Source organism: Leiobunum rupestre, chromosome 5 (genome assembly GCF_980474605.1).
Source record: "Leiobunum rupestre chromosome 5, qqLeiRupe1.1.hap1, whole genome shotgun sequence".
In the NCBI taxonomy this organism is placed as follows: Eukaryota; Metazoa; Arthropoda; class Arachnida; order Opiliones; family Sclerosomatidae; genus Leiobunum; species Leiobunum rupestre.
In genome coordinates this window covers 61,499,480-61,571,568 of record NC_143388.1, presented here as the reverse complement: position 1 = coordinate 61,571,568, position 72,089 = coordinate 61,499,480, and the positions used below count along the sequence as shown (strand labels likewise).

The following is a 72,089-nucleotide window of genomic DNA, read 5'->3' as shown; positions in this document are numbered from 1 at the left end:
TTATTTCTAAACCTATTATACCGAATTTGGGAAAGTCTTTCACGATTTGGTCTAAAATTTCGCAGTTGGGGAGATCACCTAACGGTGACATAACGTCTTGGCGTTCCCCTCCTCCTTCCTGCTCTTCGAGGTCACGGAAATATTCGTGCATAAACACGGCCGAATCTCTCTCGATATCCTCCTCCAGCGTTTCGGCGTCGTCTTGGGAAATATCAGCCTGCGGAGATTCGTCGTATAATTCGGAGAGTAAGAACTCATCGACCATCTCTGAAAAATAAATGTCGTGTTTGAGCTCACGCATTCTTAAATTGGCATTTACTACGTAGAATAGACGGTACCTTCTTGTTGACGGATGAAGTCGACTACGGGTCGGTCAAACTGCGATGACATCATATCGTCTATCATACGTTCCGCGGCGTTTAATTCGCTTAATCGGTTTTCGCACCGACTACCGTAGAAACCCGAGAAACGACCCGGTATACTGCTCCATAAGAGTTGCAGCTCTTCGACAGTATAACATAACTCGGGGGATAATGGAATACGACTAAGCGTATTTACTAGCTCGACAAAACTTTCAATTACGTTTAGCTTTAAATGCTTAAAAATATTCGGCAAAGTAGTTAGAGGGGTGACGGGGTTTACGTTTAAAAGTGCGCATAACGTGAAATAAAAACCAATGAGATCAGTTAAACTCCACGGTCTAATTTCAGCAAAGTCTTGAAGCCTCCACACTAAAGATTCCGCGTCCATAATTGAGATACTTCTTCGAAGGGTACCGAAGATGTGATTTCAATATCAAAATACCCCCACCTATTTATAGGTCCCTATTAAGACCGCCCGCTGATTGACCATTGTTCACTTTTCATTACCTTTTGTTAAATTTTAGTAGGCTTTTTTTCCGATTAATACCTATACTGTCACTCAGGATTAGGCTTATTAGATTGAACAACTATTAATAGGCCTATATTTACTGTCATTCCAAGTTACACTTTGCCTATATGACTTGATTTCGATTACATTTGGTAGTCTTTATTCGTACACATAATTATTATTATTAAGTACAATATTCGTACTAAAACTATATTTAATCGAATTAATTTTTTCATCGGGTTTATATATATATATATATATATATATATATTTTTTAAATACAAAAAAAATCTAACGAATTCGAATTTATAATTTAAATTAAGCTAACTAATAAGGTTTTTCCGTAATAAATTATACAAGATTATGTAAGCTTAATAGTGCATTCTATAGTAACCGTGACTAATATAAAAAAAAACATCTCTTTGTCCTAAAATCTGTTCTCGCTCGTACGTTTCGTAGAGGACCCCCTGGCGTATCGCTAATGTATCGTACGCTTGTTTCTTTTCGGATCGCGCGATTTTCCCCTTCGTATACGTGTCGTTCGATATTCTTCTCTAGCTGTTTCTCTTCGGTTCGCGCGGGGGTTTTACCCTTTCTTCCCTCAATCCACGTGTCGTACGATATTCGTCGCTAGCTGTTTCTCTTCGGTTCGTGCTTTTTTTTGGACCATCCTCCTCCTCCTCCACCCTCTTCCCTCTGAAACTTTTCTCGAACACTATTATTTTTGATATATATATTTACTACGGAATCCCTTTATCCTGTTATATATGCATATGTGTATTCATTTTGTAGATATTGTTTCTCGGCACGCGAATATCATCTTTATATTTCCGTTACTTTATTTAATTACTGTAAAGACATCTTTTAGTTATTCGGGTACGATTCTTTACACGTCATCTCACAGGTGTTTACCCCCCCCCCCCCTCAAGACTATGGTCGGTTTCTTCTCTCTCTCTCTCTCGCGAAAGTTTCTGTTAGCCTCCATAGGGGTTAGTTGCTAAAAGGTATAAATACCACGACCTCGGTCAAGAAGGGCATCAGAACCAACTCCAGAATGGATGATCAATATAAAACACCTTCGTCTTTCAACCCAAATTTGTTGCCACGACAGCTTCGATGGACCCCCTCGCCAGCTGCCCCTCCGATGATTGACCTAACAGACTCGCCGTCAACCAGCCCGTCCTGCTTCGAGTTTACGAGGCAAGCGACTGCCTTGAACTTATCGTCGCCGGATCCACTCTTGTAAGTATTATATTCCACTACGCCATATCACATTTCGCTACCTAAGGATGGTTATTTCATTCATTCAAAACCTAGGTAAATTATTTAAAATGATAAACTTCGTAACGGTTTCGTAATAGAGTAGTAGCACTTCGTAGCTTTGCCCATGGCCGCCATTGGGGGGGCGCGAATTGTTTTTGAACAGGAAAAATCATGGGTGACGTAACACTGCCATTACTCTATATTCGAACTTGATCGTTCCGACTTGTTCTAAATACTAACGCAAACCCAACATAGCTTTAGGCACGTGTTTTACTAGTGTTTTAGTTTTTATTCGTACAGTAACACCATGTGGTCCGGCGACGTGCAGGACGGGCAGGGTTGGCCCGAGTGGTCGCCAGCATCGTCGGCCACGACGGCCACGGGGGCCCCCGGCAGCGACCCTCCACCAGGCTTCAGGGTTGCCCCCCACTTACCTACCGCCGCCGAAGAAATCATCCGGTACGTAGAAATTTATATTTTAATTATTTGAATTAAAATATATTTAAGATGTTTTATTTTTTAATTTCAGGATTCTCGCTGGCATTTATCGTATCATCGAGAATCTGAATGATACGGCGCGGCGAGTATTTGGGGGTCAACCCCAAGTACTGGAGACGATGCTGTACGGCAATGAGGTGCTGCTGAGGTCACTCCTGGCCGTCGTGGTCGACTTTCCGACCGGCCCCACCATCACCGCCCCCGCCGCGTGAGGTCCATAGAAGACCCCTTTCCCCCGCTCCCTCCCAAGACTGTAAAAAAATAAAATAAAAAATATTAAACCAACCATGTCTATTTAAATAGTAGTATAAGCTTATTTGTATTCCTACAGCCACTATGCACAGTCAGTCTTCGTCCACCCGTCTTATACTTAATAACCCAACTAACGTCGTACTTATTATATCGGGTCTAACTTTATTATCCGTTCTGGAATACGTAACATTCTGGTTTAGGCAATATAATATAAGTATTGATATAGAACCCCGCAATATTACGTCATACCCTCGGTGACGTCACTTTGGCCAACATAAGCAGATCCCCCTCACCGTTGTTTTATCATTCGTCTTTCAGCTTCCAACCCGCGCTAGCCACTTTCTCAGATGTCTAAGAGATATAATTCCGAAATGGGTACGTCCGTATTATTTCATATCTCGTCGATCGGGCAATTTTCTTTAAGTGTTTATTTCTCTTCTAAATTCTACAACCTCCAAGAAATGGCCTAAAACAACGCTTAAGGAAATTAATCAAAGATATCAATTAGCTCAATAGAAACGTTTCTAACCTTTAGTAATACGTATAATTTTTCAAATTTCCCCGTCGACGTATCTTCGTGGCAAGAACTTAGCCGTAATTGTGTGGATTTATTCGATTTCACACAGACAACCGCTTGCAAAAGTCTAACACTCTCAAATACGACTATTGTTAAACTATCCGCCCTTAAATAATTAACTTTTATCGTGACGCGGCAAAACAAAGATTACTATTTAAACCTAACCGTCGAAGAGACCGATGAGCTGGCACGGCTCATGTATTACATAAACAAACATCTGGACCTATTGACTAACAGCTCAGATATATTCACGACGATGGCAGAATCCATTCAAAATTTCTATCGGGAAGTTTATCATACTCTGTTTAGCGATTCTGGACATGAAGGACGATTCTTTCTCGTCGAAGAGCATCAACGATTTGACGAAATCTCCGCTTACGTCGCCAATCACGTAACAGCGTTCCGTATCATAGAAGATTTTAAAGTTATGTTAAACGAATAAAATCTACATTCTAATTTTCAACTTTTCAATGTGTTTGCTTTGGTTAACGGAAATTCAACCCACCTAAAAGAACATTTATTTTATGTACCGTCTCTTTAATAGCCTACTGATAAGGGGGGGTCTCGAGGCCTCTTTTGGACCTGTGCAAATTCCACGCATTTGCTTAATAATCTTGGACACCGTTTCTTTATAAAAGTATCCCGCAGCTATTAGACCTATAAGTCTTTTGTACCTATGTCGCTACACTTATCTCTCACGTATCTTTTTAAGATTTGTGTACAAAGTTACGGGGTTTTGGTTTTATGGCAACGATTTAAAATTATCAATCGTAAGTAAGAAATCACCTCACCATTATTATTCTAGTTCTCGGTAGAATACAAGTTGTATTTGTTGTTCAATGGTATTGCATTGGATGGCCCCGGCATCAAAGGAGATGATATTGAAAGGTCCAGAGGCTTATCTTTTATTTTAAGTAAATCAACTGAATGCCCCTGTTGACAATTAATTAATTATAACTGTGAGTAAATGTAACCATTCCATAATTAAATATACTTACGTTCAAAACACTTGCGCCACTGTTCGAAAACAATTCAGGGTAATGTATTGAGCATACATAATGATTTTTTTTAATTTGGTCAGTAGATAAATTGGATCGACCACACGCGATAATCCACGCTCTACATTTCTCATACTTTGTTTTAGGTTTGGGAAAAGTCACAAAAAACACGTTTTTCATTACTAACCCTACTGTGGCTTTTGCATCCCCGATAGCAGCACTTTTTATAATTCACCATCCTTACATCAATAACTTTTCACTTTAAAAGAAAGTAAGCCTTGCTTTCTTGCACCAAGGAAGATCTAGATCTTCCTTGCTTGCACTATTACCGAAAGCAATGCCATGGTGCTGCGCGCCGTTGACACCTAGTGCCAGCGAGATCTTCCTTGATCTACGTCACGCTCGGTCACTTAACGTACACGCTTGGCTATTCAAGCCGCCGTTTCCTCTTTTTTGCTCTTGAGCGGTCTGCAAGAAGAAGATGATTAAAGTTTGTTTTTGACTATATTTGAACTACGTCGCATTATTAGCATAACAGCCCTAGATTTATAGTTTTATTGTATGTTTGTCGTATGCGCCTGGTTATTCCAGTGGTATATTGCTTGTCTCGCTACTCTGGGTGATTGAGGAGATACATGGGGCTGAAATCGGCCTTTAGTTGCTTCGGTCTCGTAAAGCTTGTCCCTTTCTCGGACCTTGCTGTGGGGACTACCGTACCCTCTGAAAAATTTCTTAGTTGCCCTATTGTTTTGATATTTTATGTCATACTCAATGGATTTGGAAAATTTAATACTTTAACGGTTTGTTCTAGTTTATTAGTCAACTTAATAATTAGTGTTATTACCCAGGTTTGTGTGTCTTGACGAAATGCGTAAGCCCAATTTTCCTTACAACAATCCCAATTCCTTAAATATCAAAAAAATCTTCGCTGGCTTTTTGTACTCGACATTTACCTAACACTACTATTTTGTGCCTGTTGGAGTAAAAGAGTTATTTTTAACAAAAATTGAAATACATAATAATAATAATAATAATCAGCTAGGCCAATAAACTTAACTTTCCTGCATAACAAAAAATAAGCGACTGGCCTGCCTTTGGTAGCTTGATCTTAACATTGTACGTGCCATCCACAAATAGAATATCATGAGACTTTTCACACAAATCGCGCATGCTATTAGTCTGAATTAGTAAACTTAAAAAATTCTCATCATCGTCCATGTTTATTTCCGTCAAACCAGAAAGTAGATTAGTCCATGGACTAATCTACTTATTCGCTAATTTTATTATCCTTTATAAATGTTTCGGCGAGCTGCCTTTTTCATCGGCCTTCTTGATGCGGCACTTGGAAATAGTTTAATAGAAGCAGGGGCGTAGCGAAGGACTTTGGATTGGGGGGGGGTAATTAAATTTTTGCCAACTCAAAATGAAAAATTGCCAACTTCTACAAGATTTAATCACTAGTATTTATTATCTAATCTAAAACTAATGAAGTACTTATACTTAACATATACATATCTAGTCATGTCACTTTAGATATATAGGGTGTTTTTTTGTTCGGACCAGCGATTTATTTCAAAATCTTTTGTAGCTATATAGAACGCTGACATTTTTACGGTCGAGTTAGTATACCGAGGGCATATATCTGGAAATGTTTTCACAATTAAAAAAACATTTATTTTTTTACCACTAGGTGCTAGATGAAAAATGTCAATTAAAGAAAGTTGTAGAACGTTAACGAAAACCTAAGAATATCGTTGGTTCTATGAAATTAGACAAATTTCTCATGTCTAAATACGGCATAAAAAAGTGTCAAGTTGCTCAAGCTAAAATACACTTTCGTTCTTTTTTGATTCGGTAGTTTTTTCTGGGAATCACTTTATCATACATTTCATGAAGAAACTACCTTTTTTTCACCAGACATCTTGCACTTGGACTTTCAACGTTATGGTTTAGAAATGTACAACTAAGACTTCATACATACGTTGATCAAATCCGTAAATAACATTTGTTAATTTTGTATACAGCTTTACACCTTTGATCGTTGCCTACGTTATTATAAAGGCCCGTGCACGCTAGATTTTAGCTTGCCAAATCTTACCGCTAGGATCTCTCCTAGCTGCACTCGTTATTTAAAGAATTTAATTCGAAGGATAAAGGAAAAGAAAGTTAATAATCCATATTTTCAATAATATAAATGGTTTTAGTATAAAATGTAATAGATATTTAGATAGAAATTAAAAAAGTGAAACCTAATATAGCTTGGAAATATTTATATCCTAATTTAATATTCGAATATGGTTGTCTGCTCCGTACCAAATTGTAATGAGAGTGAAAAGGAGTAACAAACGTAAGAGTCAACATGAAATTGATAGGATACACACCAGTTTTCATTCATTCCCGAAAGAAAAAGATTTAAAAAGGAAGTGGATAGAATCTGTATTTGGTGAAACTGATGTCAGTGAACACATTCAATTAATTGATTTCCATGGAGATACAAAGGTGTGCAGCAAACACTTTAGAGAAGTAGATTTTAGCATCTCATCCACAAGAAGACGTTTAAATCCTAATGCTGTACCTCATAACATTGCAAACTGTGGTAGCTGTGAAAAAAGATAAAATATTTTTTGGGAACATACTTATAGTAACATTTGCAGTCAAAATGGGGATTCTAAACTACAGTCAGCTTTAAATATTGTTTATGATCATTCTCTTAACAAAATCCATAAGCAAAAGAAAGATTCAGAAATGCATTCAACTCCAAGAAACATTTTTTCACCTATTCAGTATAAAAGTGTTACCCCAAAAAAGCAAACTGTGATTTATGAGGATTTTAATTCCACAGTGAAAAAACATCATTATCAGAAATTCAATAGCATAGAAAAAGCAATAGTGCTATATACAAGTGAATTCATGCAGGTTGAAGCGATTAAAAAGAGCATTTCGTGATAATGATGGGGAACTAGCAGTAAAGAAACGTTTATTTACAACAACACCACAGCTATATTGCTCATTGGGTTTGAAAAGTGTACAAAGATAACTATAGATGTTCCTAAAGTGGTACCTGATGTGACAGTTCCTACCTAACAAAGTATTCCTTTAAATACTATGAAAGAAAATTATCTCGTTTTATCAGTTCCTATTGATGTCTCTTGCAAACTCACTCATGTTATTAATAAAGATAAACTAACTACCACTAAACTTGAAAAAGAAAGAAATTTAGCAGAAGAACCTATTGAATTACCGTATTCTAAGACAATTGATGATGTTATTGAAACTAAAGATGTATCAACTCAGGCGTCAGTTTAACTATCACTTCCAAAAGAACTCAAAGAAAAAAGAAATAGAGAAGAAGTTAAACAAGTAATCAAAATTATGGAGGCTGCCAATACAACAGCGGAGATGAAAGCTAAGTATTTAGTTGAACAGGTGTTAGCATACGGGAAAAAGTCCTTGCCATACGAAGAATCAACCCTCCGAATTTGCTGTCTAATATTTAAAAAGTCCCCTGGAGCGTACAGTTATATGCGAGACCTTGAGGTTCTTCATCTACCGCACCGAACCACACTCAAACGATACATTGGCCATGCAAGTGGTGAAGATGGCATTACGACACTTGTAAAACAAAGATTAGCTGTAGAATTTTCTAAAGTGCAAAATGAACAAGAAATTATGGGATCGTTAATATTTGACGAAATGTCAATAAGAGCCAAATTAATTTATGACCGAAATTTAGGTAAGTTTTTTTGTTAAAACAAGTGGCAGTATTGCAAGGGAAGAACACGAAGATCCAAAACTGGCCACACATCTGCTCTACTTTATCTACCAAGGACTGTCCAGAAATTTTAAACTTCCTGTGGCTTATTTCTTTACAGCTAATTTAACTGGAGAGAAGTTACACAAACTTGTTTTGTAAGTAATGAGGTCGGTCGAAGAAAGTGGTTTTCGAATTTTGAGATTAGTCTCCGATAATGCGAAAAGTATTCAGAATATTTCGAAATGGAACATTAAAACATATGGTGCAGCATCCCCTTGACCCTGAAAGAATTATGTTCATAGCATTCGATCAGAGCCACATCATAAAAAATATTAGATCACAGTTTCTCTCTCGGGTTATGGTTTTTATTGGCCTTGTAATTTCACCAGAGTTTTTAAAACGTCTCTACAATATGCAGAAAGGACACATTGTGAAGGCAGGAAGATGTCTTACCCGAAAAGTACGGTTCCCCACCAGCTTTGAGAAAATGAACGTGCTTCGCGCGGTTCAGGTATTTTCACAGTCGGTGACTGCCGCATTAAAAACTCTGATTGGTCTGAATATGGTCAATGCTGAAGAAATAGAAGACCTCAATGTGACTATTTTCTTCATGGAGACCATGCGTAAATGGTTTGAAGTGCATGACATCTGTAACAGAACCCACGGTCATAATACCAGAAATGAAAACAAAATTCCATTTGAAAATATTGATGATTCCAGATTGGAATGGCTTTCACAAGAATCCCTGCCTTTTATCAACATGAGAGTCGTTTAACTCTCAGTTTAATCGAAGTCTGCCAACCAAACATCCAAATATTTACCTGTACCTTGGTAGGTAGAGAAGCGATTTTTTACCCTTTTTTTCTCTTTTCGTAATTATTAAAATTCTTTTTAGACAAACTGAGAATGGTAGAAGATAGGGAACAAAGGGACTATCCTTTGGGGGTAGAACAGGACCAAGTCATTCGTTGTGGGCGTAACAAAAAATATCTCCATAACAACAAGTTAGAAATTACTTAAAAATATAGATGAAAGCAACTTTCTCGCTAATTCAATTGTTATTTTGTTTTTAGAGCAATTATGAGATTATCTGAACGTTATGGTAATGAAAATTTAACTATCGGATATTTTATGGATAGAGTCAAACACAGGATAGATCCTGGGCAACATTTTGTGATTCCCGACCCAGACGTACCTCAAGAAAATGGTACGCAGATATACTTAGGTGTATTTATTGAATTATAATAACTAACAAGAAAAAAAACCAAAAATAGTCTAGTTTAAGACTATATCAGTCAGTGGCGCCATCTAGTAGATATTAGCTTATAGCGCCATCTAGTATAATATACAGGAAACTAACTTTGTATACCAACAGTATTTGGCCGATAATAAATAGTTTGAATTATTTCTAGATGACGCAGCGCCAAATATTTTCTTCGTGCTTCCAGCGCCGGTTCCCGTTCCCGCTCAGATTCTAGCTGGACCAGCTCTCGCCGCAAACATCCAGGACGACGTCATTTCTGCTGTTGTCAAGAATGCGCCGAGGAACTTGCGGATCAAGCTGCGCAACGAGAAGACCCTCTATCTCTTCGTTGTCCAGTCTGCGGTCAAATCTTTGTCAATTGAGACAGACGAAATTTAGAAACCTCGAAAGGATCGAGGAAGGAAATTGTTACTCCCAAATGGAGAAAAGTTGTTAGCAAGCCCCAAATGAATATCTTACACATATCCGTTGCAATTAAAAGTGTATGTTGGGAACATTTCGCATTCGTAAACGAACAATGTAGGAGATGGGGGTGGGGTTTCATACCCCGCGGGAATGATATTATTAACCGGAATTAATTCATCACTGTATTCACAATTTAAATGTTAAGAAAAAAACAAATTGCATAAATGAAATAAAATCTTACATTTCGGTAGCATTTAACTGATGCAATTCTTCGTCACTATCCATATATTCTTCATTTTCATCATCGCTCGGATTGGGCAATGTAGCGCATGAATCAGAACTTGAATAATCCGAAGACCCATGCGAATTGAATCTATTTCTAGGCATTTTATTTTTTCTGGGAAAATTGGCTGGAAATGAAAATATTAGCGCGGGTAAGGGGTTTTTATGGACAGGAACCATAGTGGTTAAAAATAGTATGAAATATCCTTTTTACCTAAGGTTTTTCCCGGATGTACAGAGAACAAGCATGGACTAATTAGCACAGTGACACGCCGTTCCCGAATATTTGCTTCGGGTGATTGTTACCGTCCCACGACCCGCAGAAGTCGCCAGTGCGCAACCAGCCGTACCCCCGTAGTCCACTTCGATCACTGTATCCCTAGTACCGTCAGTTTCGCAGCTACCCGTTGGGCAGACTGTACGGACAGAAGCAATTACACCTACCGATGCACAATATCTCCCGTTTCTGCAACGGGACCCCGCCGGAGAAAACATAATCCCATCACTGAATGACCTAATTGACGATACCGTTAATGGTGTCAAAGAGGATAGTCCCAATATGGATGTTTCTATGGACTTCCTTGGAAATACCCCGAAATCACCAACACCCAATATGATAGGGTGATAGGGGCGCTCCAAGAAATGTTTAATGAAGTCATTCAATCACCCCAAAATGATGAGTTCTGGTCATCACTTCAAAATGACGAAGTCGTTATCCATCCTTCTCAAGATGATCCGGTCATGTCTCGATCCCAAGAAGATGGCGATCTAGACGATTTTTTAAAAGATTACGATTTTCTGATGAATGCTGAGGGAGATGATTGGATGCTTGAACCTTTTGAACAACAACAACCGGTATCCCCACCGGATCAACAAGTTGGTCCTGTGGCGAACCTTATTGAAGAAGATCAAGCGCTTAGTGACGCTATTTTATTTTTTTTTTCAGCGCGTATAACCGCTCCAGATGGTGTTACGGACCCAGTTCTGTTCATAAATGAGCATCGTGAAACCTTAGAAAACTATATTAAAAAAACAAACTGATGGTTAAAAGGGGTATTAAATGGTACCTAGTTGTGCGAGCTCGGTTTACCCGTGAACTGGCGGATATAGGTCAAGAGGTTGAAGTACTTCCGTATTTTCGCGGATTTACTCATACGACATTAACTCCCGAGACCATAACCCACCAACTAAATACCAGTAGGGACAAAATTTCCGAGGCCATGTAACAATTTGAATCCATGGGAAGTGGTTGGGTACTAGACCGAATTTTATTTCTTCAAATAAACATCATTCAATACCAACCAATAACCGGGGGTACATATTTTGATCTACCACCTGTATTAAAAAAGAAACAGGCGTTAATCAATATCAAATCAGACGACAGCAAGTGTTTTTTAAGGAGTGTTTTAGCAAAATTACATCCGGCACCGAGCAATCCCCACCGTTTACAACACTACATACGATATGAAAATGAACTAGACTTGACGGGAATAACATTTCCATTTGAGTTAGATGCTTTTAAACTTAAGAAATTTGAAGAAAATAATAACATTTCGATAAACATTTTCGCGTATGAAAAGGGAGTTTTTCCACGGTACATAAGCGAAAATCAGGTCCTAGAGGAAAGAGAAATTGATCTCTTACTGTTAACAAATGAACAAACGAGACATTATTGCCTTATTCGTTATTTGAGTCGTCTGCTTGGGGACGTAAACAGTAACGAACATACGTCATATTATTGTCGTCGTTGTCTGATGAAAACAAATGGAGAGCGCGGACGACAAATTCACGAGGAACATATTAAAGACTGTAATGTTCATGATCCTCAACGAGTGGTGATGCCGGTGAAAGAACCAGTTTTGAAATTTTCCAATTTCAGCTGGCATCAATTTGAAATTTTAATTAAATTATTGAATGAAAATAACATTTTTAATTTTGATTATAGATTCCCTATATCATTTTGGCGGACTTTGAAACATTTCAATCACATGTTTCGACATGTCTGCCAGATGTCACTATATCTTCCACAACTACATTGTCCTTACACGTAACTTGTGGATTTTCATATGCGATATTAGGTTTCTGTATATATTTGCGTATCGGAGTTGTGTTTTGCCGTATTAAAAGTAAAAAAAAGGAATTTTATAGTATTATTCTACCTATTTACATATCTGAAATGTATTTTATCAAATTTAAAATGGGATTTTAGTAGTATTTTTCTAAGTATATTTTCACATTGGAAATGTATTTTACTGACAAGAGTCTTACCAATCATACATACACTATCTAATATGGAATTTATGATTAACAATTGGATGAATTCGTGTTTACAAAAGGTTCTTTTAAACGTAACTCAGTACATTAAGTATTTTTAAATATTTGAATATCAGAATTGTATTTTGTTGTATTAAAAGTAGAGTTTAGATGTTTTAATAGTATCTTTCCACCTATATTTACGTATCGGAAAAGTATTTTAACATATTGAACGCCAAGTTAAGGGTTTCTGTAGTATTTTTCCACCTATATTTGCGTATTGAAATCTATTTTAACGTAGAGTAAGAGGGTTTTTTTTAGTATTTTACTATCTATATTTGTATTTTGGAAGTCTATTTAAACGTATTGAACGTCAAGTATATATATATTTGTATATCGGAATGTAATTTAACGTATTCGTATACCCATTTGAAATGAGTAGCGTTACGTATATATAAATTTACCAGGTCCTCATACGGAATCACATGTACAATTACAATACTTGAGAAATATAAGTTTCTCATACTAAAACTTGAGATATTTATTTTAAAAAAATGCTTGTGATGTTGGCTAAAGAGCCACTTTGGAATATAGACACTTAATGATATTAAATGGAGTTCATAATTATTTTTAACAAAACATTTGTGACGTAGTAGAGAGAAGGGTCTTTCAGACGACCTAAATTTAGCATTTCTGAACTTTTTATATTAATTATGTTTTGTTAGTTATAACCATATGGATTTCAATACATTTGAAGAAGCGAGTAAAATAGTGGAAGAGTATAATGTGACGTTTCAAGATGAGCAAGAAATAAGAAAGCATATTGAAGAGTGGAGATTTAAGCTAGATGAAGCTAGTCAAAGAGAAATGGTACTGAGAAATGAAGATAAAGATATAAAAACAGATATAATTTGATTGAAAATATTGCAAGATAGTTGGAAGAGAGCAGAAAACTAGAAAGAAAAAGTGAAACACGCGAACTAGTTAAAACAGTCTCTCAGTTCGAAACGAAATCTAGAATAATTGACATCGTGAATCAGTACCATTAGAACTTTTTGTAATGTTGTTTACCATTGAGTGGCTTAACTCCGGATAATTGTGCGGATTAATATTAACATAATAATAATAATAATAATAATAATATATCATTATTGAAAAATTTATAGAAATAAAAGGTGACTATTGTAGAAAAAAGAGATCTTATTTAAAACATTTCTTAATTTCTTTATTGGCTTAAAATTTTATTTTGTTTAACGTCTTAGTTTGTATGTGAGTTAGTGTACAATTCCCCACCGGGTGAAATATTCTGTCTATAGCCAATTGGAGATAATGTCTGTACAAATTTACAATATTTAAAATTTTTAAGAATGCACTTTTTCTAGGGCAGCGGTTCCCATTTAATAATAGAATATTTATAGTAATAAAAAGTAACTATTGTAGAAAATAAAAGAGATTTTAATTAAAACATTTCTTAATTTCTTTATTGTCTTAAAATATTTACAATATTTACAAATTATTATTTTGTTTAACGTCTTTCATTTTTATTAATGTAATTGCTTGACTTAAATAAAGCGTGAAAATTATTAGTTTCAAAATGATATTTACAAATCTTATCCACACTAATTTTATTTTATTTTATTTTCATTTTTGAGTTTTTATAATATCGTTCTGACTATATTTGTGTATAAGAATTGTATTTTACCATATTTAAAATATAGGCAAGTTGTTTTTGTCGTATTTTTATACTTACATTTACATATTGGAATTGTATTTTACCAATTAAAAGTAGAAAAAGAGATTTTTTTTGCAATATGTTTCCATCTATTTACATATCGGAAATATATTTGATTGGATTTAAAGTAGAGTAAAGATGTTTCTTGTGTGTGTGTAGGCTTAGGTTCCTATTCTTGTTTGTACTTCAAAAAATATTTATGAATAAATTATATTAAAATAAACTTTGTCGTCCAAACACAATATTGTGCAATTTAGCGATGCATGTCTCTCTCTCTCTCTTTAACTATACGTTGAAAGTAGCGTATCCAAAGTTAAGAGGCCTAGTTGGGTTACTGGGTTTCTTCAGGACATTTTGTAATTTTCTCCAATTTTCACGCGCGTCAATGATTGACATAAAGGAGAAAAGGTTGGGGAAGTGAGAGGAGAGTGGTTTCTACTACGGATTACCGCAAATATATTAAGAAAACCTTTCATTGTCCATCGAAAACTAGCGAATACCTGATGGTTTTTCCGCAACAGTAGTTTTACTCTAGGGTATTTAAGTTTCTCCCTATATACAGGGTCTTTGTTTTTGCTCGGAAAAGTGTTTTTTTTTCAAAAACTATTTATAGTACCGATTTCAAATTTGGAAGGTCAATTCTCTATACCGGGGGACATCAGTTTGAGAAATTTGAGCGTTTTCGGTAATGTTTTTCACCAATTTTGAAAAATTATTTTTCGACCACTAGGTGCGAGATAAAAAATTTCTATTATAAAGTTGTAGGCCGTCATCGAAAACCCTTAAAAATTGTTCACTCGACGAAAAACAACTTATTTATCAGTGAAAATTCGAGCTTGAAAAATTTACAAGTTGGTGAAGCCAAATTACGATTGTTTGAAACGATAATTGAAAAGGGAACAAGTCTAATACAAACGTAGTAGAGTTTTCACACTTGAAAAAATGTACACGTTTGGTTTTTAAATGCAGATATTTTATTCACATAAATTTTTACAAAACATTTTCAATAATATCACCATTGGCTGCAACATAGGTTTGTGCGCGGACAATTAAGTTCTCAAACGCTTTCTCTACCATTTCTGGTGTGACGTCTCGGCAAGCACTGATTATTCGTCTAATGAGTTCCTCCCTAGTTTCAATGGGCGTGGCGTATACCTTTGCTTTAACGAATCCCCAGAGAAAATAATCCAGCGGTGTTAGGTCAGGTGACCTTGCTGGCCAATGCACTGGACCATTTCTCCCTATCCACCTTTCAGGAAACTCGTTGTTGAGGTGCTCAGTTACTTGCCGGGAAAAATGCGGAGGGGCGCCATCTTGCTGAAACCACAACTGACGTCTTTCAGCCAATGGGAGGTCGTCGATTGCGTCACTCAGTTCGTTCTGTAGAAATTGTAAATACCTTTGGCCGTTGAGGTTCGTCGGCAGGAAAAAGGGACCAATCAAACGGTTTCCAACAAGTCCAACCCAAACATTGACCCGTTCAAATTGAACCTGGTGATGATATTCAAAACCCCAATGTGGGTTGATGTCAGACCAAAAATGGCTATTTTGATGATTAAAGGGCCCATCTCTAGAAAATGACGCTTCGTCGGAGAACAAAACATGGCGCAAAAATTGTCTATCTTCTTGGACAGCATTTAGTAACCAGTTGCTAAATTCATAACGTCTTTGATGGTCTCCATCAATTAGTCCTTGGTGGAGCGTAGCTCTGTATGGGTGATAGCGATTCTTACGAAGAATTTTCCACACACGATTTGCAGAACAACCCAAATCAGCAGCGGCGTTAGCGCAACTGTGACGAGGATATGCCACAAAGTACGCGAGTACATTGTTCTCGAAGTCTAAATCCGGTTGACCCAATCCGCGAAACCTAGGTTGCAAATTACCAAATTGATTGAAATCGTGAATTGCTCGTCTTACTGTATTTACAGATGGTGCTCCATTTGGATGTCTTTCTGCGAAGATTTCAGTCACTCTTCTAAGGTTTTGCGCTGCTTCTCCATAGTAAATGGCAACTATCTCGGTACGCTCAGCTACTGAATAACGAGGCATTGTTCGAAATTTTATCAAACACTGATAATAATCTCCCAAAGTTTTCCTTTAAATACCCAATGCATGTTTAGGATTGACCTATAGCCTCGTGTTTTTTAAATCCGGTCGTTTTTTTAACCAAAGTTTCAAATGGATTAGGTAATTCGGTTTCAATTATCGTTTCAAACAATCGTAATTTGGCTTCACCAACTTGTAAATTTTTCAAGCTCGAATTTTCACTGATAAATAAATTGTTTTTCGTCGAGTGAACAATTTTTAAGGGTTTTCGATGACGGCCTACAACTTTATAATAGAAATTTTTTATCTCGCACCTAGTGGTCGAAAAATAATTTTTCAAAATTGGTGAAAAACATTACCGAAAACGCTCAAATTTCTCAAACTGATGTCCCCCGGTATAGAGAATTGACCTTCCAAATTTGAAATCGGTACTATAAATAGTTTTTGAAAAAAACCACTTTTCCGAGCAAAAAAAAAGACCCTGTATAGTATCTATGGATCGTAAAACACGAAAAATACATAGTGTCATTAGGGTATTTCTTACTACTTACAACTATGGGCAAAACCCGACATATCCACTTGGTACCTATAAATAGACCCCACGATGATCATAAAGTATTTTTCTCGAGGAATATATCTACTAGTCATTCATAATCATGGTGGTTGGACGAGTGCCCTTAACGATGGAGTTTTTAGAAGAATTAGAAAGTGAAAATAGTGAAGAAGAAATTTTTTTTGCGATAGTGAAAGTGAGGTGTGGGAAAGCGACACCTTTCCGATAATCCATGCAGAAGACTTGTACGTATTTTATTATTATTATGGAATAAAGATTGCACTATAATTATTATGTTGTAAATGAATTAATGTAAATTTATATATATATATATATATATATATAATGCGGGGATTTATGAGGTAGCACCTGAACACCACATTAGCGGGTTGCTTGAGACTTTTCAAGCTAATATTTTAAATGTGAATGGGTTTACGTAAGCACAAATTAATCAAACTTCTTAACCGACTTATTCTTAAGTTATTTTAAACTATCCTCCATTAGATTAATTACATTGATACGTGATCTCATCACCCCGAGTATATTACATGGGGATGATAACTTTTCGTTTATGATGGGCACTCTTGAAGATGTTGTTCCTTGTGTATGTATATTAATGCGTAAACATAAATTCCCCATACCTAATCGTTAATTCGTTATATTTTAGATCTAGCTGGCACTAGGTGTCAACGGCGCATTTTCGGCGCGCAGCACCATGGCATTGCTTTCGGTAATAGTGCAAGGAAGATCTAGATCTTCCTTGGTGCAAGAAAGCAAGGCTTACTTTCTTTTAAAGTGAAAAGTTATTGATGTAAGGATGGTGAATTATAAAAAGTGCTGCTATCGGGGATGCAAAAGCCACAGTAGGTTTTGTGACTTTTCCCAAACCTAAAACAAAGTATGAGAAATGTAGAGCGTGGATTATCGCGTGTGGTCGATCCAATTTATCTACTGACCAAATTAAAAAAAATCATTATGTATACTCAATACATTACCCTGAATTGTTTTCGAACAGTGGCGCAAGTGTTTTGAACGTAAGTATATTTAATTATGGAATGGTTACACTTACTCAGTTATATTTAATTAATTGTCAACAGGTGCATTCAGTTGATTTACTCCTTTGATTCCGTCTAATTCAGAAATGCCGGGGCCATCAAATACAATACCATTGAACAACAAATAAAACTTGTATTCTACCAAGAACTAGAATAATAATGGTGAGGTGATTTCTTAATTACGATTGATAATTCGAAATCGTTGCCATAAAACCAAAACCCCGTAACTTTGTACACAAATCTTAAAAAGATACGTGAGAGATAAGTGTAGCGACATAGGTCCAAAAGACTTATAGGTCTAAAATTTAGAGGTCTGCGCCTCTCCTTTACCAAAATTTATACGTCTGTAATGCGTTCCCCCTTTTACCCCCCCCCCCCCCCCCCCAATAGAACGGAGGCCCTCTAACACTTTACGGTGTAAATCATCGCTAACACTTTTTTAAGGCTTAGAGTAGGGTGGGTCAATCATAGCTGCGGGATACTTTTATAAAGAAACGGTGTCCAAGATTATTAAGCAAATGCGTGGAATTTGCACAGGTCTAAAATAGGCTATTACAGAGACGGTACATAAAATAAATGTTCTTTTAGGTAGGTTGAATTTCCGTTAACCAAAGCAAACACATTGAAAAGTTGAAAATTAGAATGTAGATTTTATTCGTTTAACATAACTTTAAAATCTTCTATGATACGGAACGCTGTTACGTGATTGGCGACGTAAGCGGAGATTTCGTCAAATCGTTGATGCTCTTCGACGAGAAAGAATCGGCCTTCATGTCCAGAATCGCTAAACAGAGTACGATAAACTTTCCGATAGAAATTTAGAATGGATTCTGCCATCGTCGTGAATATATCTGAGCTGTTAGTCAATAGCTCCAGATGTTTGTTTATGTAATACATGAGCCGTGTCAGCTCAGCGGTCTCTTCGACGGTTAGGTTTAAATAGTAATCTTTGTTTTGCCGCGTCACGATAAAAGTTAATTTTTTAAGGGCGGATAGTTTAACATCAGTCGTATTTGAGAGTGCAAGACTTTTGCCGGCGGTTGTCTGTGTTAAATCGAATAAATCCACCCAATTACGGCTAAGTTCTTGCCACGAAGATACGTCGATGGGGAAATTTGAAAAATTATACGTATTACTTAAAGCTAATTCGACGGAGAAATCCGATTTCAGGCTAAAGGTTAGAAACGTTTCTTGAGCTAATTGATATCTTTGATTAATTTTCTTAAGCGTTGTTTTAGACCATTTATTGGAGGTTGTAGAATCTAGAAGAGAAATAAACACTTAAAGAAAATTGCCCCGATCGACGATATATGAAATAATACGGACGTACCCATTTCGGAATTATATCTCTTAGACATCTGAGAAAGAGGCTAGCGCGGGTCGGATGGGCATTGCGGATATTTTACCAAACTTAATTTTAATTTAACCAAGGCTTAGCTTGTTTTGGCCTATTTTTTACGTTATTCGCGTGCGGTTTGAGGTATAACTTTGAAACTGGATTTAGTTATTAGGATGGGCATTGCGGATATTTTACCAAACTTAATTGTAATTTAACCAAGGCTTAGCTTGTTTTGGCCTAATTTTAACGCTGTTCGCGTGCGATTTGAGGTATAACTTTGAAACTTGATATAGTTATTAGGATGGGCATTGCGGATACTTTACCAGACTTAATTTTAATTTAACCAAAGCTTAGCTTGTTTTGGCCTATTTTTTACGTTATTCGCGTGCGATTTGAGGTATAACTTTGAAACTGGATTTAGTTATTAGGATGGGCATTGCGGATATTTTACCAAACTTAATTTTAATTTAACCAAGGCTTAGCTTGTTTTTGGCTTAATTTTAACGCTGTTCGCGTGCGATTTGAGGTATAACTTTGAAACTTGATGTAGTTATTAGGATGGGCATTGCGGATATTTTACCAAACTTAATTTTAATTTAACCAAGGCTTAGCTTGTTTTGGCCTATTTTTTACGTTATTCGCGTGCGGTTTGAGGTGTAACTTTGAAACTGGATATAGTTATCTGGGTTGGTATTGAGGATATTTCACCAGACTTAATTTTAATTTAACCAAGGCTTATCATGCTTTGGCCTGTTTTGGTCTAATTTTAACGCTATTCGATGGGCGTTGCAGATATTTTACCAGACTTAATAACCGTCCCCCGCATTTTGAAGAAACCCAAAATGCCCTACGCAAAATTTCCAAATGTCTGACCCCTCGGAGAGTACATCTAACTTAGCCCCCTTCTATTAACAACTTTGGTCTTCCCTTCTTTTTTACCGCGTCTCTTTGTCGACCTTCGTCTGGCGCTTTTCTGCCCTCGAGAAGGACAGGCGAGAGGAAAGGTATTGACAAGGGGAAAACGGGGGCCCATCTTTACCCGGTTTTTCGTAGAAGTACGAGGCAGTTTTTATATGCATTGTTGTTGACGGGACACCTTCATTTTTGGAATGTAGGGGTTGTGTGTGAAATGGAAAAATTCTGTACCCGAGATGATTATTCTTCGGTTTTACCCTTTTTTGGTCGCCAGTAGTCAGAAGAACTCGTGAGGTATAACGGTCTTGCGGTATAGATTCACGAGCATATTTTCCAGCTAATCGGCTTTTACACGTCTTAAGTTAATACATTTCGGTTTCCATTTTGTGCTTTTTTTTCGTGTGGTTTTTTGCTGGGATTGATTTTATCACCCTCAAAGTTTGGATTGCGATTATTTTTTTTTGCCGTAAGTTATTTTCCGGATTTCGTTTATTTTTAAATTTGTTATTTATTTTCTCTTAATTATCATTTCAGTAGCATTGACTGTGCGTAGTGTCCTTTTTTAAATTTATTGTTAAACTCTCACGAGAAGGCCTTTTGAGCCGTAAGTGCTGATAAAGTGGGATAAGGTTTTTATACCGTAACCGTCACGGGAAGGCCTTTTGAGCCGTAAGTGCAGGTAAAGCGGGAGAAGGTTTTTATACCGTAACCGTCACGAGAAGGCCTTTTAAGCCGTAAGTGCTGATAGAGCGGGAGAAGGTTTTTATACCGTAACCGTCACGAGAAGGCCTTTTGAGCCGTAAGTGCAGGTAAAGCGGGAGAAGGTTTTTATACCGTAACCGTCACGAGAAGGCCTTTTGAGCCGTAAGTGCAGGTAAAGCGGGAGAAGGTTTTTATACCGTAACCGTCACGAGAAGGCCTTTTGAGCCGTAAGTGCAGGTAAAGCGGGAGAAGGTTTTTATACCGTAACCGTGACGAGAAGGCCTTTTGAGCCGTAAGTGCTGATAACGCGGGAGAAGGTTTTTATACCGTAACCGTCACGAGAAGGCCTTTTGAGCCGTAAGTGCAGGTAAAGCGGGAGAAGGTTTTTATACCGTAACCGTCACGAGAAGGCCTTTTGAGCCGTAAGTGCAGGTAAAGCGGGAGAAGGTTTTTATACCGTAACCGTGACGAGAAGGCCTTTTGAACCGTAAGTGCTGATAACGCGGGAGAAGGTTTTTATACCGTAACCGTCACGAGAAGGCCTTTTGAGCCGTAAGTGCTGATAAAGCGGGAGAAGGTTTTATACCGTAACCGTCACGAGAAGGCCTTTTGAGCCGTAAGTGCAGGTAAAGCGGGAGAAGGTTTTTATACCGTAACCGTCACGAGAAGGCCTTTTGAGCCGTAAGTGCAGGTAAAGCGGGAGAAGGTTTTTATACCGTAACCGTGACGAGAAGGCCTTTGGAGCCGTAAGTGCTGATAAAGCGGGAGAAGGTTTTTATACCGTAACCGTGACGAGAAGGCCTTTTGAGCCGTAAGTGCTTATAAAGCGGGAGAAGGTTGTTATACCGTAACCGGCACGAGAAGGCCTTTTGAGACGTAAGTGCAGATAAAGCGGGAGAAGGTTTTTATACCGTAACTGTCACGAGAAAGCCTTTTGAGCCGTAAGTGCAGGTAAAGCGGGAGAAGGTTTTTATACCGTAACCGTAACCGTCACGAGAAGGCCTTTTGAGCCGTAAGTGCAGATAAAGCGGGAGAAGGTCTTTTGAGCCGTAAGTGCTTATAACGCGGGAGAAGGTTTTTATACCGTAACCGTCACGAGAAGGCCTTTTGAGCCGTAAGTGCTGATAAAGCGGGAGAAGGTTTTATACCGTAACCGTCACGAGAAGGCCTTTTGAGCCGTAAGTGCAGGTAAAGCGGGAGAAGGTTTTTATACCGTAACCGTCACGAGAAGGCCTTTTGAGCCGTAAGTGCAGGTAAAGCGGGAGAAGGTTTTTATACCGTAACCGTGACGAGAAGGCCTTTGGAGCCGTAAGTGCTGATAAAGCGGGAGAAGGTTTTTATACCGTAACCGTGACGAGAAGGCCTTTTGAGCCGTAAGTGCTTATAAAGCGGGAGAAGGTTGTTATACCGTAACCGGCACGAGAAGGCCTTTTGAGACGTAAGTGCAGATAAAGCGGGAGAAGGTTTTTATACCGTAACTGTCACGAGAAAGCCTTTTGAGCCGTAAGTGCAGGTAAAGCGGGAGAAGGTTTTTATACCGTAACCGTAACCGTCACGAGAAGGCCTTTTGAGCCGTAAGTGCAGATAAAGCGGGAGAAGGTCTTTTGAGCCGTAAGTGCTTATAAAGCGGGAGAAGGTTGTTATACCGTAACCGGCACGAGAAGGCCTTTTGAGCCGTAAGTGCTTATAAAGCGGGAGAAGGTTTTTATACAGTAACCGTGACGAGAAGGCCTAATGAGCCGTAAGTGCTTATAAAGCGGGAGAAGGTTGTTATACCGTAACCGTCACGAGAAGGCCTTTTGAGCCGTAAGTGCAGGTAAAGCGGGAGAAGGTTTTTATACCGTAACCGTCACGAGAAGGCCTTTTGAGCCGTAAGTGCAGGTAAAGCGGGAGAAGGTTTTTATACCGTAACCGTGACGAGAAGGCCTTTTGAGCCGTAAGTGCTGATAACGCGGGAGAAGGTTTTTATACCGTAACCGTCACGAGAAGGCCTTTTGAGCCGTAAGTGCAGATAAAGCGGGAGAAGGTTTTTATACCGTAACCGTGACGAGAAGGCCTTTTGAGCCGTAAGTGCTTATAAAGCGGGAGAAGGTTTTTATACCGTAACCGGAACGAGAAACCCTTTTGAGCCGTAAGTGCTGATAAAAGCTTTTTGTTGTCAGTAAGAATGGAAGAAGATGATAAATCAGAGAAAAGGGAGAGGCTCGCGCCAAAAAGAAAAGATCTTAAATTCAGGGCAAAACAAAGGGCTATTAAAAAACAACACTCTAAAATTAATAAGTCAGTATTAGACGTTCCATCTTCAAGCGCTGCCGCTTCTCTACATGGCACGGCTGAGTTTCCGCTTATGCCAATTTTAGAAGGAGAAGGGCCTCACAGGGCCGTCTTTACATACTGTTGGGCCCCTGGCACTTTTAATTTTGGGGGCCCCCTCGAGTGGTGTAAAAATGGGGGGGGGGGTAATGTACCCCCTTAATTTTTAGGAATAGCACCCCCGTTGTATAGTAAAAAGTGGTGGGGGCCGCTAAATTCACCTTTTAAACTGCATCGCTTAAATCTAGAACTTTCCTAAAATATTCGCCTCTAGGAAAGTTCGGTGTATAAAGTGATTTCAGTATCACGTGACACGACGTCACCTATGCTTTTTCCCATAGAGAAAAAATTCCGCACAAAATGGCGGCCATAGCCAAGGCTACGAATAAAATATTTTCGTATATTATATACTCCATAAAATAAAACCATATATCTATAAATTTTACAATAAAAATATGTTTAGTAATATTTATCTCAGTCACTTTATCTGATTTTGCTTCTTTAAAGATGTAACAGAAGTTTTCAAATTAATCAGCCTAATCTCCAGAGAAGGGGCAATGTGTTTAAAGGGATGGTGAAACGCCGATATAACCTACTTTCTATCGATTCCTCTTCTATAATTCCTTTCAAAATCGATCGGCACTCAATATTATAAATTAAATTCGAATTTTAGTAAATTAAAAACTGCGGCGAAATCGACCAGAAAAAAAATGGCTACCGTTTTCTACGCGAAATAGGCATGTATTTTAAAAAGGCCGCGATTTGTTGTAGCGGTAAATGAATGACGCCCGTATAATCCGCGAACGACAGCCAATGAACCGCAAGTTTCTCGGATGACTCATGCACCCCGGGGAAAAAATATATCACGCCTGGACAAGATTTTTTTTTATTACCCTTAAAATGTTAGTCCCGAAATATACTGCTGAAATATAGAACCGAAATTTCAAAAAAAGAATCTAGTATAACTTCTAAAGGTTTTAAGGGGGGGTTTCTAACTATATTAGGGGGCTACTTTTTTACCCTTCCATCACAGATTGTATCAAAAAATTATATGTGCAATAAGAACGAATATTTGATTTTTTTTTGAAAAAAGTTTACCTGGAAAAAGAAATAGGTTTTAATAAAATTTCCGGAGCAGCGATTAAAAAGGAAGACATACTCAAGACATTATTTTTTTAAAAATTAATAGGTCCTCTCGGCCGCCGCCACGGCTAGAATGGCGTGGACCGCGTCCAGGACCACGTCCGGTAACTCGGCGGTAGACTAAAGAAATTTTTTTTCATTATTATTATTGAAGATTAACTAAATTTCTTCTTACACATCTATGATGCCAACCGCGCCCAATGGAGGGTTGACAGCCCGTGGTACACTAAAGATATATTTTTTCATTATTATTATTATTATTTTAGATTAACTAAATTTCTTCTTACACATATATGATGCCCAATGGAGGGTTGACAGGCGCTAGTGATAAAAGATATTTAAAAAAATATCGCGATATCGTTTAGGAAAACAAAAAAACTTACGGCGCGGCGATGTTTACGTCTCGGGGGGGCGATAAAAAAATAAGCTTACTGAGAATTATTTAAAGACGATTTTGGAAAAAACATTTTTTATTGAGAAAATTTTTTAAAAATATACAAGTAAAATATACAATAAATAAACGTTTTTTTTTAAATCCGGGGGTGGAAAAAGCACCGGGGAGGCGAAACAGGCGGTGAATTGAGGAGGACGGAGCTGTAAAAAAAAAGTTAATTTCAGAAAAAGCTATACTTTTTCTAAAAAACGAACTTACGAAGGCATAATAGGAGGAGAAGGAATGGCGACTTCGAGGTCGTTTAAGAAATCCGGGATAGGCGGTGGTACAATTAAGCTGATTTCGAAAAAAAATTTAGAGACCTATTTTATATCTGAAAATTATTATTTTAAAAAATACCCCATATCGGCGGTGAAATCTCCCGTTATCACCGAGGTGATATGGGAAATTGCGGCGTTCTGGGCCGCCCAGGCATGGCCGACTACCACCTGAAAGTCCAGGGCAGTGGCTTGGAGAGGAGGCGATTCGTTATGATCGAGGGAAAAAAGGTGAAGAGAGTCCGCCATGTTACGCGTCGCGTGGAAGGCACCACGTAACACGGCGGCCAGGGAGATTAATGCTGACACATAACGATGGTCGCCCTGAATAACAGCCGGGAGAGCGAGGAGTACAGGCGTCGGTGAAAGAGCCACCGGGGGCGGGGAAGGTGATGACAGTGAGCTTTAGAAAAAACAAAATGATTTAGGATATTTTTAAAAAAGAGGGTTAAAGATTTTTTAAAAAACCTACTCGGGTGAAATTACCACCACTTCCGGTGATGAAGGAAGGAGAAGGTTCTCGTTCCAAAGAGAATAGCCCGGAACGGGGCTTGCAGGGGAATAACTAGGTAAAAAAAATATATTTTTCAATAACGAAAATATATAAATATCAAAACTCACGAAATAGAGGTAAGAGCCTCCAGCTCTTCCCTAGAGGAGGAATCGGAGGAATCCGATGATGAAGAGGGTTGACGGCTAGATAATATTTTTAAAAGTTAGAATTAAATAATCAAGCGAAATAAAATTTGAAAAACTTACAAGCGTTTTCGGGAATTCCCAGAGGCCATGTTTTTTCTTGGACTTGTTCTGACTATCGGTAAATTCACGAGGCTAGATATACCGGTCATTTTAAGGGGCGGGGTCGAAACCCGGATGAAAATTAGCTACTTATAGCCTTGAAAAAGGCTGTTTAAAATCATAAAAACTAATTAGCCTTTAAAGAGGCTTTTGGTTTGAGGTAAATTATCTACGTGTTTAAATTTTAAACAAGGGCATTAAGGCTTCTTTAAACCTCGAGGAGGTAGAAGTCCGCTCTTGCAAAAATATTAAACAGAATAGTCAAAAATAACTCCACTGAAGAGATATAAAATAAGGCGACTAACTCGATCTGGAGTACAAATCCAAATGGAACCGAGGAGAGCCCGTGTTATTGAGAGAACTGGTCACGGTGGTCATGTGATTTCGGGAAAGAGTTGAAAACCCCAAAATTATTAAGACCCAAACTACCCTCTTTTCAAGTTGGACACCTGCGCTATTGTACCCCATCTCCCCTCCTATATCGGGCGAAAATTCCACGATACGAACAGCGCGAAGGTCATTATCGTTCAATACTTCTCTCTTGCCCCCCCCCAACACGACTGCAGTATATCACTAAAACCAATTTGGTCACATCCACGTGCTCCGTGCCCGCTTGCAACGAGCGCGGGAAGGGGGGGGGGCTGCGTTTTGGTGAAAAGAGGGATAACATAAAAGAAGTTTAACCCGTTTATCGCTCCAAAGAATATAAAGCAAAGACTATATAACGCTTATATAGTCTTTGATATAAAGCTTTATATTCTTTGATCGCTCCATGTCGAGGAGAGTGACTACTTTGGACAATTCTAATAATCGAAATTCATGTTTAATTTTTATAAGCTGAAAATTTAAATTTATTTTTATTTCACAAAACCTAAGTAATAGAGTTTACAAAGATAGTTTCCTATAAAGCGATATTTCGAATATTAATACGATGAACTGCAATTTGTTTTTTCAAAAATGTTTTTATCTCTTAAAAACCCGAAGTGTTTGGTACTTTTTTGGCTAAATTTATCACGTAAAATAACGTCTTTTCACCGCTTTCGAACAATAAATAATCAATTATTAATAATAGAAATTAAAGTTCAGTTTCCAATTTTAAAGCGCATTACATCCGTTTATGAATAAAACATAGCGTTATTATGGTAATCAAGAAATATGTGCAGTAAAATATGGCGACATATTTCGTAATTTTCTAATTGATATGAAAAAATGTATAAAAAACAACATCATAATCTAATTTCCTGTTCGCGTTGCAATAATCTCGCTTTTTCGTAGTTTGCCTTTCCATAGTACATTCTCCTATTATAATACCCTGAATATATAGAAAAAAATTAATGTTTTTTTTAATTAAAATTACGGAAAAATCATGACGATTTAAAATATTTTTTATTAAATGTAATAGCAGGCCTACTTCGTCGAACGAGATGGTGTTAGGCGTGTTTGTTTCTCACTTGACCCATCCCAATGTCGAGTTCCCCCTTTCTTATTTGTAATCCGTTTGGAGACGCGATGTCTGGCTATCACCTGTGGCCGAAACTTTCGCTTTTCTTAAGTCCTATACACATGGACACCGATACATATAAAAAAAGTAAGGGCAGAAGTAAAGAGGAGATGTGTCCCTTTCTACTTTCAAATAGTGTTTTTAATCCGCCTTCGAAAAATATCCAAAGAAGACAGCGGGTCTACTTCGACGAACGAAAGCTAGCTGGAAACTGGCAGGGGTTAGGCGTGTTTCTCACTATTGTCATTTTAGCTTGACCAAATACACTGTGGAAGGCTCAACCACGCGTGGAGGTCAAATTTTGGGACCCGGCGATTGAGTGGCGACAACCAAAATTATTTTTTAAATCGCGAAGAAAATTATTTGAACAAAATTAAAGTTATTAATTTGATAAATTAACTAGTTTAAATTTATTAAACTGATTAGTTCTTATACGATGTGTAATGCAAAAGGATTAAACACACAACGATTTAAAGTACACTATAAAGCTATGATTAGTTCTTATATAAAATTAGGGCGTAATTTAAATGTTTAGAACGTAATTGAAATTACCATTTTAAATAGAAAATAATAAAATAAAATAAACATTTACAATTATTAAGATAGTAAACAAATAGTTTTAAAAATTGATGTGAATGCAATTAAAATGACTGCAATATTGAATATTTAGGTTATTAATTTTGAAATTTTGTAATTTAATATTTTAACTCTGTCCAAAAACCAAATAGTAAATGTCAGTTCTCGTTATTAAATTACAATTTAAATAATTAAATTATAACAGAAAAAAATTATGAAATTTCATTTCTTTATACTGATAATGAATCTGAAATTAAACATAATAGAATTTTTCACAAGTGGTTAATATTGTGGTAATTTATAAAACGTATAATATCCAATAAAAGCGTTACTTTCATGTTTTCTTTTTAAATTGTATGAAAACGTTATACGATTTCCAAATTTACGGTAATTTCAGTACTCTAATTGCGGGGTATAATTTTTAAACCATTGAAATCTCCGTTAAAAGTACTTTAAGGGAGATGGGAAGGGGAAGATAGGGGCATATTGTTCCAAATTACCCTACTAATATTGCAGCCTTGACCGACTTGTTTAATTTGAATTTAAATCTTTTTTCAAGATCAGAAAATTAGCTCCATTAATTAGTTATAAAAGCGGTTTAATCTATTTAAAATTAAAGTGTTGACCGAGCTTCTGCTGTATCACAGCGTAGTTTCCGTGTATTTTCCAGCTTTCAAAATATTTTCGGATACTAATTTCCCCTCCGCTCCTTATTTTATTTTTAATCCGTCTTCGAAAAATTGACAAAGCAGCGGGTCTACTTCGACGAACGAAAGCTATCAGGGGTTAGGCGTCTCATTATTGTCATTTTAGCTTGACCAAATACCCGGTGGAAGGCTCAATCTTCCGCGAGCGATGGTGAAATTTTGGGACCCGGCGACTGATTGGCGACAATCCGATGCCGGGTTTTTTTTTGGTTCGAATTTGATTAAAATTTTTACGGGGGGTACCCTTAATATTGGTCAGATTCCCATGTTATATTCAGTAGGAAAATTTCCATTTTGTGTTGTTAAAATCATTTTTGGTTGCCATGGCAAAACGGTTGCCTATGGGGATATTTCCCTTCAGGGTTTTTCAAGTTACATGAAGGTCTACCAAACATCCGAGTTTGATCAAAATCGGTGTGTTACATCTCGGGTAGTCTCCTTGTTAGTGATTCGTTTCCTTTATATTGTTGTTACTCATTCTAAGTTGATTTTACTTTTACAGAAACGACACAAGATATCTCTCTCTCTGTACGCCTCGAGTGCCAGGAAAGTACCCGTGATTAAGCAATTTAAAAGATAGCACTAACATCAGACCAGCAATTATGTTTTAAGCAATGCATGGTGGATTTAGTTGCGGTTGACGGCCTTCCACTTTCTTTCATTGAAGGAAAGGCTTTTCGATCTTTCGTTACCATGTTCCTTCCGCAAATTAATCTTCAAAGCCGCTGAACAATAACGAGAGATTTAAATAACCTCGTTTCGAACGACATTAAACTCAAGCTAAAGGAAATACTGCGTGAAGTAGCGTATCTTCACCTGACGCTAGACATTTGGAGTTCGCGGACCAGAGAATCGGTGATAGGGGTAAAGTGTCAATTTCTTAATGAGGCATTCCAACTTGAACATCACACTCTGGCTTTTACGCAATTCCATGAATCACATACTGGAGGGAACATACGTCTTAAACTTGAGGAAATTCTTGGAAACCTAGGCGTCTCGTCAAAACAGGTAGTAATTTATTAATTTAAAATACCTTCGAGTTTTGGTTTTTATAGCTAGGGGATGTTTTGGCGTTAATTACTTACTTCCAACCCCCTAGATCTTGATGAAATCATCCACGTTAATACTACCATAAGTAACATAACTAAAATAAGGATGACACTTTCTATTGCTTTAATGTTAATTTTCTAATCGAACCTGTTTTCGACACTGACACTCTCTTGAAGCTGTGACTTGGACTCGCAACTTACCGTCCTTGGTGAATACTTTTCATTAAGAATTTAAGCGAGGAACTTCACCTTTGCTTTGAAGCCCACGTGCGAATCACGCGTGCCAGAAAAAAATACTTGTTCTCGTTCCGCCAAGAAAAACTTTTTTCATTTTATCAGTTAAGCCTAATATTTCGTCGATCTATCGGAAAGCAGATATTTCGGCTTAGGCGGATGTTTAGCGTGCTTTAGACACTAGGGGGCTCTGTGCTGATAAAACATCTTGATTGCTATGAAAATCAGTTCCATTGCAAATCACGTTAATTGTCATACTTATTGTTATATTATTTTACTTATGATACTCACTAAAATTATTATAGATTGTCACAGTTTGTGTTGACAACGCAAGCAATATGACAAAGGCGTTTAACCTTCAAGCGCTGTATTCTGAACCCTGGGAGGATCAATTGTCTGATGACGATTCTTATGAACAATTAGATGATGGTAAACTTTATATCATTTCATATTCCGTTAGATTAGTTAGTCGAACCGTTAAATCCTTGTTTTAGCGTGGAATGATGAGAGTTGGATTCTAGTCCAAGATACTATAACGAAAGCAAAATGGAACAGGCTAGCCTGCGTAGCTCACACGTTGCAGCTGGTTGTTGTAAATAACCTAAAAAACGACACGTCAACTAAGCCAGTTTGTGATTACGTCCACGGAATCATTGTCGACAAAATGGACGGAAAAGCTTCGATCACAATCAAACGGGTTGGATTTAGTTTTCCCGGTACAAACACGATGGAATTCTTTATGCTTCGCAATGGAGCGTTTGCTAATGGTATTATAAAAGTAAACTGGAGTGTGTCAATAGAAGTTTGCTATTTACATCTTTTATTTTCTCTTGTAGCCTGGAATGAAGACGGCGATTACGAGGACCATAATGGAAGCAATAAGTTCTAAAGAGAGTTCGTTGGCAACCCATGGCGTTACAAATGCACCTTCTCCCGGAGTGTTCGCTAAAATCAAAGACCTACACAATTTGTTATCTCCGCTTAAAAATGCAACAGATTGTTTACAAGGAGACGGACCACAAATTGCACTCGTCGTAATGAAACTTTTGGAGGCCTTCGAAACTATCTACAGCAATTAACTACCAAATTTACAACACTGAAAGATAAGATCTTGACAGATCCATTTTATATAATTCCTGCTATGGTTGACCCAAGGCAGAAATTATTTGTTTTCGAAGGTAATATTTCCATGTCAATATCTATAATTTGGGTACTAGTCCATTTAATTTTGGCTAAATAATTTAAACCGTAATTTTTTATGTTAAAAATAACTTAATTACTCTCACGGAAATTATTTACTGTTCGAATGTCTTTAATAGCTTAATAATACGGTTTTATTTATAGATGACTTTAGTGCACCACACTCTTAAAAAATGTTGTCCAATTTTGGATGAAACAGGATCCGAATGACTGACTCTGTGAGAGCACACATTTCGGTCCAAATTTGGATAAGAAAATTGACGTCCAAATTTGGATGGATATATTAGAGTCCGAATGTGGATCTAGCTATCCAAATTTATAGAGTTATCAATCCCTTTATGGCTTTAAATTTAACCAAAATTAAACAAGTTGTCTTGCATTTTGGGAGGTATTGGTTCAGATTTGGACAAAAAAAGGTTCAGATTTGAACTCTATTTAATCCCCCATTGGATTGGCAAGAGTCCCTTTTTTGGACGGGCAAGAGTCCTCTTTTGGACGGGCAAGAGTCGCCCTTTGGCATTGTAGGATTCGAATAAAAAACTCTTCGGAATTCCAAAGATTTTAGTGTTTTAAATATATAAATTGTTGAAATAAAACTACAATAATTTTACAAATTATAAATTGTATTTTTTTATTTAGACATTTGATTTACAAAAGTAATTATGGATGGGGCTACTTTATCTACACTAATTTTAAACCTAGTTTTTTGAAAATATTCTAATGTTCCGCGACGAGTCTTTAGAAGTTCCATTTGGAAAGCGTAAACACCCGCAAATAGAGCCGCTCGATTATAGAAACTTAAAATTTTTCTTTTTCAATTTTGACGCCGCCTTTACATGTGGTGAAGTCTTCATTTCCTAAACAGATTTGGAGTGACAGTTTTTGAACTGTAAATAAAAATAATAAAAATATATAAATTAATTCGGAAAAATAAATGTTTCATATATGAGATTATGGTTCTTTAGCCAATCTAGCTGCAGCCTTGGAATAATATAAGTTCTAGTACTAATAGCGCAATGATATAACTGCTCATTCCCGGTGTGTACGACGCGAAGGCTTCCGGGTGCAGACTACCTGTACAATGACCAATGGAATGTCCCCCTTCACAACCTTCACGAAAAAGGGGGTACTTGAGCCGCCACGAACAAACTTTCTCGCTATGTCCAGCGTAAACTAAACAGGTTTCTTGACCTGTCTTTGATGAATATTGTTACAAAATGGAAGCATTTTCAATTTTTTGTCAGTAACATAGTTTTCAGCTTAGAATTAATACTGCGCTGTAACCCAGAATTCTTAAGTTTAAGTATAAAAACTCTTACCTTAAAGATATAGGTCGTAGTGATTTTTCCAAGTTCCGAAACAAAATTAGAGATGTCGGGGGAACGAATAAATTAACCGGCAAAATTTCGATTAACCATAAATAGTTTGGTAAACTGTTTATTTATGAACATTTTATACTAATAAACAACGATTTAACATGCAAAAATAATCGGTTTCTTCGTATATTTTTTGAATAATTTGCGGTTATAAATAAAAATAAATAATTGGATAATTTTTTATTCAAACGCCGATCTCTAGCCACGCGGACGCTCGTTTCCAATAAAGTGCTGGTTGAACGCGCTATCTCTCGAAAAAGATCAGAGAGAGAGAGAGAGTATGCGGTGACCGTCGTCAAAAAAACAACCGGCCATATTCTGCATGACCCCGCAAGTAAGAAGGGGAACGCCTACTTGCTTCAGCGCTACCATTCGACGAGAGCTCACTGATTTCCCTCTTCTTCCCCTCTTGCTTGGCCAATTGAAGGGCTGCAGCGACGTCACTAGTGTGACGTGACTCTTGATGACCAATGTTCCGGAAATAACGTTAAAACGCCCCCTACAACAAAATTAAGCGTACAGTGTCATCTAGTGTTATTTTAGGGAAGATAATTTGCAATGCCATCTAGTTTTAATTTTTATTCAAAACTTTTGTAATGCCATCTTCTTACAAACCAAAAAGTAATAGCCCTAAAACAATGCCATCTACTTTAAATTTCATTAACTTTAGAACATCATCTTTTATGATAATAACAATAATTAAAAATAACCTTCCATAGTAATCTGAATCTTGTTTGAAATTAAAACAGAATAAAAATAATTATTTTTTACAATATTTTTATTACATATTCAGCTTTAGTGTACAATTTATTGAATAAAATTTACATAAAAGTACAGCCAACTTTGAATACTCAGTTGCGCGGGAAAAACGGAAGAGCTTCGTGAAGTTACCAACAAGTGACGAATATTCTTTAGTTTGTTTACTTTATGGAATTAAATTCTAACAAGAAATATGAACCTGTAGGCCATATAAAATTATGCACCTATAAGCCATATCGAAATAGGAACCTGTAGGAGTAGCGAATTAGTGATTGTATTATCAGTAGCTACTAAGCGGCTGGAGCTCTGTTCCAACAGCCAAATGTAGGCGGTGGTGATAATTACACCTTTTATGTTGCTATAATTGGCTGTATTCAAATAGGGATGGCTCTTAAATCCACCTATGAAAATAACTGCTCAACCATTCGCCATCCCTACAGGTTTTTTTCTCCCAATTACAAAAATAAATAAAGGTTTTTAGTACATTGTTTGGAAAATGTGTAGAAATTTGTGAAATAAATATTTGACTCAATTCGATTTTGTGAAATATTTTGTTAAGCACTAAGCAATTGTTTAAAAATGAGTGATGAAGACCCTTCATATACTGTGCAGGAAGTGGAAGCCTCTATTCCCCATCTTAATGAACCCAAATGTGAAGAGCTTCAGCGGCATAAAAGCAGTGCTCATAACTATAAGCAGAATAATCGATGGGACACAGTTGCACTCGTGGTTAATCTGCTTTGCTAGCTCCCAAAATTTCCTCATCTGATATGAAAATAATGGAACAACCTAAAAACTGATGCAAGAAATAACAATACTGGTAACGGATAATATCCAGACATACTTAAAAATGAACCACTTAAAATAAAACACTTGTACATATTATTGAATAAGTGTCGTACGGAGGAGTACCTTGTAGTATTTACATCTGAATAGGGGCTTTCTGTGAAAAATTTGGAATATATAAAGAGTGGTAATATGCGAGGAGATAATTGTTACATTCAGCATTTTTAATTAAGTTCATTCGGTAGTATGCATCTGCAAATAAAAATATTTGTATTTCCAAATTTATAATGTAATCGTAATTTACAAAGAGTATTGTACCATTGGCTCTTCAATTTTATCATTTTGTACCTGAAAGCCGCTTGTGTTGATGAGCGTTACTGAACGTAGCCCAGTTTCGTGGTTACTAGACAAAACACGTTGAAAAGAGCCTTATCTGTAAAAATAACGCCAAGTAATTATAACCTTATGTTCAACGATTGTAAAGTACATATTAAATACCTGCTTCTTCAATGATGCGCTTAGCTAAACATTCTCAATTCCATGCTAAATTCGTTAAAAAATTTTACTTCTTCCGCTAAGCCTATCGTTTCAATTCCCACGACAGCAGCAATAACTCCCATTGCAGTTTCGACAAAATTCACTTTACAAATTCACTTAAAAATGTCGGAAAATTTTAACCGGAAGTTGGGAATTAAAAACAAGTAATACGTCACACTAAAGCAACCCTTCAATTGGCGAAGCAAGAGGGGAAAGAAGAGGGAAATCAGTGAGCTCTCGTCGAATGGTAGCGCTGAAGGAAGTAGGCGTTTCCCTTCTTACTTGCGGGGTCATGCAGAATACGGCCGAACAACGTTTTTTAACGTCATCTGTTTTTTATTCCTTTATCGTTGCTGCCCCCTGCCGCTTTTCAAAAACGATCTGGTTTTTGAAATAAAATTTATAATGTTTGAAGTTGACACGTTTCTTTTTAAAGGATCCACATTTGGCTTTAAGAGGGCAAACAGGGAGTTCATTTACTCGTATGATCCAAAGTTGGAATATTTTGTACAATTTTGGACAAACATTGGATTAATTTTTCTAAAAGTCCATATTTGGCTTTAAGAGGGCAAACTTGGATTTCATTTACTCGTATGATCCAAAGTTGGACTATTTTGTACAATTTTGGACAAACATTGGATCCTTTTTTCTAAGAGTGCACCTTGGGCAGAAATGTATCCGGACTTTAAAACTCCATCGAAACAAGACGCAACTGAAATGCTAACAAACTTCGCTTCGGAGTTTTTTGTTGCAAGAACCCAAAGTCAAGCAGCACGAGTAGACGAAGGAGAACCTAAGTTACAAAATTCGTATTTCACTCTATTACACAGAAAACGTCAGAGATTGGAACCAGGTTCTCTACAAGAAATGATTCATTCTTACGTGAACGAAGCTACGTCAAATCCAGAATGGTCATGCCCTTTAGCTTATTGGAAATTAAACCAAACCAAATACTCAGCTATTGCTGCGCTTGCTAAAAGGCACTTGTCCGCACCTGCACATCGGCTGCTTGTGAAAGAATGTTTCGGCAGGTGGTTCTCTAAAGCGAGCAAGACGTGCTAGACTAGGAATTAACATAGTCGAAGACTTTAATTTACAACGAATATCGAAAACCACAATTAGATTGTATTAAAATCCTCAAGCGAAATTGATACTTAAGGAGACATATGTCAAATAAAAAATGAAATAATCTGGCTCTTGGGTATCGTCACTCTTTTGAAACCTAAATTAATAACAGATTGATTTGATGAAATACCTTCATTTTTCGTACAGCCATAAGTAACATAATAAACATGTAGGGCTTGCCACCACCCTCCTACGCATTATAACACGCCCACTGGTTAAAAGGCCTTATAAGTCACTAGATGACTTAGGCCTGTAGTGGTGACTTGGGTATTAGCCTGCCCTAGCCAGGGTCGTAGGAACCGGAGGGGGCCGGGGGGCATGCCCCACCCAACCAAAATATTTACTGGGAGGGCTAACTAATGTAATTGCCCCTCCAACTTTTTGGTCGGTTCCAAACTTAAATCTTACAAATTAAAGATACAGTGAAGATATCATCCTCACTATACGAAAATAATTAATTATTTTGGTAATTTTCATAGTAAAGATAGTTTACTTTAAAAAATTAGCCCTTTTGTATCAAATCCTACTTAAATTTTCACAATTTACTACAAAATAAAGAAATAACACACAAGAAATTCAAAAATGTGAAATATACGAAGCGGGCCATACACGAAGCGATTTTTCGAGCGACCGCGACTCGTGGTCGGTTGTCCTTGAAAAAATCTTTCCATGTGTAGCGTTGTTGGGAGACCAAAGACGGCGATTGCGACCGTCGCTGGTCTCCCGACTCGGGCGGGAAATTTCAGCGACTGTCGCGAGTCGCTGAGAAAAATCTTCGCGTGTATGGGTTTGTTGGCAAACCCCGAATAGAGATTTTCTTTTAGATAATTTATTATCGTGCTAAAAAGTAATCAAAAATTTATCGAAAGCTATTATTTCCATAAAATAAAATAAGTATAATTATTAATAATATATTAATATATTTAGAAATTTAAAAAACATTAAGAGCTTTATTATGAACACTAGAAAACGCGAAAAGTTAAAAAAGGCCATCACAAAACTGCCAGATTTTAGCGTTTTCCCACTTTTGTGATGGACTTTTTTTCACTTTTCGCGGCCACCGGTGGTTCCTGTTAGTGTAAGAGGTTAACTTTGCGAGCGTAATAAAAATAGGTTATATTTATCTCGCATGCAAAAATGTTTCCGGTTATGATACATAATTTTATTTATATTAATAAACAGTTTTTTAGAGAGTAACTGGTTTTCTATTTGTTTATAAACAACACCTATTATAAAATTGAACTACTTTGAATTTCTTTAATTTTGTTTCTGGAAAGTACTATTTTTACAGAAAACTACTTGGAGGATATATGGGTATTTCCGGTTATTTGTGTGGCGAGGGAGGGAGGTTACGTTTCTGACCTTGACATACAGCTGTGGTCATGCAGCTGTACGAGTAAAAAGGTTGCATTCCTGGGAAATCCCGTTCTTCTAATAAATTTCATGTCATTTGTCATTTCAAAATACACTATTTCTTGAGTTGTTTGAGAGAGTATGGCGTGCGATAAAAATAAGCGTTTTTGGGAAGAGTTTTTAGAGATTTACCGTTCTTTCCCTTGTCTTTGGAAGGTTAAAAGTGACACGTATCATGACCGCCACTTAAAAAACCGCGCATACGAAACATTAATTGAAAAATGCAGAGAAATTAATACGGACGCGGACAAAGATTTTGTAAGCAAAAAAATCAGTAATTTCAGAACCGCGTTTAGAAGAGAATTAAAGAAAGTTAAAGACTCCAAAAGCACTGGGAAATCGGCCGATGATGTTTATATTCCATCTTTGTGGTATTTTGAGTTACTGATGTTCACGGCAGATGATGAAACATCAAGGAAAGGCAAGTCAAGTATGGATGAATTTCAAGAAGAAATTATGGAGCCGGATGAAGTAAGATTATTTATTGAGAAAAATTAAAAAATTAGAGAGGTTGATTGACACGTATTTCTTGTCGCTTCGTAACCATATTATCTTGGAAGGGTACTTTACCATCATTGTTATAATACTCCTTAAGGGTGTCCCTAAGTACCCTTCCAGATTGTGGACCTTTAGTTGGTACCCTGTTTAAAGGTGTCAATTCACCACCATCGCGCCAATCCCCGAGAATAAGTCGGTTTGTTTCTAAATCTTCTCGGTCTAACATTGTTTGTGGAGTATAGGCGTATCCAATATTTCTTCTTAGAAAATTGTGTAAAACACAACACGCTAACACGACTGAGTCAATAGTTTCTAGGTCTATGTTCATTGGTTTAAAAAAAATATTAAATCTTGATGCTAAAATTCCAAACGCGTTCTCCACAACGCGTCTAGCACGACACATACGGTAGTTAAAAATACTCTCTTCGCGAGTGATTCCTTTCTGAGGATAGGGCCTCAAAATATATTCAGAAAGAGGAAAAGCTTCGTCGCCGATCAAAGAATACGGCGTTACATAATTTGAATTGGGTAGTTTTTCACGGTCGGGAATCCCCAGATCATTCGTAATTAGCTTTTTATAAAAATTTAATTCACTTAGAATACCTCCGTCAGAAACTCGTCCATTTGTTCCTACGTGAACATAAATGAATTCATAATTGGCATTGACAATAGCAAATAAAATAATGCTAAAAAATCCTTTATAATTGTAGTAATAAGATCCACTGTGAGCGGGTTTTTTTATAGCTACGTGTTTTCCGTCCATCGCTCCTAGGCAATGGTGGAACTGCCACATTCGTTCGAACCCTTGTGATACTTCTTTCCATTCTTCTTCAGTGTTAGGAGTCTGTAAGTCAGTTAATAGACAATTTATAAAATATGTTATTATTTAGGTGGAAGACGAAGAATTCGAACAATCGATTTCAAATCATGAAAATCGAGCCAAGGCAGGAATAAATACTCCAAGTTTCGAAAGTCCAACAGAAGCTAGCTCGTCAAAAAGTACGGAAAGTAACCTGCACAGTAAGACACCAAAAAGAAGGAAGATGACATTGGAAAAAAAGAAAGAAGCCTTATTAGATCTTGTGCACAAACAATTAGAAGTAGAAGAAGAAGAAGACATTTTTACAACAACTGGAAAGAAGTTGGCATTTCAACTTAAAGAGTTAAATAGTCGACAAAGGATTTTTGCCGAAAAATTAATTTCGGATATAATTTATTATGGGTGCCTAGGCAAACTTAATGAAAATTCTAAAATCGCAGTTGAACAACAAAAAAGCCCCACAACTCCAGAACCCATACATACATGTAACAGTTTTTCTTTAACAGATCGCCTAGATTTAATTTCACCCCCACTACCTTATACCAGTCTTTCCGTCCGTAATAATAGACACAAAAAAACAGCCCCTACACAACAAGAACCCCTTCGTCACAATATTTCAAATCCCCCCCAAATAACTTCTATTATTTCCGCCCCTACTAATACACTCAACCAAACAGCCCCTACACAACAAGAACCCCTTCGTAGCAATATTTCAAATCCAACCCAAATAACTTCTATTATTTCCGCCCCTACTAATACACTCAACCAAACAGCCCCTACACAACAAGAACCCCTTCGTCACAATATTTCAAATCCCCCCCAAATAACTTCTATTATTTCCGCCCCTACTAATACACTCAACCAAACAGCCCCTACACAACAAGAACCCCTTCGTAGCAATATTTCAAATCCAACCCAAATAACTTCTATTATTTCCGCCCCTACTAATACACTCAACCAAACAGCCCCTACACAACAAGAACCCCTTCGTCACAATATTTCAAATCCCCCCCAAATAACTTCTATTATTTCCGCCCCTACTAATACACTCAACCAAACAGCCCCTACACAACAAGAATCCCTTCGTAGCAATATTTCCAATCCCTCTCAAATAGCTTCTCCAGGAGTTACCCTTTCCAGTTACACATCCGCAATTCCCCCAATTTTAACTCCATCCGAACTAAGTCGACATTACTTAAACCCATACACTTTCAATCAGAATGGCAACCAATTCTACCAATCATATATGCCACAATTAATCCCCCCAACCTTCAACTCTGGACTTCCCGGAAATTTTTCACCAACCCCGACTCTAGGAACCAGGCCGAGACAAAACCCAAATTACGCGCCGCCGCCACAAATGTATGCCCCCTTTACTAATTTAGCATACTCAAACGCCAAACCCAATAAATGATTGCAATTGTAATAAAAAGTTTTCGATTATAAATATTTAAAAAAAAAAGATTGTTTATATCAATTTCTTACCTTTAAATAATCTTCTCTTAACACTTTGTAGATTGCTTTGCAGGTTTCGGGTATAATTCTTCCTAAAGCTTGAGGTGAAATTGCGCAGCTAAATTTTAGGTCTTCATAGGAGCGACCTGTGGCTAGAAATCTCAGTGTAACTGTTAATCTCTCTTCCACGCTTATTGCATCTCTCATTACGGTATTTTTCTTGCGTATTTCCGGTTTGACCAAATTAAGCAAAATTCCGAAACAATGATCATCCATTCTCAAATAATTTTGGTAGTCCTTGGGCTCCGATACTTTTAATTCATTTAATAAATTCATGTGAGAATATTTTTCCCTTTGTAAAAGCCATTTTTTCGCCCATTTCCGTTTCTTTTCTTTTTCATCGATACAAAGTATTACAGCAAGCGCTACACAAGCTTTCCGTTTAGATAAAATTGGTGGCATATTTTTACGCGTCTAATTTATTAAATACTATACTTGGCTGTTGTTGCTCGTTCGTATGAATCTGCCTAGCTTTTGTGTTTGTAGAAATATCTGGGGATATGAAAAGACGGGTTTTTACCTGGGTTTTACCGTGTGTGGCAAAACCTAGCGAGCGACCGCGACGCCCGCGGTCGGAGAGACACATCGCTCCCAGAAAAATCGCTTCGTATATGGGCCGCTTAAGCTTGTGACGTTTTGGCTTTCAAAAACCATTTTTACAGTAAGGGGAGCTGCTTTTACCCAGGAACCTCAGGATTTTATTTGTCTTTGCCCCCTCCAACTTAAGAGTCGTAAAACTTGAAATTTACAGGCGTTTTCTATTAGGGAAAGAAAATCTATTGTTGTCGACTTCCGAGTTTCTCGACGGTCAGATAACGCGAGAGACCCCCGCCAAAATAGTGAAGGAACTTGCAGCATGCACGTCTGAATCATCACCACGGGTGGCGTCTTGGTTGTTTCTACCGCCGTACCCTCTGTCCGAACTCCCCGCGCGTATTCAACGTCAGAATGCCTGGGTAGAGAGGAATTTTCACGGACTCGCTTGGGGTTGCGGTTTTACCCCTTAAAACAAGTTGGAGGAGTGCATAGAAATGGCTGTTCAAGGTTACGACCGTGTCTTTTGTAAAGGGGAAGTGTTTATTTTTGTGTAGTATAATCCACCGCGAAGTTATAGACATAAACGGGGTTGGTTGTCCAAAAGTGACGGAATCGGATGAAGACGGACCCATGTTTTCATGCCTAATTTTAATTTTAATTTTAATTTTTTTAAATACGAAGTGACTCATCAAATTTTTTTTCAATTTCTCCTAAAATTGTTGAAATGATATCTTTCGCTAACGCCCGGTCAACCTCAGCCATCAATTCAATCGCCTCATTTGGCAGTTCATCTTGTTGAAGTACACGATACTCCCGCCTTTTTATAAAAAAGACGAGATTGCAGTTTGCACTCTAATAAAAGTTAAAGATAAATTAATATATTGGTATAGTAATAATATATATATATAGGTTCTTACACAAATCTGTCGGCGTTTAGGGTTGTATGCCATTCTAGAGCGGAATATACATGTGCGTCATTCCGCGTGAGACTTAAACAAAGAACAGATAAAATGTAGAATATTTTGATTGATAATCAGATATATACTTACGCCGGATATGTGTTTATAGCCACAATATCCTCTAGCCTCATCATTAACAGCTCCGTAGAGTCGCCGGTTCTTCTACGTGGGGGTACATCAACTCCCTTATGTAATTGATGATTCTAAATTATAGAGCAAAATAATTATTCTATAATTTTCTAACTGTTTTTTAAGTGAATATAGTTATTCAAAATTATTTACATTAGACCGTCGATGTTGAAAATTTGAGGAATGAAAACATCACAGAACTCGGGAATGGCGTTGGCTATTCCAGTCAATCTATCCCTAATTAGAAATAATAAAAGAAAATATCAAAATTCAACTCACCTTAATACTTTCATTAAATCAATTTTTAAAAAGCCAAACCAATACTTACAGGTCTTCCGCTTCGTCTTCAACGATTTCAGTCCCCTCTGCTGGCCTTTCATAGTCAAAATCATGATTTTCCTCATCAATTTCGATGAATTCTTCGTCATCGGAAAACTGCGAATGTAAATCCTCAGCCATCTCCAAAGGGACGTGTCCTAAAATCATTATTATTTTTTTGTAGAGGGAGACAAACTTTATGAGTCCGAAGTTGAAATAAATAAAGTATGATAAAATACGCGAAAAAGTAGATTAGTCAATAATTAAAAGGGATAATATAGCTAAATCCTAAACAAATTTGAAGAAATTAAAAAACTTACTAATAACTCGTACCAATAGGTCGTCGAGCAAAAAACGCGAAACTCGGATCAAATAGATCTTCGAGTAATAAACTAAATTAAAATTTAAAAAAATAGCCAGAAATTCCAACGGTAGACCGGTTTCGTTCTATATGGAACTCATCAGTACCGTGCGGGAAATCTGGCTGGCGACTGTCAAATCTAAAGGATAAACTAAGCCTAAATATTAAAAATTTCAAAACGCGTTGCATATAGCAACGGAAAGCCGAAAAGGGGGGAGTGTGGTGGAGAATAGAATATACGATAAGTTAAGTTAGAAGAAACCACCTATGGACTGTGAGAAGGATGATAAAATACGTGCAAAAGTAGATTAGTCCATTGCTCGAAGACCTATTGGTACGAGTTATTAGTAAGTTTTTTAATTTCTTCAAATTTGTTTAGGATTTAGCTATATTATCCCTTTTAATTATGGACTAATCTACTTTTTCGCGTATTTTATAAATAAAGTATTCCTACTTTCCAGTCGTGGTTTTTATATCGTTGGTCTTAGGGGTCGATGGGGATTTCCATAGTAGTAAGTAGTAAGAAAATCCCTAAGGGACGTCATAACGTCTCTCGTCCTAAGGATGTAAAATACTAATTTAGTGCAAAAAGCACTATAGTCGTAGGGTAGTCACTTACCCTGGGAAAACCCAAAATATCAGGTGTATCATTTAGCGTCATTTTGTTAGCGAGTTGTCCTTTACAATCGGAAGAAGCGTTTAGTGCGGATTACCTCTTTTACGTGTCAATCAAATCGCACGTGTTCCTTAGTAGGGGTCGTAGAGGTGAATTATAATAACTAAATTTCAAGATCGTCATTCTTCAAAATATTTCGTGATTTTCTCGAATGCAGATGTCATCTTTGCCCAATAGATGAAAATAACCACAAGCACATGAACGGAATTACATCATTACTTTAAGCTTACAACCAATGAGGGGTTGGGATGATTTTTAATTACTTTATATAGGCCTACGGTTGGTATAAAAGACTAGACACAGTCCGTTAAGGTCATATTCAACCTAAAGATATTTTCTTGCGATGTATGTCCAGCGGTTTTCACCGAAAAGCGGAACCTCGACCGTCATGTGTTTTCTTAACATAGTAATATAACCTCTAATTGCGCCGAATGCGATAGATACGTTTCTCGGAAAGACGCGCTAATACGCCATCAACGAAAATTTAACCGAGGTCCCCGTACTACCGACCGAGCCGCAACTATAACAAAAAAATCCGAGTTGAAAATGGTTTATTACCATCAAGGTATAGGGCGATTTGAGTTAACGAAAAATTTTTAAAGTTAAAGGTGACATTTTGTAGTCTCCCAAATACGCATTCTGGTCTACAAATCCGATCACCACCTTACTCGGTATTTGACCATTATATAAGTTGTCTTTAACTCATATTTTGTTCCCTTGGGAAATTGAAAATGAATTACATTCCGTACGGGTGATGGGATATTTCATTGTTGCCAATTCCAAAGTTTTAGCGTGGGATAACAGAATCTCTGGCGTTAATCTAACTTTTCTGACGAACATTGATGCGTGCGTGAAAATAACTTTGCATTTTTCACCGTCTGTGTGTAAACAAAACTTGTTTGAGCTTTTGATAAACTTGAAATTTAGGTCTATCAGGTTAGGAATAAATCGATTTTGTTGACAAATATCGGCTCGTACAACTCCTATCATGTCAATAACACCTTCTTGGGCAAATTTTGCACGTTTCTTAAATCCATCGTTATTGGAAAATTCGTCAAATTTCCCAGCTTGGTCTTTATAGAAGAGAGACGCGGTTAAGAAACTTTCCTTGGCTGGCCCATCATATGTCAAGAGCGTTTGAATCATGCTCTTGTGAGGGTACTGTTGAGGGAATGACGTTACTGATCTGTCACCCAATGATACGTGAACTTCGCCAAAGAAACTATGTAAAAACAAATTTTCTGGACCAACTTTGTCCGCGGGAGTTGTTGTTTTAGATACAGGGTCATGAATATCGGGTTTTGGTAAAGTTCCATCGGCTTTCACAATTTTAACTTGAACTTGAAATAAAGTATTTTTCAAATCAATGTACGTCTCTGAGTTTCCAGCGATACTAAAGATAATTGCTGGATTTTCATTTATGTTTGATGTTGGATTATATTATGCCAGTTTGAGTATACGGTACGTAAAATAAATCAAGTTCTGAGCTAATGCTGTTCCGCGAACTGGGGTGGGCTAGGGACATTGTTCAATGATGATGATTACGAGAAGATATCAGACTGAAGTAGAGAACGTCTTTTCTTCTTCCTGGTTCGAACTGAACTGATGATGGGAGATGTTTTACATTTCCTTTTACGGCCGTTTCCACCAATTACTCACTGCTTCGGCGGCTCTTCTTAAGGTTTCTTTCCCCGCTTCTTTCCCCCGAGATTTTAACGCGTCTTTAATAGACACACCACTCGACACGTCAGAAGCAATTTTGGCTCCGGTATTTAAAAATTTTCGACCAAGGAATGTGGCACCCTTTTTGAGTAAAGGCATGGCCGACCGAAATGCCGAGGCTAATATATTTCCAAGACCATATCCTCTTTGATCCGTGTCCAATTTGATTTAAGTAATAGTTATTATAATCGTTTACAGAAACATGATCTAGATTACGTGGAGACATGTTTCTCCTTTGACTCGCTAGCCGCAAATGAATTTAAGAAAGATTTTGCATCTGATTTTATAGATAAGACCATGTTCTTCGGGGTTTAAAATGAAAAGTGACGTGAACTTTTCCTCTTTCGAAATGTACAGGATGACCCATTTCACTCATAATATTAATTTCAATGGTTTGAAAATTGTTATTCGTTATAGGGATATAATGAGGTCTACAAAACTCCTTCTCCACAGTGTCTCCGTCTTTTCCTTGAATACTTATAATACGTAATAAGGGAACATCTGAATCTCCAACCGATCGACTTTGTATGACATCAGAGTATATGAACAGAGGATGTAACCCAGCGTCCATATCTCAGCTAAAAAGCGCCGTCATGGAAGTAACTACAGTTACATCTTGGTCTGGAGTTCTCGTGAATCCTAATATGATGGCGATTTCATGCGGTATGTAAAATTGGTTCATTCCTTTAATTTCGACTACCACCCGTCGATTAGGTTTATTGTAATAAAACTCGACCCTTGAGTTAATTTTTTGTCCATCGTCATCGAGTGACATAATCTCTAGTACTTCTTCGGTAGAGCCGTAATCTCCGGGAGGTATAAGTATACTTATATCACGCACTTCATCATCGAGATCTCTCTTCACAAAATTTTCGGGGTTCTTTGCCGTCTTTTTGATTGACTGTTTTACTAGATTTTACTTCGGAGTGCGTGGCGAAAAACTTGATTCCTCTACGTTTTAATTCACATTGAACTTCTTTGCATAGAAACTCGTTACCGTGATCAGTCTGTACATCCCTTACTAAAAAAGTCTTAAGAAATTTCAAGGGGGTTTGAAGGAGCTTTTGGGAGTTTGAACGTTGGGAAAAAAATTTCCAAGAGTTCTTAAGGAAATTAAAAGGAAGTTTTGGGAATATCCGTCTTGGGAAAAAAAGGTAATTTTGGTAGTAAGAATTCTTAAGGAAATTCAAGGGAAGTTTTGGGAATATCCGTCGTGGGAAAAATAGGTAATTTTGGTACTAAGAATTCTTAAGGAAATTCAAGGGAAGTTTTGGGAATATCCGTCGTGGGAAAAATAGGTAATTTTGGTAGTAAGAATTCTTAAGGAAATTCAAGGGAAGTTTTGGGAATATCCGTCGTGGGAAAAATAGGTAATTTTGGTACTAAGAATTCTTAAGGAAATTCAAGGGAAGTTTTGGGAATATCCGTCGTGGGAAAAATAGGTAATTTTGGTACTAAGAATTCTTAAGGAAATTCAAGGGAAGTTTTGGGAATATCCGTCGTGGGAAAAATAGGTAATTTTGGTACTAAGAATTCTTAAGGAAATTCAAGGGAAGTTTTGGGAATATCCGTCGTGGGAAAAATAGGTAATTTTGGTACTAAGAATTCTTAAGGAAATTCAAGGGAAGTTTTGGGAATATCCGTCGTGGGAAAAATAGGTAATTTTGGTAGTAAGAATTCTTAAGGAAATTCAAGGGAAGTTTTGGGAATATCCGTCGTGGGAAAAATAGGTAATTTTGGTACTAAGAATTCTTAAGGAAATTCAAGGGAAGTTTTGGGAATATCCGTCGTGGGAAAAATAGGTAATTTTGGTAGTAATAATTCTTAAGGAAATTAAAGGGAAGTTTTGGGAATATCCATCGTGGGAAAAATAGGTAATTTTGGTACTAAGAATTCTTAAGGAAGTTTTGGGAATATCCGTCTTGGGAAAAAAAGGTAATTTTGGTAGTAAGAATTCTTAAGGAAATTCAAGGGAAGTTTTGGGATATCCGTCGTGGGAAAAATAGGTAATTTTGGTACTAAGAATTCTTAAGGAAATTCAAGGGAAGTTTTGGGAATATCCGTCGTGGGAAAAATAGGTAATTTTGGTACTAAGAATTCTTAAGGAAATTCAAGGGAAGTTTTGGGAATATCCGTCGTGGGAAAAATAGGTAATTTTGGTACTAAGAATTCTTAAGGAAATTCAAGGGAAGTTTTGGGAATATCCGTCGTGGGAAAAATAGGTAATTTTGGTACTAAGAATTCTTAAGGAAATTCAAGGGAAGTTTTGGGAATATCCGTCGTGGGAAAAATAGGAAGTTTTGGGAATATCCGTCGTGGGAAAAATAGGTAATTTTGGTACTAAGAATTCTTAAGGAAATTCAAGGGAAGTTTTGGGAATATCCGTCGTGGGAAAAATAGGTAATTTTGGTACTAAGAATTCTTAAGGAAATTCAAGGGAAGTTTTGGGAATATCCGTCGTGGGAAAAATAGGTAATTTTGGTACTAAGAATTCTTAAGGAAATTCAAGTCGTAGTAAGAATTCTTAAGGAAATTCAAGGGAAGTTTTGGGAATATCCGTCGTGGGAAAAATAGGTAATTTTGGTACTAAGAATTCTTAAGGAAATTCAAGGGAAGTTTTGGGAATATCCGTCGTAGGAAAAATAGGTAATTTTGGTAGTAATAATTCTTAAGGAAATTAAAGGGAAGTTTTGGGAATATCCATCGTGGGTAAAATAGGTAATTTTGGTACTAAGAATTCTTAAGGAAATTAAAGGGAAGTTTTGGGAATATCCGTCTTGGAGGAAAATAGGTAATTTTGGTATTAAAAATTCTTAAGTTATAGGAATATCCAAGCACCTTGGAATAAGTAAGCATTTGTGTAAATAATAAGAATTCCTACGAAATTAACCGCTTTTATAAAATAAAAAGATTGTGTTTTACGTAGCTGGTATAGATATTAAAATAGAAAGAATAAAAAACTGCTTAAGTTTTATTTTAATATTTTTAAACATTCGTTTTCGGCAAGGAAATGACTTAAAGCTTAATTTACTATATTCCATATTTTGTTAAAAAAGATTAACATATTAATTTCCATCTAGTACTATAATAATTTTAAAAAGGTATTGTTTACCCTTGGAGCTGTCGACTCTTAATAAGTTTTTCATCATTGACTGAGATTAGTTTTTCCCTGTGGCCATTTCAAACGGAAATACAATTTGTAATAGCCCCGATTCCAATACTTTAAACTCATCGAATTAGTTAAAATTTTCATGATTTGAACCGACGTATACTCTTGTATCAGCATATCCCAACCAAAAAACAATTGGATCCAGCCAGGATAGGAGCAATAGTTAGTGAGTTTCTTTTCATTTATAAGTTAATTTATTGTTTAGGTTACACCTGTACAAAATATCCTGAGGCTCAAGAAGTTAAAATAAAAAAGACAATACAAGAAATATTTTCCCCAAACCACGAAATTTTCCCTGACCAAGAAATTGCTTCAGACAATGAAGAATCAAATCAATGAAGCATCATAATTTAAACATATCTTTTTTAAATAAACAAACATTTTTGGAATATTTTGTTTTGGAAACCGGTAAGGGTAAATCCCCAGGTAGCAAAATAACGTTTGTAAAATGGTCAATATTGGTTTAAGGTCAAAATAACGTTTAATGGTATTATCCCAATAATTATAAATGTTTATATTTATCAAAATAGTTAGGTTGAAAAAACCACGTTATTTAAATTATATCCACCACATTCAAAAACGTCACTTTTAATATGGATATTTAGGTTAAAATAACGTTATATTATTGAACTTTTTTAAGGGTATATCATTTGGCAAACATGAGACGTTTTTATGTTTGTTAGCTATCAACTAATTTTTTAATCCCACTAATAATAAAAGTGTATATTTATTTAAATATAAACCACTTCTTAAACATGTTTTAATAAGAATATTCTAATTAAAACGTGTTATAGATGTGGTTAATATTTAACTTAATATAAACTTTATTTATAAGTTTGTTTGTCCACTATAGGAATTTACAGTTTTCAACTTACGTCGACCACATTTGGTATACTATCTCATGGTACCCTGACTGTGGTTTTCAACGGTTATGGTCGGCAAAACATCTTTAATTAATTGGATTAATTTAATAATTAGGTATATCCGCTATACACAAGATACTATACTTTGGTTTTAGCCAAAAGACCGAGTTTCTTTATTCTTTGGCCCTACACACGAAAAAAGGATTGTAATATTTTTAAAATCCTTCTTCTATAGACACTAGGCCCTATGCTAAAAAGCACATTATTGTGTAGTCAACGTATAATTGTTTTAAATTGGCATATATCAGTTGGTTATATACGGTACGGTGCCATGCGTGGAGAGAGTTACGACAGCGTTGTGCTTTCGTGTTAAATTTGACGGTAGATTGACACCAATGCTTTATATTTGGTAATTGATTGCATTAATTTGAAATAGGTATTGTGCTAAGGGAAATAATTGCCTGTTTACCGTAATAGGCGTATGTTCCTGGGTATAATCGACGTCAGTTCTATTACGTTTATACTTGGTGAATTTTACATAATTTAATAGATAGGTTTTCGTTTAATCTATACGTCAAATAAACGTTAATCATACATCGTTCTTACTTGGCTTTCTGTTAGTATTAAGACTTAATATCAACCGTTTTATAAACCGTCTATTTTGGTGACATCGTCAACCATTTCATAACGTTTATCTTTCAACATAGTTTCAACGATTCACAAACGGTTTATCAACCTGGGTCCTTGGGAAGCGAAGGGAAAATCCGTGGGAAACAAAGAGAAAATCCTTGGGAGGGCAAGGGACAATTCTTAAGAAGCGAAGGTAATATCTATGGGAAGCGGAGGGAATTTCTTTGGGAAATGTTACGAATTTCTTTGGGAAATTATACGAATTCCTTTTCAAATGTTCTTAAGAAATTCTTAAGAGCGGTCATGGGAAAATGGTGCTAAACTTCCCAATGTTTCCCAAGGGGAACTCATAAGAAATTCCCAAACATTTTCGTTATAAATGTTCTAAAGATTTCTTGAGAAATTTTTCGTAAGGGGCAATCTTCGGCTGTCGACCTGATTCTAAAATAGACTTGAATGACTTTACCATAGTTGATCCTGTCTTATCCTTGGTAGCCACAGCGAATGCGTATTTGCTGAATACATCAATACAACATAAGATATATCGGTATCCACTATTGTGGTTTTTGATATCTTGCATGTCTGCCAGATCAAGTTGCCATTGATCGTCTATCCCATACACTATCGTCTTGTTTCTTCGGAAATTGCATCTCACTGGTCTGTGTAACGTGTACGTTACTTGCCATTTTAAAAATTATCTCACATCGTTTATGTTAACTTGAATTCCATTCGCCCGGGCAGCCCGATAAAAACCACGAATGCCTCCGTAACTACCGGCGTCCTTTACATTGAAGTATATTTCGTCTAGCTTATCCATTCATCGTGCAGTTCATTTTCCACTCATGATACCAGTACGTGAAATGAAATAGTTCAAAAACGATAATATTAAATAATAGCAAAAACGCCGTTATAATTTTGGGCGATTTTAATTATGATATCGATAAAGAGGTGATCAACCCAGATGGAGTCGGATCGTTAAATCCTTCCATGTTGAGGTGTAATTCGTGAATGAAAGAACTGAAACGTGATATATGATTATATTCTTTATTTCAAATTTATCCAACTCAATAATCCATTGCCATACATTGAATCGGGACTTGGGGGTAAATAATCTGAATCATCGTACACCTTCTCTGGTAGATCGTTACAAATAATAGCTACGTTATCAATGGGGGATACCAAAGTGATTTTGGTACATTTTCCTTTGACAGCAATTTATAAAAGTTATCTAATCCAACAATTTCATGTTTTGGTTTGGTATTATATCCTTTAACTGATTTGTGTAAAATATCCATGATATTAGATCTAACTATAGGGCGTCCTTTATAAATAGGTTCACCACTGGTAGACTATTCAATTTTACTGTTTCTTTCGCTCCACTTGTACAAAGCAATGACGGGCTTAAGATGCGAATCTGGTATCGCGATTGCTATTTCCGAATACCAGTCTTTCTTTATTTTCGGTTCTTCAACGAGTTTCGCTTTCTTAGTTCTTTTGTTTCGTTGTAATAAATGGTTGTACAACTCCACTTTTTGTGATTGAATAAGTTTCTGATTATTTAAAACAGTTTTCGTATCCAAATTTTCGTCAAGTTTTGGTTGCGAATTGTGTCGTCGATATACGTCTTCGGGAACTAGGATCATCTTTCTAGCCATTTTTAATAGCTCTACTTATAGCCGCGCCTGCCGCACTGCTAAGAGTAACGGTAAAAATCCTCCCTTCTGTATTAGAATCTTTTTCCGTTTTGCGATGGTATTCGGTTTTGATATCTTCCGCAAAATTTGAAAATGTCGCTTCAATCGCTTCTTATGATCATCTGGCAGTTTTACATTACCACGCGGAACATTTATACAACATTCCACAATAGCTTTAATCGCGTCGTTATTAGCATATTTGATGGCGGCATTTCTTTGGCACGAATTACACTTAGACAGGTATTTTAAAAACTCCTTGTGATTATGAATTCTCTTCATTTTGGAATAAAAACAGCAGCTTCTTCTCCTGGTATAAGTCCGGTTCGTAGTCTGTGATCATCTGACGTAGTTGGTTTCAAATCCACCCATAAATACCCAAAGTCTCTAGCAATTGCTTGATGAAAGGCGTCGATGGCGAATTTACTGTTAGTTGGAGAAATTTGTCTAGCCAAATGAAATTTCGCCGATTTGTCGCGTGGTGTCTTGAAAATTATCAGATAGTGCGCGTTTAATTTTAATGTTCTAATTTCCTTCCCAGGATAATACAAATTTTGCATAAGTACAAAAACCGACGTGTTTTTATGATGAGAACCTCTTATAAACAAATTCGTGACATCCTTGTTATTTGATATTTCACAAAGTAAATCATCAAGAATAACAAAATTCTTGACATTTGGGTCTAAAATTTTCACGTCTAATAATCCTTCGTGAAATTCAACTGTGGGTGTATCATCTAATACCGAATTAAACAGTTAGGGTTGATATTCCGTATAGCACCAAATAATTCTATCTGGTGGGGGTGAAATACACGTATCTTTATAGTTGATAAGACTAGCCACGAAAAAGGATTTCCCAGACTGAGTCGCACCCGCGATCAGACCGTAAAAAGGATGTTGCAACTAGAAATCCATTTTAAAGAATGACACATTTTTCCCTAATCAACTAGTTTTTATTCACAAAAGTTGTTTAGCATTACAGACTATTTTAGCAACCATACATTTACAAAATTCATCATTTAAAAAGGTTTTAAATGTAAAAATTTTATAAATCTCAATGTAGTCAAGATTTCTTATCGCAGTGTCATAGTTCATAGTAACACGCATATCCCAGTCTTCTAGACAGTTGTGTTGAGTCTGTGACGGATGGTCGACGGGGCAACCGTAGCAACACTGGGGGATATTAACACGCAACTGTTCCAAAATACTGTCCTTTAAAAGGTCATATATCCTATTTGCTTCATTTAGGTATGTTACAACGTCTTTATACATATCCATAAGCACTTTGGTGAGAGCGTAACCAATGGCGAAACCCTTCTTAGTTGGGGAAAACTTGCCGTACAATTCACCGTACCCTGGAACCATCTCCCGGATATCTAAAATTTTTCGATTCTGATACGTTCTTAGTTCAATACGTTTCGTCTCGGAACCACGGAAAAAGCACGATGATCCTGGGGCGTCATCCTTCTCGAAGAAAGGTAATATTTCGTCCTTCTTTCTGAATAACTCATGAAAATCGGCTTCATCTAAGGTGATTCCCGGAGCACTATCTTGAAGTCCTAGACGTACATTTAGTGTAGACGTAACCTCAATAAATTTCTCTGACGAGACGGCGAACAAAACTTGAGCAAACATGCTATGAAAATGTATATGTTAGGAACATAAACAAAATATTAACTAAGTAAAAAAATAATATACTTACATAGATGATTTCGTGTTGATACTTGCTCCTCAGAATGTCCTTTTACCAAGATCCCCCCATATTTATACTATAACATTTCTGTGAAGATGTAACATTGCTAGATCACTGCCCTGCCTTTGTACGTTCACCACCAGCGCCACACAGCCTCCACCCCGCTCCATACGGGTGGAGGCGTCCGTACTTTCACTTATTTGCAACCGTTGCGTCACCCTCAACCCCGCTCCACACGGGTGGAGGCCTTCCACTGTATAAGTCCTGGGACCGGTAGGATTACCCTACTAATATCTCGTTAAATCGCCCTCCTTCGAATTTATTTAAGCGCTTAGCCGAAATTGAAATTATAGCGATAGCCGATTTAATAAGCGTTAGGGAGGTGCCCAATGTCGTATCGGATCGGACGTAAATGACAGTGTAACAGAGACCAGCCCGGAGAGGTGACAAATCCAGCATGGGTAGTAGTACCCTACTACTGATGGTCGCACCTTGGACGCAAGCCACTCAACCCAGCAGAAAAATCCTGGCGAATATTAGCTTTTCTCTCACGCTTACTTTTCCTTTTAACTAGATCTCTCTGAGCTCCGCAACTCTGATTGGACGTTACGTAACTGTCATTTACGTTGGCCCTAAATGGGTTAGAGTGTGCAATAACTGGTGGCTTTACCGAGGAGGGAAGTGGCGCGCTGGGAGATGTTAGCTCTGATCAAATGGTCCTATCTAGACAGTCTAAAGATAAAAAGCCATATTTGCGTTGCACTAGTTGCGCGGAATGGTTTAATTTAAGTTGTTTAAGGCTAACAACTAGTCCAAATACGGTATCTCTAGTTGAACGCGACGAATACGTCAAATGCCCCACTTGCGTAGTCAAACGTACACGCGCTGGTGCACTGCTGGTTTTCTTCTCTTTTACAGTGTCTTTTAGAAACTCACGAATTTTCCAATTATCGTAGTATTGACAATCGGTTAAATACGTTCGTTCAGTCGATAAAATATTTGTTATATAGGGGTCCATTTCCTCCCTTTTCCCAACTTGAATATACGATACACAGACGATCTTTCCGATCATAATCTTAGTTTTGGAGTGATGCAAGATCCCAAAGATTTAATAGGGTTTATGGCACTAAAGAGACAGAGGAAATGGTAGCTCGACGATAAAAGCATTCCTGGGCTTTCCCTGAAATTTTCCGTTCTCAACTTCATCCCCTATAGTCAGGTAGCAGCTGTTAAGTACTTTGGAAATTTTGCCAAGTACGATTTTTCAAATGAAATAGTCTAAACACATGTTAAACTAAATATTTGGCCTTGTCTTAAAAAATTCTTTGGCCTCTTTCAATTAGTTTTAATCATTTAAAATATCGCAAATATTTCGAAATTTGTTGCCGAGTTTCGGTGTTACTTAGAGCCCGTAGCCTAATATTTAATAAGTTTTATCGAAATCGCTAAGACGCACTGTACGTCCGCAACATTGTTTTAGATTATTATAAAACTGATATGATTTAAATATTATTAATTATTAAAATATCAAACACAAATGTGAACATTGAAATAATTAAGATATTTATTTTTTACAATATTTCGCTTTTAATGTTTAACCGACTAAGTTTACATAGTATCATCTGTCGACATTTCAATGTCTCTTTTGTTTTGACAATTATCCCTACAACTACATAGGTCAGTGCATTCAAGATTGTTTTTGCAACACCCACACGATCGGTTTTTACATCCCTTTGTGCAATTACATTTTCGAAGCTCTAAAAGAGCTTCTGGTGCGGGAGGCAGGTTGCATTGTTTTGGCCTATACACATGTTCCAAATACTCCCATCCAAAGTCAGTTGCGAGTGGTAATCCCGGCAATGGTTCTTTGGATTTCTTTAAAACCAAAGTGTGAAAATGGGCGCGATTTGTGTGGGGAATTAATGTGGCTGTTGTCGGCGGAAGTTGCCTACCTTCCTTTCCTAACTTCGCAAACATTTCCCAACGAAGATGTCTCAACGACCCTGCACATTTTTCATCACGATTCTTATAAAGTAAACAAACGTATTTTTCCATTTTGCAATGAATGTCCTCTGGAACAGGCCCGGTATTATTTCCAAGGAGAGAAAAGGCATTCAAAATGTCTTGGTCACTGGCAAGAAAAGCTTGAAAGTTTGATTTTAGACCTTTAGTCACGAAACATCCAGTGCTGTCGCATCCTTTAAAGACGTACCAGCCAATTAACGCCTTCGATCGATTCGGACCTAGCCGAAAATAAATATCCTTTATATTTATTTTATCTTTATTTCTTATCATAGTTGTATTATAGGGTAATTGTTCATAAAAGCCCGTTTCATCCACGCTAAGGAATTTAATGTTTTTCCCCAAAACAGGGGCTTCCGCATTACTTTTTTGTGCTATTAGGAGGTCAGCTCCATGAAACGATCCTGCGTCGCTACCAAAGTCAATGTTATCAATGGCGAAAATAGGTCTTATTCCGGATTTAACAAAAGGTGGTATTAGTAAACCATCTCTTCCATTCTGTGCCTCTGCGATAATTAAATCTTGAATTTTACTTGTTATCCTTTGAATATTTTCGTAAGTTATCGAAAGGTTTAGAGCATGAAAATATTCCAAATCTTGTTTTGATCTGTTCTTTTTGTACAGCATTAACGCGTTCCCAACAGTTAAAGGCGTTTCGCGATTTTTCTTAAAACCAGAGTGTAAAGGGGATTCATATGAGACTTGCCGCTTAGTTTTAAAGCTGGAGACTACATATTGAGCCAAATGTTTTGACGACGAATGAGCTTCTTCGCTTCTTTTACCAGTAAGAGATTGTTTTACGCCTGTTATAATCCACTCCATTAATTGCTGTAGTTTTACCGGATTTTTGAAGTCAGTAAAGGAACCATTAAAAGTCCACTCTTCCATTTCGAGAATTTCGCGTCTACAAATATTAGCAGCCCTCATCACACACGCCATGTCACTGTCAACATTTTCATTTTCAAAATATTCTTGTAAAATGAGGTTTTTCGCGTCGGAACAAAGGACCATTTCTGGCTTAGGACCTCTCTTCACAAATTCTAAGCCCTTTATATTTTCTTTCAATATAGACTTGATGTGCGGTTTGAAATTGCAATCGGCCGAATACGGTACATTTTTTTCCTCTAGTAAAGACTTGTATTTCAAGTGAATTGCGTTCATGTCTATACTTCGAGGCTTTGTTTCATCCTGAAGAGACAACAGAGAATATCTAACGATGTTAACTATTTCGAGGTCGCAAACAGCATTTTCAACAACCATGAAAATTTTGGTTTCTGGAGGTTTTTCGGATATTTCAACATTTCTTGTCTCATCACGAAGACAGTTCCTATGATAACGCATATTTTTGGCAAACGCGTCGTGCTCGTCTATCAGAAATGCTAATCTAGCTCGAACTTTTTCGCTTTTACTATGAATCTTGATCGATAAAAACTTCTTACCCATATCTCCTGATTTGACACCAAAGGTTTCAGGGCTATGTTCGCTTTGATCTTGACAGAATACACAGAGGTTTTCATTAAACGATACTCTTGCGCGTTTATATTGAGTTTCATTAAGTATAGTTTTCGTATGATCCCAGTTGCTTGGTCTACCTCTTTTCTTCCGTGCTAACTTTTCGATAGACACTTGATGCTGTTTTTCGTAATGATTAATGTTGCTCTTGTTGCAAAACGTTTTGTAGCACTTTCTGTGGTAGAAAATTAAATTTTCTTCCGTGATAGTAATCGCTTGTATTCGACTAAACGATTCCATATATTTGCCCACGGTATTCCAGCGTTTTGAGAGGTTTTTAATGGTTTCCATGGATACTAGCGTGGCTTTTGAAAAGTTATCGTCACGCTGTTCATAACAAATTACACACAATCTAACTTTTTCAAATTGGGCTTCCGCCATCGCGATTAATATTTAAGTTTCGATCAAAAATTAAGAAAAGTGTTATACTGATTAAAAACGCTTTAAAAATACGAATGACCGCTTTCTATACTTATAGCAAACCAGCCCCACCTTTTTCACCTTTGTGTTCTATGTCTACGAATTTCCCAATACTTCGGACAATAGACCTCTACTCTCATTCAATTTGTTTAAATAAACTTTAAAAAGTGGTTTTTATCTTTTTCTAAAATTATATTTTTTAAATTATCTTAATTATTTTAATGTTCATATTTGTGTTTGATATTTAATTAATTAATATTTAAATCATAAGTTTTTTTAATAATCTAAAACAATGTTGTTGACATATGGGGCTTTCTTTGTGAATGATAAAACATATTAAATATTAGACTACTGGTGCTAAGTAACACCAAAACCCGGCAACATTTTTCGAAAGTTTTGCGATTTTTTAAATGATTAAAACTAATTGAAAGAAGTTAAAGATTTTTTTAAGACAAGGCCATATATTTAGTTTAACATGTGTTTGAACTATTTCAATTGAAAAATCGAACTTGGCAAATTTTCCAAAGTAGTTGAATTATTTTTACACACACAACCTGACTACTAGTCTCCCTTTTAACTCTTACTCCGTTTTTGACGAAGTTGAGGTTTCAGTCACACATAATTTTTACCCCCTGAAGGGCCTGGACTTCTATCACTTCTGCGATGCCGCTTTCGCTTCTTATTCAATTCAACTTTCCCCTCATTTAAACCATTCTTTGATATAATTACCCCCTGGACCACTGCCATAGGCGTGCGCAGGCATTTAAAGCAGGTCGGGCCAGCTTATTTTTTATGCCCTTTTAAACTCTATCCTTTTTTGTGAAACATATTAAATACCACGGCCAGGGGCGTGCTTAGGGGGCGGCGAGCAGGGCGGTGGCCCAGGGCCGCTAAAATTTTACCCTAGGGATGTATATGCCGGAGGGCCGCTACACTCAGTTTCGCCCATGCATTTCGCCAGGGGCCGCGAGACCTCTAAGCACGGCGCTCCTGTGTAGATCCTTTTTTTCTCAATAGATATAGCTAGAAATTGGTATTTTTTAGAGTATAGTACTCCTCCCAGATGGAAATAACGCGCCGGACCAAATTAGCGAGATTGGGAAAACGTCTTTCATTGGTTGCCCAGTAGTCTAAAAAACTAACGTCCTCCTGTTCGCAAATGTTTTCTGACAGGTAGGTTTTCAATTCGTTCTCATATTGAGAGGGTTGTCTTTTGTGGAGGATTTATGGGGGCCATTAAGTGGGGAAAACGGACGGAAGGTTTTGACGTTAAGTTTTTCTTGGGATTTTCCGCCGTGGTTATACTAATTCTCTTTAAGAACTCCAAAATAGTTTCGGTTGCCGTCTTGATATTCGGAGTGTGAAAATTAATTAAATCAATTTATATTTCCGGCAGGTCTTGCGGATCAAAATTGAAGGCCGGGTCGCTGTAGATTTCTATATACAAAATACGTTAGTTCCGGATTATACCATTAAAAGCTGGTTTCACACTCGCCGGAAAGACGATAATAAACGCCGAGCTGAAAATTGCTTATTCGAATAATAAGCAATTTTCAGCTCGGCGTTTATTATCGTCTTTCCGGCATATTTTCCGTCGAGTGTGAAACCACCTTAAGACAACAGTTTAACGTACCTTGAAACAGGGTAGTTTTTGGCCAAAGGTCCAGGATGGCAGCGGCTATATACTCCGAGCCTTTAATTTCTTCTTTAAATCGGCTGGACATATTTGAAAGTATATTTGATTGAAATTTTCTTAACGATGGTATTTCGAGGGCTTTAATTTGGGTGATGTTAAGTTTTACTCTACTTAATTAATGACTCATTGGTTAACAATATGATCATTTATTAACTGGCTTGTTAACACTTAATTATCTATATTATTAACGTACAAACAATAAACAATGCATTATCACCAGAGATAAGTGGGTGTGTATACCGATAAGGGGGCACCTGCGGGCGGGGGAAACGGGGGTGAAACGGGCCCCTATAGGGGCCCCTTTTGCGGCAATATTCGGCGGGGTCAAAAGGTTAGCTGAGTTACGATGTTAGGTCAATAGGTTATCTGCCCCTATGGACACGATGCAAACAGCCGTTAAATAGGTGTGAAACGGACCCCCTATAGGGGCCCCATTTTGCGTACATTTTCGGCGGGGTCAAAAGGTTAGGTCAATAGGTTAGATGATTTACGATAGGTTATCTGCCCCTATTCCGCAGGTGGTGTGGACTGACACGATGTTATGCAAACACCCGGCCAGTCATAGTTAATAGCTGGAGGCACCCCATTTTAGGTCAAAAGGTTAGCTGATTTACGATGTTGGGTCAATAGGTCATCTGCCCCTATGGTGGTGACACGATGTTATGCAAACAGCTATAAACCGTTAAATAGGGTGAAACGGGCTCCTGTAGGGGTCCCATTTTGGGGCAATAGTCGGCAGGTCAATAGGTTAGATGATTTACGATAGGTTATCTCCCCCTATGGCGGTGACACGGCGTTATGCAAACAGCCGATCCGTCATAGTTAATATCTGGAGGCACCCCATTTTAGGTCAAAAGGTTAGCTGATTTACGATGTTATAACCCATAAAACACAGGTGTTAACCAATTTTAGATCAATAGGTTATCTGCCCCTATTCGGCGGGCGGTGTGGACTGACACGATGTTATGCAAACAGCCTACCCGTCATAGTGAATGTCGGGCCTAGGGCACCTGTCTTTTCGAGTTGGTAATAAATAGTTCAATGGGTTTTCGCCGACAAACACTTTCAAACACTTTCGGGCTCCTAAGGGTTGTAAAAGGGTACCGTAAAATAGCGGGTGGTCATCGGTAAAAGTGTTTTGGAAAAAAAGAGCAGAGTGTATACAAATTATAAGGTTTTATTATTGCTCCCAATCGCTAGAAATTGGCTTTTTTTTCCCATTCACTATAAATCGCAGCAGTTTGCCAGAATTAGTTTTATCTCTCCGAAATAATTAATGTACCCAAAATTGGACCGCCAGTTTATTATTCTTTTTAGGGGGATCTCTATGGGCGTTTAACATTACAATAAAGCTAAAAGGTCCAGTTTGGGGTACATTTGGTCCGAAATGGGGTACATAGGGGCGAAAATGGTGACTTTGGTCGTTTTTAGGGTACATTTGGTCCATTTGGGTCCATTTTTGGGTACATCCGAATTTCAATTGGAAAAACGAAGAGCCGTAATTTGTTCCACCCATCCCTAAACTCCTTAAATTTATTGCTATAATTTATTTATCGCTGGCGAACCCTAGAATATAATTAATAAGGACAAGTTATTTAAATTTAATTTAGAACTTTTGTTTACATGATTACGACTAATCCGATATATAATCCGTTTAAATCGTAATTTATCTATATAATTGTAATTAATTCGACATTTTAAAGGGTTGAAACGAACTACCTTCTGCAACTTGTATAAATAATTTAAATAAAAGTTCTAACTCACGTATTTGTAGTGTCTAGCCGCAGTATCGTCTGACATACGAGGGACAGCGACAGTGGACCCAGGAACGTTATCTACACAGCTTCGGTTAGACATGATGCTCGAGAAACGGTTTGTAGTGTACTGCCGATGGATGACGGGGGTGAATGTCTTATATATATATAGCGATAATAATTTGATGACTAATGGGAGAGGTGGGGGTAGAACCTTCCATACCGGAAGTTATCTTTAAACTAAATTTATCAATAAACCAAAAAACGGATTTCAACTTTATATATTTTATAAAAAAGCAAATGGCATACAAATTATTAAAATAAGCAAATAACTAAAATAAACAAATGACTAAAATATACAAAAAGAAATATTGACAAATAACTAATATATAGAAAGGAATTATTTACAAATGAAAAATACAAACGAGAAATGAAAAAAATATATACAATAATTAGAGGCTGTCGATGAGTAGTTGTTGGAGCATGTCGTGGAACAGCCCCTCTGTGTCGTATACAGCTTGGGACTGCTCCTCGCTGTCGGTGTACGCGAGACACGCTCCTACCTTCCATCGACACAACTCGCTTATTTCGAGCGAAAGTCTAAAAAAAGGTGTGGAGGTTTGTATGACGTAAATTTAAATCGTCTGAAATAACTTAAAATTACCTTTGAGCGAAGGCCACGACTTCGAGACTGGGTTGGTGGTCTGCTCCCATGAGGTTCCTTTTTAGAAAAAAAAGACTAAGCAACACGGCGTTTTTTGTAAAAAAAATATATGCGTACGTTATAAGCGAGTCGCTAGGTGGGAATAACCGGAGCCTAGGATCAATTTGGTCTAAGTCGACCGGCTCTACGGGGATTACATCCGGATATGGGGTGTCTAATAATAGAATTAAGTAAAAAAAGAGACAAGGTATAAGATAAAGAATTTATTTATTTTTTATAAGAAAACACGGTTATGAAAAATGAGATCTAATAAAACCCGCAGGGTTTGCAGGTCGCTGTCGAGCTGAACCGCCGACATCGCCAATGACGGGGAGGTCGTCACCGTCAGGAACGCCCGGGCCTCAAAGAGGGCCGAAACGTCTCTGATGAGACTAAAATATATATTTTAAAATACGGAATATATTATTATCAATATTTAGGTATAAATTCAAGCTTACCCATCCCCGTCAATGACGAAACCAGGTCCGGCGGTAGGGATTACGTCGGCGGGTCGCTGGAATTGCGGGTCCGGATAACATCCTTCACCCTCCGAAGAAGAGCGACTCCAGCGACCCGCCGACGTAATCCCTACCGCCGGACCTGGTTTCGTCATTGACGGGGATGGGTAAGCTTGAATTTATACCTAAATATTGATAATAATATATTCCGTATTTTAAAATATATATTTTAGTCTCATCAGAGACGTTTCGGCCCTCTTTGAGGCCCGGGCGTTCCTGACGGTGACGACCTCCCCGTCATTGGCGATGTCGGCGGTTCAGCTCGACAGCGACCTGCAAACCCTGCGGGTTTTATTAGATCTCATTTTTCATAACCGTGTTTTCTTATAAAAAATAAATAAATTCTTTATCTTATACCTTGTCTCTTTTTTTATTTAATTCTATTATTAGACACCCCATATCCGGATGTAATCCCCGTAGAGCCGGTCGACTTAGACCAAATTGATCCTAGGCTCCGGTTATTCCCACCTAGCGACTCGCTTATAACGTACGCATATATTTTTTTTACAAAAAACGCCGTGTTGCTTAGTCTTTTTTTTCTAAAAAGGAACCTCATGGGAGCAGACCACCAACCCAGTCTCGAAGTCGTGGCCTTCGCTCAAAGGTAATTTTAAGTTATTTCAGACGATTTAAATTTACGTCATACAAACCTCCACACCTTTTTTTAGACTTTCGCTCGAAATAAGCGAGTTGTGTCGATGGAAGGTAGGAGCGTGTCTCGCGTACACCGACAGCGAGGAGCAGTCCCAAGCTGTATACGACACAGAGGGGCTGTTCCACGACATGCTCCAACAACTACTCATCGACAGCCTCTAATTATTGTATATATTTTTTTCATTTCTCGTTTGTATTTTTCATTTGTAAATAATTCCTTTCTATATATTAGTTATTTGTCAATATTTCTTTTTGTATATTTTAGTCATTTGTTTATTTTAGTTATTTGCTTATTTTAATAATTTGTATGCCATTTGCTTTTTTATAAAATATATAAAGTTGAAATCCGTTTTTTGGTTTATTGATAAATTTAGTTTAAAGATAACTTCCGGTATGGAAGGTTCTACCCCCACCTCTCCCATTAGTCATCAAATTATTATCGCTATATATATATAAGACATTCACCCCCGTCATCCATCGGCAGTACACTACAAACAGTTTCTCGAGCATCATGTCTAACCGAAGCTGTGTAGATAACGTTCCTGGGTCCACTGTCGCTGTCCCTCGTATGTCAGACGATACTGCGGCTAGACACTACAAATACGTGAGTTAGAACTTTTATTTAAATTATTTATACAAGTTGCAGAAGGTAGTTCGTTTCAACCCTTTAAAATGTCGAATTAATTACAATTATATAGATAAATTACGATTTAAACGGATTATATATCGGATTAGTCGTAATCATGTAAACAAAAGTTCTAAATTAAATTTAAATAACTTGTCCTTATTAATTATATTCTAGGGTTCGCCAGCGATAAATAAATTATAGCAATAAATTTAAGGAGTTTAGGGATGGGTGGAACAAATTACGGCTCTTCGTTTTTCCAATTGAAATTCGGATGTACCCAAAAATGGACCCAAATGGACCAAATGTACCCTAAAAACGACCAAAGTCACCATTTTCGCCCCTATGTACCCCATTTCGGACCAAATGTACCCCAAACTGGACCTTTTAGCTTTATTGTAATGTTAAACGCCCATAGAGATCCCCCTAAAAAGAATAATAAACTGGCGGTCCAATTTTGGGTACATTAATTATTTCGGAGAGATAAAACTAATTCTGGCAAACTGCTGCGATTTATAGTGAATGGGAAAAAAAAAGCCAATTTCTAGCGATTGGGAGCAATAATAAAACCTTATAATTTGTATACACTCTGCTCTTTTTTTCCAAAACACTTTTACCGATGACCACCCGCTATTTTACGGTACCCTTTTACAACCCTTAGGAGCCCGAAAGTGTTTGAAAGTGTTTGTCGGCGAAAACCCATTGAACTATTTATTACCAACTCGAAAAGACAGGTGCCCTAGGCCCGACATTCACTATGACGGGTAGGCTGTTTGCATAACATCGTGTCAGTCCACACCGCCCGCCGAATAGGGGCAGATAACCTATTGATCTAAAATTGGTTAACACCTGTGTTTTATGGGTTATAACATCGTAAATCAGCTAACCTTTTGACCTAAAATGGGGTGCCTCCAGATATTAACTATGACGGATCGGCTGTTTGCATAACGCCGTGTCACCGCCATAGGGGGAGATAACCTATCGTAAATCATCTAACCTATTGACCTGCCGACTATTGCCCCAAAATGGGACCCCTACAGGAGCCCGTTTCACCCTATTTAACGGTTTATAGCTGTTTGCATAACATCGTGTCACCACCATAGGGGCAGATGACCTATTGACCCAACATCGTAAATCAGCTAACCTTTTGACCTAAAATGGGGTGCCTCCAGCTATTAACTATGACTGGCCGGGTGTTTGCATAACATCGTGTCAGTCCACACCACCTGCGGAATAGGGGCAGATAACCTATCGTAAATCATCTAACCTATTGACCTAACCTTTTGACCCCGCCGAAAATGTACGCAAAATGGGGCCCCTATAGGGGGTCCGTTTCACACCTATTTAACGGCTGTTTGCATCGTGTCCATAGGGGCAGATAACCTATTGACCTAACATCGTAACTCAGCTAACCTTTTGACCCCGCCGAATATTGCCGCAAAAGGGGCCCCTATAGGGGCCCGTTTCACCCCCGTTTCCCCCGCCCGCAGGTGCCCCCTTATCGGTATACACACCCACTTATCTCTATCACCTATCGCAAGATGTCCCGCCACCATATATCGTGAACACGTTTTTTTACCGGGAAGAGTGATAAAAAGCGCCAGACTGTGGCGCCATCGCGTTACAACATTTTTATTGATACGCGCGCGATATTCAAATGTTAGACCCTAACATCACCTTCCCGATTTTAGTGAAAGTTCCAAATACCGATTATATGTCAAATAGTTGACGTGGTTTACGCACACGAGTTGAGCGTCGTGTTTGTGGCTGGTTAACGTGCTGAGATTGTGATATAGATACTGTAGTTGTGTTCGACTGATTCTGGGAGGTTGAACTAGGAGTCAGAAATGGTTGTTGCACGGATGTGTTGGAGGTCGACAGTCTAGTTGGTAAACCGCTGTTTCTCGTAGTTACTCTCCGCGAGGTTTGATTTCCGTCTACGGATGTTGATGGTGGTGATGTAGATCTGCAGTTTGGTAGATTACGCATTTTGACATTTGTGCGTTGGGTTGGGCTTGGGATGTTCTGAGCTGTTTTGGTGGTTATGGAGATCAGTTTCGGAAGCTCGGAATTACTTGAAGATGGCAACGGTTGGGTTTTGCGTTGCTGACTAAAGTTTTCACCAATTGGAGTCCCATCGTTGTGCTTTCCCCCCCCCCCTTATGCGTAGTTGATTTCTATGTCGTCTCACTATCGCACCGTCAAAAAGTCCAACGCTAACCATCATGTTTCCCAGTAGCTTGACGACATGACCAGGAAGCCATTTGGCTCCTCGACCAAAGTTGCGGGCGAAAACGGGCTGAGAGACGCTGTTTTTTTGTCGGGAAAGGGTTCGTTTGTGGAAAATGGTGGGATCGCAATCGAGCTGCGGGTTTGTTGAGGTCGGAACAAATCGAGGCGCGTTCGGATCGGTCGGCTTAACATGAGTTCAGACGGAGAAGGTCCTCCGTGGATAGGAGTTCTTCTATAGTTCATTAAAAAGCGCGATACGCGAATTTGCAAAGACCCTTCTTTGTAACGTTCTAAACCATCTCCGACGAGCTGAATTTCGGGTGACAAACCACCCGATATCTTTTTGAGTGTCGTCTTAACAGTTCTGACCGACCGTTCGGCTTGGCCGTTGGATGCTGGATGGTACCGCGCGGTTGTCTTGTGGATAATTCCGTTCGTGTCAGTGAATTGACGAAATTCGTCGCTGGTAAAACAGGGACCGTTATCGCTAACAAGGGTGTCCATGATACCAAAGAGAGTGATATGTTGTCTTAAATATCCAATAACGGTAGCAGACGAGGTGTTTGTCGTTACATCGACTTCAAGCCATTTAGAAGCGGCATCGACAGTGATTAAAAGGTACTGGTTCTCGATAGGACCCGCGAAGTCTATATGCACTCTACGCCAGGGTTCTGTCTCAGGAATCCACATAGAAAATTGTTTTGGAGGCATTGGTGCGTGTCGGAAACATACTTCGCAATTTCTAGACGTGGCTTCTAAATATTTGTCAATGTCAGGCCACCAAACTTTGGAACGCGCTAACTCCTTCATTGATCTTAGACCCTGGTGTGTACTGTGTAGTTCTTTGGTGATCGATGGTCGCAGTGCCGTGGGAACAATTACTCTGTTACCCAATAAGAGTATTTTGTCTGCTATAGAAATTTCTCGGTTTCGTTTCTGATATTTTTTTAATTCATCATCGAGTTCGGTTTTCGAAGGCCAACCAGTCTGCATATATAACATGACTTTCGATAGTACTGTGTCTTCATCGGTGGCTGTAGACATGAGTTTGGCGTAAATTGGTGCATTTTCCGCGCGAAGTAAAAGAACCAATTCCATAGGTAAAGGTGGTTCCTCGTCAGGGACTTGCAAAGGTAGACGGCTAAGCGCATCTGCATTACCATGGTGAGTTCCCTTCTTATGAATAATTCTGTAATTGTAGGCCGACAAAACAAGAGCCCAGCGTTGCAGTCTGGCAGCTGCCATTGACGGCACGGGTTTGTTTTCGTTGAAAATCGCGACCAATGGTTTATAGTCGGTGACCAGAGTGAAAGATTTTCCCAGAAGGTAGTCACGGAAACGGGTAACTCCGAAAACAATCGACAGTGCCTCTCTCTCGATTTGGGGATAATTCTTTTCTGCTGAGGTAAGTGTCCGAGAGGCAAATGCAATTGGGCGTTCCTCGCCATCAATGCAGTGTGAAATGACTGCCCCTAATCCAAACGGCGAAGCGTCGCACGCTAAAATTATTTCTTTGTTTGGATCAAATAGTACCAACAAATCGGTAGACTGGATGGCTTGTTTGGCGGCTTCAAAGGTGCGTTGGTGTAGTGCAGTCCATTCCTATTTTACAGATTTCGCTAAAAGATTGTAGAACGGATTCAGCAGAGTTGAAGAATTAGGGATGAAACGAGCGTAATAATTTATCAGGCCGATAAACGATCGCAATTCATCTACATTCTTAGGAGTAGGTGCGTCTCGAATGGCTGATAGTTTCTGGGTTTGTGGATGGAGTCCGTCCTTGTCGAGGCGGTATCCCAAAAAATCAACGGCGTCAACATTGAACAGGCATTTCTCCTTGTTCAATTTTAGACCAGATTCTTCGATTGTGTCCAGTACGCTGTCTAATGTCGTTAAGAGTGCATCTGAATTTCTTTCGCCGATAATAATATCATCCTGAAAAGGTAGAGTTTGTGGATGACCTTGAAGTACAATTTCAATATGTTTTTGAAAAATTGCGGACGCACTGGCAATTCCAAATGGCAAGCAATTGAACTGGTAAAGGCCTTTAGGTGTGCTCACTGCTAAATATTTTCTGGACGCTTCATCGAGTTCCAATTGGTTATACGCATTGCGCATGTCCAAACGTGCAAAAACTTTGCATCCTGCCAGTTTGGCGAATATGTCGTCCACCTTGGGAATGGGATATTGGTCGACGTCTATAATTTTATTCGTTGTGACTTTATAGTCTCCGCACAATCGGATGGTGCCATTTCCTTTTAAAATGGGTACAATTGGAGTCGCAAACTCAGCAGAAGGAATTGAGCTTATAACATTTTCGTTTTCCAGTCTAGCGATTTCAGCATCCACCTTTTCTCGTAAGTGATATGGCACGGTACGTGCTTTGTGGAGCGAGGCGTCGGTGCGTCTTCGCGCACATGAATCTTGACCTTTACATTCTTCAAACGCCCCATACCGGGCGAAAATACACGTTCGTGATTGTCTAATATTCTTTGCAAACGGTCCGGGAAAACGGTGACGTGGCCAACAGATTTACGAGGTCTTGGAATAATATTAAAATCGGAAAAAATCCATTCACGGCCAACGAGATTTGGGCCATGTCCTCGGTAAAATACAATTGGTAACGATAGGATAATTCCATTGTATTTGACTTGAACGACTGCTTGTCCTTGGACTTCAACCGAGTGACCGGAGAAAGACGATAAGAGCAAAGGACTCTTGTCTATTTTGCCTAAGTTCGGCAGTTGGGTTATTACAATTTCAGGAACAAGGGTATGGGCGGAGCCAGTGTCCAATTCAAAAACGATGGGTACTTGGTTGACTAAACACGACACCTTGATTGGTTCAAGTATTAGCGACGTGTTTTTAACTTTGTTAATTTGACTTCGTAACGGAGTAGACTCGTGAATATGGAAAATTTCGTAGTCAGATGAATTCTCAACTTGTGACATGCGGTTATTTTCTCTATCAAGGCTTTGCAGCTGGTGGTTATCTTCCGCTATGTGATTGGCTTTCTGTCTATTGTTTCTGTTGTAGGAGGTAGACTGGCGGTCAACATGGTGAAAATTCCCCTTGTTACTATTCTGATTTTGCTGTGGCGGTGTGCGACGTCCTCCTCGACATGCTTTAGCTATGTGACCAGTTTTGTGACATTTATAGCATTCCGCAGTACGAAAACTGCAATCCCACTCTGGATGTGTAGTACTAAGACATCGAAGGCATTTCTTTTGTTGGTGACCGCTTCCCACTTTCTGTGATTGAGGTTTGGTCTGGTTGCTCATTGTATTGGGCTGTTTCGCAAGGTTGTTTAGTTTCTGATTGTTACTGTTTGAGAAATCTTGTTTACTGATGCTTGTGACCCTTTATAACGGAAGCGTCGCGCTCCACAGTTTCCATTGATTGTGCAATTGTGATCGCTTTCTGGAGAGTGAGTGCCTTTTCAGCCAATAATGTTTTACGGATTTTGTCATCATATATTCCGAAAACAAAACGATCACGTAAATATAAATCCAAAGTAGGGCCAAAATCACAAAATTCAGAAAATTTTCTAATGGTAGAAACGAAACTTGCAATTGACTCGCCTGGTTCTTGATTTCTATGGTAAAATTTGCTTCTCTCAACTAGTTCAGACGGTACCGGGTCAAAATGTGATGTCAATTGCGTAATCAATTCATCATAAGTCTTGTCCGTGGGTTTCGCAGGTGATATCAGACTGCGAAGGATAGTGTAAGTCTTTGCTCCCAACACAGTTAACAATATTGCCCTTTTCTTGATTTTGATGGCATCATTCTTTGCTTGGTTGGAAGCTTGGGTGGCTGCAACTACTGGTATCTCTACAATATCATTGGCAATAAAATATAATTCTAAACGTTCAGCGTATATTGTCCATTGAGTAGTTGAATCATCGAATTCTGGAAACTGTGCCACTGTGTTAGCCATGGTGATTGACTTACAGATCTCTTCAACAGAAATATGCTGACAAAAGTTGCTATTGTCTGGAACCAAGGCTTCAGAACGAGGCGTGATAACTCGTTAAAGCGCAAAGATAATAATCCCTATCCGTCGCCATTGTTAAGTTTTACTCTACTTAATTAATGACTCATTGGTTAACAATATGATCATTTATTAACTGGCTTGTTAACACTTAATTATCTATATTATTAACGTACAAACAATAAACAATGCATTATCACCTATCGCAAGATGTCCCGCCACCATATATCGTGAACACGTTTTTTTACCGGGAAGAGTGGTAAAAAGCGCCAGACTGTGGCGCCATCGCGTTACAACATTTTTATTGATACGCGCGCGATATTCGAATGTTAGACCCTAACAGGTGAAAATGGTCATTAGCTGACCAATGACTAAATTCACTATATTGAGTGAAAACTGAAATTACCTTTTCCATAGTCTCCACTCCTACATTTACAAATAAATATAAGCATTTATAATTAGAAACACTCAAATTAGCACGTTTATTTACCATCTGTCCTTCTCTTCCAAGTTTTCTTTTCCTTCCACCAGAATCTCCAAAATAATTTTAAACAATTCTAATAACAACAAAAGATATAGCACTTATTTACCATTGTTAACTCTTTGATATCACGCTGTAGCTATGTTCTTTAAATATTTTAAATTGATAAACAATATCCAATTAAAATTTAAAGAATACCAACTTTCATAAGTCTTGTAGCAAAAACTAACCGCTACAATTCAAACTAGAAAAATAAAAAAAAACCTCAACACGTGGTCATAGTTCACTAGATGGCTCCGTTGTAGTTTTATGTCCAAGGGTTTGAGCAGCCTTTCCCGTGGCCCACCGAATTCTTCTCCACGTACACTTGAATCCTCCGAGATTTCACGATGGACAAACTCGTCCGAGGAGAGGTAATATTACAGTCTTGGCCGACTTGTTTGATTCAATTTTATTTTCCATTAACGGTATTTTATAATAATACACGGTTATTATTGAAAAAACAAATATATTTTAATATAAATGATGTAATGTAAAATTTTATACAAAACGATGATATATAAGTCTTAAGTGATGCAAACGTTGGGATTGGAAAAAACCCAATTTAATTTTTTATTCAGGCTATTATAATATGAAAGTACTGTGGAAAGGCAAACTACGAAAAAGCAGAATAGAAAGTATTGGCTTTTCGTACAGGAAAATAAACAATTCTTTTGAACAATTTTAATTATCATAAATATCGCGAAACTAGAATGAATATCGCAGACGAAAATCTCTCAATGTTAAAAAATTATTTCATGTGTACTGACGGAGTACAAATTCTGTAAAAAATTGTAAAATAATCTTTTCTAGACTCGAAAATATGTAGACTATAGAAGATCAAAATATTTTTATGATTTCTAAATTATTATGATAAAAAGTTTGTAAGTTAATAAATGAATACACCTGTTTTTGATTAGGTTTAAAAAATAAAAACACTTAAAAATAATTATCAGACTCAAGACTCCATCATAGGCCTTGGACAACTAGCGACTTATTAAAGCCAAATACCAGTAACCAGGCTATTATTTGGTTTTGAACTAAAGAACGAGTTAGTCGCCTTATTTTGTGTCTCTTCAGTCGTGTTATTTTTGACTATTCTGTTTCAAATTTTTGCAAGAGCGGACTTCTTCCTCCTCGAGGTTTAAAGAAGCCTTAATGCCCTTGTTTAAAATTTAAACACGTAGAACAATTAACTCAAAACAAATGCCCTTTTAAAGGCTATATGTAGCTCCTTTTTTAAAAACAGCCTTTTTCAAGGCTATTAGTAGCTACTAAATATTTTTACAAACAGCTTTTTTAATGCTATTTGTACTTTTTCAAATAGTCTTTTTAAGCTATTAGAAGTAACTTTTATATCTAAGCTACACAGTCCCACTAAAAGATAAAGTACATGGAAACATTCGTGGCCGCCTAATATTTTTTGTATGTCGTTATTAGACACCGAGGAGCCAAAACAGTAAAAAGTCGGCCCAGGCCGTAATATTAGTTCCACATCGGCGTATTTGGGTGGGCAAACCCATACACCCTTAGTAGACACAGGTAGGCAAACTAATACAAAAGCTGTTGCGGCCATGTGATTTCCAATCGTTCGATATATAAAATACCATCCTAAGTTGAAGGATTAAAACTTGGGCGCCACCCACCCTCAGGATACGCGGGTGGGCAAAGCAATACAAAAGCTTTTGAGGCCATGTGATTTCCTATCACTTGATATATAATTTACCATCCTATGTTAAAGAGCGGCCACCGCCCACCCTCAGGATACCTTATCACATGCTTAAGGGTCCCGTCAGCCTGTGACGTAATCAGTCTGATATGACGTAAGCCCCCCCTTTCTTCATCTGACTCGAGACTTCCTTTTTTATACATAGAAGGCTAATAAATGACGCTAGTTCCTTAGTAAACGTTTCATTATTTGCAGCGTTGTCCATCGTGACAGCCAGAACCTATTTGCAAATAATATTAATGGTGAAGTCAGAAGTCAACCAGACGAAGTTATGGAATTAACCACCCCGCCGTTGTCGAACACCACTCAGGGGTCAGACATTCAAAGAAATGCCGTACACTTTCCAAGAAATCCGTCCTAGATTTCTGCAAAATCCCGAAATCCGACGACAAATCCCGAAATCCCCGGATTTCCAAATCCCATACATACCCCAGCAGCACAGTCTAGTCGGTGTTTGGTAGGGAAATGGTTGGAAAGTCGGTTAATGGTCTCGGTCGACAGCCGACCTAAATGCGACCATTGCAAATGGTAAATATTTAGTTGGCTTTTGGTCATTTATTTGTGAATCTGTGATAGTTGGTACGTGGTCATTTTTAAAAACAAAAATGAGTCACACCTACTTTGGGCCAACTCGCACATTGAAAAATCATATATTTCTCAAATATGCATTTAAATAACACGTAAAATACATTGAATTACCTTAGAAGTCAGATTTAAAATATATAAATCTGAAAGATTTGACGAGGGGCAAAACCAGTGAAAATTATTGGGTTTTGACATGGTATCGTTGGGACGTCGTCGCGCCTACGTCGTATTCATGTTTTACAATTGCGCGAAAAATATACGTTCGGATTTCATTGTTTATAAACTTACGAACATCTACTGTGTCGGGAGATTTGTACAAATGTCCATTTCCGGTCTGCTATTGGTCATTTTTGTGTGCATCTGTGATAGTTGGTACGTGGTCATATTTAAAAACAAAAATGAGTCACACCTACTTTGGGCCAGCTCGCACATTGATAAATCATATATTTCTCAAATATGCATTTAAATTACACGTAAAATACATTGAATTGCCTTAGAAGTCAGATTAAAATATTTAAACCTGAAAGATATGACGAGGGGCTTAACCAGGGAAAATA

General features: G+C 37.6%; 4 protein-coding genes and 2 long non-coding RNA genes across 6 annotated transcripts; 5 read left to right on the top strand and 1 right to left on the bottom strand.

The window, feature by feature from the left end:
* The first annotated feature begins 6,780 nt into the window (after positions 1 to 6,780).
* On the top strand, positions 6,781 to 7,764 carry LOC149945528 (uncharacterized). Its single transcript, XM_090176591.1, has 2 exons — positions 6,781 to 7,054; positions 7,592 to 7,764. Exons 1-2 carry the CDS (start codon positions 6,781 to 6,783, stop codon positions 7,762 to 7,764), a joined length of 447 nt encoding a protein of 148 aa, XP_090032717.1.
* Positions 7,765 to 8,975: 1,211 nt separating this feature from the next.
* On the top strand, positions 8,976 to 9,307 carry LOC149945527 (uncharacterized). The gene is made up of 3 exons (XR_016480858.1): positions 8,976 to 9,043; positions 9,108 to 9,216; positions 9,286 to 9,307. It is a non-coding gene; the product is annotated as an uncharacterized LOC149945527 (long non-coding RNA).
* Positions 9,308 to 30,368: 21,061 nt separating this feature from the next.
* On the top strand, positions 30,369 to 30,872 carry LOC149945526 (uncharacterized). Its single transcript, XR_016481085.1, has 2 exons — positions 30,369 to 30,560; positions 30,630 to 30,872. It is a non-coding gene; the product is annotated as an uncharacterized LOC149945526 (long non-coding RNA).
* A 44-nt stretch (positions 30,873 to 30,916) lies between these two features.
* On the top strand, positions 30,917 to 35,525 carry LOC149945525 (uncharacterized). Its single transcript, XM_090175784.1, has 3 exons — positions 30,917 to 30,971; positions 31,138 to 31,155; positions 35,113 to 35,525. Exons 1-3 carry the CDS (start codon positions 30,935 to 30,937, stop codon positions 35,511 to 35,513), a joined length of 456 nt encoding a protein of 151 aa, XP_090031910.1. The 5' UTR covers positions 30,917 to 30,934; the 3' UTR covers positions 35,514 to 35,525.
* A 1,545-nt stretch (positions 35,526 to 37,070) lies between these two features.
* On the top strand, positions 37,071 to 37,487 carry LOC149945524 (uncharacterized). Its single transcript, XM_090176590.1, has one exon. The coding sequence runs from the start codon at positions 37,071 to 37,073 to the stop codon at positions 37,485 to 37,487; it is 417 nt and encodes a 138-aa protein (XP_090032716.1).
* Positions 37,488 to 68,047: 30,560 nt separating this feature from the next.
* LOC149945523 (uncharacterized) lies at positions 68,048 to 68,644 on the bottom strand. Its single transcript, XM_090176588.1, has one exon. The coding sequence runs from the start codon at positions 68,642 to 68,644 to the stop codon at positions 68,048 to 68,050; it is 597 nt and encodes a 198-aa protein (XP_090032714.1).
* Between the last annotated feature and the right edge of the window lie 3,445 nt (positions 68,645 to 72,089).

Bases quoted from the DNA above. Each gene is read 5' to 3' on its own strand.
- LOC149945525 (XM_090175784.1), top strand. From the start codon at position 30,935: ATGGTTGACCCAAGGCAGAAATTATTTGTTTTCGAAG.
- LOC149945523 (XM_090176588.1), bottom strand. From the start codon at position 68,644: ATGGCTAACACAGTGGCACAGTTTCCAGAATTCGATGATTCAACTACT.
- LOC149945524 (XM_090176590.1), top strand. From the start codon at position 37,071: ATGGCGTGCGATAAAAATAAGCGTTTTTGGGAAGAGTTTTTAGAGATT.
- LOC149945528 (XM_090176591.1), top strand. From the start codon at position 6,781: ATGAGAGTGAAAAGGAGTAACAAACGTAAGAGTCAACATGAAATTGAT. The intron at 7,055-7,591 runs GTAGCTGTGAAA...TCGTTTTATCAG, and splicing joins TCATAACATTGCAAACTGTG to TTCCTATTGATGTCTCTTGC.